Source organism: Perognathus longimembris, chromosome 2, assembly GCF_023159225.1.
Source record: "Perognathus longimembris pacificus isolate PPM17 chromosome 2, ASM2315922v1, whole genome shotgun sequence".
Classification (NCBI taxonomy): Eukaryota; Metazoa; Chordata; class Mammalia; order Rodentia; family Heteromyidae; genus Perognathus; species Perognathus longimembris.
In genome coordinates, this window is record NC_063162.1 from 31,520,280 (window position 1) to 31,588,312 (window position 68,033).

Consider the following 68,033-nt stretch of genomic DNA (forward strand, 5'->3'; position numbering starts at 1 on the left):
CAACACCCTTCCCTTGGAGGACATAGCCTAAAAAAATACTGAAACTTTACTCCATTTATATCACAGATGCACCTCAGTTGGGAGGAATGATTTTAGTTTTTTATTTCGTTATTTTATTACATTTTTGTTTTACTATGCTTGTTAAATTGTTTTGTGTATGTACAGGACTAACAGGATGACATTATCGGTAAATAATCCAAAAGAATTCTTATTATTTTTTTTTGCCAGTTCTGGGGCTTGGACTCAGGGCCTGAGCACTGTCCTTGGCTTCTATTTGCTCAAGGCTAGCACTCTACCACTTGAGCCCCAGCAGCAGTTCTGGTTCTTTCTGTTTATGTGGTACTGAGGAATCGAACCCAAGGCTTCATGTATACGAGGCAAGCACTCTACCACTTGGCCATATTCCCATCCCCCAAAAGAATAATTTTTGAAAAGCCCAATGAAAAAATGTTAAGAGAATGAGGAATACAACAAGAATACAGATAAGAAATTTAGCAAAAAAGAAATAGAGACCTTGAAAAAGAATCAACAAATCTTGGAAATGAAAAAACAAGTAAATTAGATTAAAAATCATTCTAAAGGTTCAATGATAGGCTAGATCAATTAGATGAAAGAATTTTGGAACTTACAGACAGATTTTTAAAAAATATATTATATTCACAGACAGACATATGCACAGAGAGAGAGAGAGAGAGAGAGAGAGAGAGAGAGAGAGAGAGAGAGAAAAAAATCCAGGTTGTTTAGGGGAACCATTAGTAGACTAAGCATCCAAATGATTGGAAAAGTTGAAAGGGAAGAAATAAATGTTCATGTCATAGAAAGCCAATTTAATGAAATAATAGAAATCCTCCCAAATCTTGAGAAAGAAATAAACATTGAGGTAAGGAAATAAGAAATTTAAAACCTCAAGTAGACATGACTAGAAAAGAACTTCACCATAGCATCTTCTAGTGAACCTTTAAAATTACAGGACAAAGAAAAAAATTAAATCTAGGTTGGGCATGGTGGGTCACATTTATAATTCCATCTATTCAAGAAACAAAGAACAAGAGCTTTATAGTTAGAGGCCAGAATGAGGAAAAACTAGTGAGACCACTATCTCAATGAATACACCTGTCACAGTAGCACATTCATGTTATCTCAGCCCTGAAGAAGGGTAGAAGTAGAAAAATCATAGCTAGTGCCAGCCTCAAGGAAAAATAATCATATGTTGCTTCTTACAAAAACTGAAATAGAACTATCATATGATCCAGCATGTCAAAACCAGTGAAAACAATAAATTCATAGACCCAAGGAGCCCAAGTTCATCAAACTGCAAACAGCAAATAAATCCAAGGCTCACTCAAATCAAATTTTTAAAAACCATTGATAAATAGGAGCTATTGATGACAGAAAATGAAACAAAAGTATATTAGGTATATTGAAGAAAAGATGAAAAATCACAGATTTATCAGAGATGATGAATGCCAAAAATGATTCCAAAAATTTTAAGGCACTGAAAAAGTAATGACAAAGTAAGAAAGCTATCAACATAAAATTCTACTCTCAGAAAAATTCTTTCAGAAATGAGAATGAAAGACAGACATCCCAAATAGATTAAATCACTTAGCAACAGATCTATAAAAGAAATCCTCAAGGAAGTTCATTAGACCAAAGTGAAAGAAGAGAAGAACAGAGTTTATCAAGCTTTATCTAAAGCTTTGCAATGTAAATATGTTATACATAAAGTAGCATCATGTGGTAAGCTATAACATATAATATCTAATAATTATAATGATACTTCTTAATAATGAGTAAGTAGTAGTAGTTTATGATTGCTGATAACAAATAATCACAAATCAAGCTGTTAGAACTATGCATGTATATTTATATCACTGTTTCTATGAAATACAGGGGTAGAGGGAGATGGGGTTAGCACAAGCTACTATTTCATAGGAAGGTCTTGCTAAGAAAGAATGGGCTTCTATGCTCAAGAATTCATTTTCTTGTAGCTGTAAATTGAGCACCTTGTTTGTTTGTTTGTTTGTTTGTTTGCTGGTCACATACTGGATTTCATCCTCAGATCCCCAAAACTGCACAACATTTCTTACAACATGAGATTCTTCTAAGTATCTGTTTACTTTTCCAAGCTAACAAGAAGAATCTCTTCCTCTAGCCTGCCTACACATGTTATGTCATATAATGTAATTAGGAAATGACAGCCCTCACCTCTGACCTATAACATATCTTAACCAGCTGTGACATCTATCACCTTTGTCAATGCTGACAGGAAAGAAGACTCAAGTGGTACCCACACTCAAGGGCAGAGGACACTAGAAGATGAAAATCATGTTAGGGTCATGTTAGGATTTATCCACTTCGTTTTTCATGAAAAAAAAAATCCACTTGCTTCAAGAAAGAAGGTATACTCAATTTTTTAAATGTTCCTCTATCATTCTAATTAGGTCTTGATAAATTTCTTGGGGTGCATCCTTTCCAAGGTAAAAATCCATGTGATTGTAGTGTGGAATATTCTTGTAATAAATAAGGTTTGCAACTTTAGGAAGTAATTCTTCAGTGTCCTTAATATCAGCCACAACATCCTGTCCACCACTCCATATTGCTGTGGGAACTTCCATCTTAGTAATGTTGTAAAATGGAGGCGTAAGCTACATGAAATAAAAGAAATGGAGATAAATAAATTCACACTACAGTAGTAAGCCTAACTTTTGTTAGCAAGTGACAAGAAGCAATATAATCAGATGTTAATCAAGCTTTTTTAAATACATACATATATGTATGTATTTATATATGTATGTATTTATGTATATGTATATATATATATATGTTGAGTGATATATGAAGACCAAGAACTGTGTTAACTTCGCATGGCTGTGACAAAAATGCCTGAAAACTACTTAAGAGGAAGAAATGGTAAAGCTGTGGGGCTGATCCACAGCACCAAAAGGAAACAACCAGAACACACAAAAATACAAGATGGTATGGAGGCTCATTCTTGTAATTCCAGCACTCAGGTGAGAGGAAGGAGAATTATAAGATTGAGGCCTGCCTGGCCACATAGCAAGTTCCAGCACATCACTGGCTACATAGTGATACACTATCTCCAAAACAAACAAAACAAAACAAAGAAGAAAGAGAAGAAAAACAAATAAAAGAATTAAAAATTTCCAAATTTACACATCACAGGTTTTTAAAAGCTCATCTATGTCTAATGACTTCGTGTTCAGTTAGTGTTTACACAAAGATGCCAAAATAATCTGTGAATCTTAAATATAGGGGAAAATAAGAACAACAGCAATGTTTACTTTCTTCTAATATAGAACATTTATTCTAAATGTGTGAATAGATATTTGTCTCGAAATATCATGACATTCATTTCCTAGCAGGGAGTGACATTTTTTCTTCAAGATGATAATTCCGATAAATATAGCTTTCATGATCCTAACAATGAATTTGTAAGAATATAGTTAGCAGATGGCATTGTAAAGAACTATTAGAACAAAATTGTTTTTAAAGAGATGAATTAAAAAGTAAGAGAATTCACTTTTGAAAAAATATGTGTTTTTAAATTCTCTTTTCTAAATCCAGTGGATTCTTATTTCTTTGTGGTGGAAAAAAATACGGATATTAGATCCAAGAATCTCTATGCGATGCTTTATTTGCTAGCTAACTTTGGTAATTTACTTATCCTTCTGGAACCTCCGGCAAAAAATGAGGATTATAATATTTATCAGGCATAGTCATTGAGAAAATTATAAATAAGTGCCTGGCACATGGTAAGACCCAAAAAGCACATAGGATAGAAGCAATAAACAACTGCCATTATAGTGAATGGGGAACGGTAGGGCCTAACATGAGGACATTATTTTTGGCGGTTACTTTGTAGTATGCACCTGAGTGTGGTTACATTATTGTACCTGATGGAAATGCATCATGTTCTTGTCAGGATTTCCCCAGTCATAAGCTTGGAGCTGACCAGAATTAACAGCCTAAGACAGAACAAAAGTAATACACATATGCAAATGATATAAGAAAATGGCACACATTTAAAGTTAATAAATAAGAACTGATTTTATACCCTTCTCCTCAAGCATATGAATTGCATTTCAATAAAGATTCATCAGTCAAGCTAGGAGCCACTGCTTATGTCTGTCATTCTAGACAATCTGGAAGCTGAGACCTAGAGGATTATAGCTTAGAGCCATTTTGGAAGTCTGGGAGACTTTTTCTCCAAAATAACTAGCAAAAAGCAAGGCTTATGTTGTGGATCAAGTGGTAAGAGTATCAGGAATGAGGAAACAATCTGAGTGAGCATAATGCCCAAGATTAATCAATTAATAAAAAAATTAAAATTGGACACAAGGAATCCAATAAATAATTCCTTTGAACAACAAACAAACTATTCAGCAAAAGGTATATTATAGGAGATTGGAACATTTCTGGGGAAGCAAATGGGGTGTCCAAATACAGAGAGGAAGGGTGAATAAAAATGTTCAAGGTATGTTATGTAAAAATTGAACAATGTAACTTGAGAGTAGGAATGGGATGGGAAAAGGGGGGAGAATGATGTACGTGGTGACACTGATCAAGATAAATTGTGCTCATAACCTGACGTCTAAAATTGAAACCATTTTGAACAACTACTTGATAAATATTTTTAAATGTACACTAATTTGCATAAGTTTCATAGGGTTTGACTTTCTTCCAATATTTTACCACTGACAGTCCTTGTACATTAGTGTAGCAATATTCTGAAAACATTTTAGAGTATGTATTTGTTTGTTTACACATATATAAGCTGGGTCGGAGCCTCATGCTTGCTAGGTAAGCACTTTGCCACTTGAGCCACATTGAGAGCCCCACACAGAAAATTTTTATGAAGATGCTGTATACATTGGTTTCAGGAATTTATAAACATATATTTTTAAAAGGTCCTAGCTTAACATTTCTACTATTACAAATTTACCAGTGTCACTACTAAACAAGTTTGTATCTTATTGTCCCCATCAAATGGTCTAAGCTATATTGACTCGATTCTTGGTTTTCAAATGTTTTTGTCAGCTGGAAAGGGATATTCACCCACTCAGTCTCCCCATTTCTCTTTGTTCCACTATCTACCATCTCTCTCTATGGCAACCATGGTCCTGGGCTGGGTGTTGGAGATAATGGGCATGCTCATTTTAACATTGTGATGTTTACATGTTAAACATGACATTTCAGAAATCTGGGGCTTTCTTTTCTCTATTCTTTGTCACCCACGTTGAATTGGGAGAGAAAGTGATTTTTTGTAATTACTGTAAGTACTTTATAGACTCCAAATACCTTTTTTTCCCCACTTAGCTTTCATCTCAGATATTTTCCCCACTTACTGAGTTAATCCAGAATTTTATTTTAAAGTTAATTTTATCCTAAATTGCATTAAAGAGGCAGCAGGCTGATTTGACTGAAATCTTGAAAGCTCTCAGAAATGAGAGATAATGTACTGTTGAAGAACTTGAGCACTATTATTGAAGAATCTGGTTTGTCTTCAGACTCAATGGAGACCTTTGTTATCCAGGGCAATATTACATTTGTGAAATGAGAATGATAACATTCTTTTGATAAGGTAGTGAAAATAAGTAGAATAATTGTATAAAACATATAATACCTAGTAACGGTCAATAAACAGTACTCCTCTTATTAATATTACTCCATGTCGGCTTTCCCTTATCTGAAAGGCTGGGACTAGAAGTATTTTCAACATTGGAGTTTTCTGGGTTTTGTAATATTTTATAGACTTTTTCAGTTGAGGCAAATGTCTTCGATGTTCCTTGTTCAAAAAAGTCCCTAATACTAAATTCTTCGAAATCCCAGACTTTTTGAACACAAGCTCTGTGTTAAAGATGTTCGACAGTACCACCATTATCATCAACATCACCATCATCATCACCCTTACATTATCTATTTGCCTAACCAAATGTCTAATCCTGAACACTACTCATTTCTACCCTAGAAAAGACTTTGTATAAAAGGAAAAGAGTTCTACTGGAAGAAAAATAAGAGAAATGTAAGATTGTTTGCTGTGACATGCCAATGTTCCCATTGCAAGACTATTGATGAAATTCAATGGGAATAAAAGAAATCATCTCTATGACCAGCAAGAGCATAAAGTGAGTGTTCAGTGAGTACTTATAAAATTGAATTTGCATGACTTGGGAAGCTAAGTAGATTAGAGATGGTCTCCTCACCAGCAAGGAGGTCCTATTTTCTGTGATATATTTTTTTTCCTAGACTTGGAAGACATATCTGCTGGGAGATGAGGTCTTTAAAGCTTTTCAGAAATCCTCAGAGTTTTTCAATCTCTCTGTAATAGTGATTATCAACTTGAATAAGTTTATTAATGTATACATTAAAATACAAATGACTAGAATGCTCTCTACATCCTTCCTCATATCTCTGTATTTCTCTCTGTATATGTCTGATTGTCTAGCACACACACATGTCTCTCAAAGCTGTACCAATTGTGTTTGACTTATCTCAGAGCTTAAAGGAAGATTTTGTTCAGAGCAGAATGAAGAAACAAGACGAATAATTTTAAAGTGAGAGTGAACATCCAAACCATGATTGGTATCTCTTTAGCATGAAGTGCTAAGAATGTGAAACTATTTCCATATTCTAAAATGCCCTCTGTGCCAACCAGAAGACGAGTTTTACTGGTTCACACTGTCATTTACATAACGTTCTATTTAAACCCACCATGATTTCCCAGAATGGGGAGTAGAAGCTTCCCTGAAAAGGCAATGCGAAGGATGAGAATATGTGGAAATCGAGATCACCAAGACTCTGAAGTCAAGGAGAAAGTGGGAGTTGGTGCTAGAAGCATCCATACCAGCTGTCTCAACTTCCCCGAGGTGGGTCTGTGGGGGGAATGGGAAGCGTACCTGCGCCCAGTGCAGCATGTTCTGAACAGAAGTTCCCGCGGAGCTCTGTGACAGGTACACATCCAGGCGACTCTGCAAATAGACCATTTCTCATTTAGAGCCAATCATGGATCCTATCACACATCCACCTTTCAAATGTGAATACTTTCTTCTCGTTTATTTTTAGGAGTAAAAAATGTTTCCACTTGCAGAACAATTTAACGTTCACAACGGAAGTCAGTAAGAACTATAACGTCCCCATCATTAATACATCAATCCCCATCCCCACGATCAACATCACACATCGGAGGGAAGCATTATTCGTTGTCCTTACAAGAAGCAGAGTGTATGTTATCCCCTTAGAAGACATACTAACTAAAATGGTATGGTCTGGTAGTAGGGTTTGAAGTCAGTATCTCCGGCTCTCGAGCTTTTGAGCCAGCCAGGACTTGAGTCCTGGTTTTTGTGGGGGTTTTGTTTTGTTTTGCAGATTATTTTCAGGATTGGGGCTCGCAAACTTTTCTGCCCAGGCTAGCCTCAAACGATGGGTTTTGTTTTTTTTTGCCACTCTCTCAAGTAGCTAGTATTCCAGACAGGAGCCACTGATGCCCAAGTAAAGAAACCTGTCTTTAAAAGAGCTCTATTCTCCCCAACTCTTGTTTGTGTAACTCGAGCTAAATATGGCCCATCGAGGGCTGCCCCCTGGTGGAAGGCAGGAAGCAATGCACCTTTTCTTTCCAGATAGTTCTCACTACATAGGTACAAGAGGTAAAGGGCAAAAGACATTCAGAGAAAGCTTGGATCATAATACATTCAGAACAGATATAAATGCTTTCTTTTCTCTTTTATTTAAAAAATACAGTAAATATTCTACAGGCCTCTTTGAAAGTTTGTAGGAATATACTTCCAATATGTGAAGATTTCTGCATTAAAACTTAATTATTTTCATATTTTCCATTACATTTTAGGTAGAAAACAAGTGAAATGTTTCTTACCAGAGTAAGCATTGGAATCATTTTGGAGATTAAAAGAACTCATTGAAAAAAGTTACTGACTAAAACCCCACATCTCTAGGATTTCAGGATAATTGTATTTTTTCTCTAAAGTTCTACAAAAGCTGCTGTGTTCCCTTGGCTATGTTGTGTTAAAGTAAATTACTTTTCAGATACTATAATGTTCCAAAATCTTGTCTTAAACAGTAGGACCTGATTATGTAGAACAATGAGGGTCTCCAATGTGTAGCCAAGCATTTTATTTTGTTGTTGTTGTTAAATTTTTATTGTCAAACTGAGGTACAGAGAGGTTACACTTTCATATGTTAGGCACTGAATACATTTCTTATACTGTTTGTTACCTCCTCCCTCATTTCCCCCCCCCATAAGTTGTTCTGTTCATTTATATCAAACAGTTTTGCAAGTATTGCTTTTGTAGTCGTTTGTCTTTTTTTACCCTGTGTCTCTCGATTTTGGTATTCCCTTTCTATTCCCTAGTTCTAATACCAGTATACATGTTTTCCAATGTACTCAGATAAGATACACAGATAGTGCAGGTACAACCATAGGAAGGGGATACAAGAGGATCATCAATAATAGAAGCTACGGTTTCACATCGCATGTTGAAAGTAATTACAACAGTGATATGACAGTCGTTTCCGTAACATGGAGTTCATTTCACTTAGGATCATCTTACGTGTTCATAAGGGCTATTGGGCTGTTGTGATCTTCTGCCAAGCATGTTATTTGTGAAGGCTTTCTGATCAAATTCCCAGGTCAAGTCAAGGCAGTACTTCTGAAACTACTCTCCCTGTGTTTGTTTCAAGGGATTTTCACTTAGTTGTGCTTACATGTTTCACCTATGTGATATGTCTATCTCACCAGGCATACTTACCTAGAAAATTGATTCAGTGACAGAGAAATATGGAACGGCAGAGGCTCCATCATGTTTTGCATGAAAAGCATAAAAGTCATGGAAGCAAGGAAAGTTTTCATCAGTGCTTTTCACGAAAAGAAGGAGAATAGACTCTAGATAGAATAGACACTACATAGAAAGCACCTGCAGCTCTGTCTCACTTCTTTTCAAATATAGCTGCTGCCTAGCTGGGGAATAAATACATAGTGACTTCCTTCCCTCTCTGACTCTTCCAGTCAGCTAGTGCTAATCAGAGAGGAAAACCAATGCAATTACATTCGATATGACTTGATAAGAACCACAACATGGATCCCTCTCTGACTCCTGGGAACAGTCAGTCACTATCACTCACTATCAGTCACTATCACTCCTTGTCTCTTTTGATAAGGGATGGTTTATAAATATTTCCATAAGTTATAACTGATTATGAAGAACTGGTACACCAGTCAAGAGTCACTCTCTGAGATTTTATTTCAGTATGTCTGAGGTAGGGCTCAGGTATGCAAAACAAATTGGAAAAATGAAACCCTACTCTAAATGAAGAACGTTCGAATGGTAGCATTTTAGCTACGGCTGAGTTAGAATTTGTGACAGGAAAGCTTTCTTCACAAGTTCTTTTTATGAAACCTGGGTGCTTCTTATCTGTGGTTGAAAACCAAAAACACACTAATTACGCTGTATAGGACCACCGAGAGACATTGGAATGCCTTTTCCACACAATCCAGAGAGTTCGTGAGTCATTTCTCTGCCCCCAAGCCATTCTTACCCTGAACTCAGCCATGATACATACCATGTTTAAATTCTGGGGATCAGATCCAGTAAGAGTAAACAGGAAGTTGCTGCACATAGAACGGAATATCTTCCGGTTGCACACTTTGGTAGCAATGAATTGGTCCAACAATGTGTGAGGAGAGAAGATTTTATCTCCAAACAAGACCTAAAAGATCAATTTAAAGCACCATCAAGACCCCTTGGGTATCAAGCATGGAGAATGTGTGGTAATTCAGAGCAGACCTGTGAAGGAAGGACCTGTGCTCAGTGACAGTCCTATGAGAGATGAGGAGCTTTCTTCAACTTTGCCTTTGCCATCCTTCCAACTCATCTATTGATACTTTTCCTCAAGTATCTTTCACTGAACTTTTGGCATGCTTTCTGAGAGAAGTATAATCTTTATGGGAAATTGGTAGAGGAAAGTTAATGTCTGAAACCTGTGTGTTATTTCACAAAAGCTATTGAATAAACTTGATAATAAACTAGACATAAAGTGAAAAGATTACTGGTAGTTCTTAAACTTTTGGAAACGTCCATTTACAGTGCTAGCTAGCACACATTTCTTGTGAAACATTTCAATTGACAATTATAACCAAACACCATAGCCAGCTTTTCATTTTACTGTGCTTTGAATACTACTGCAATATAATTTCATTTTCTCTTTGGGAGACTAGGACAAGCAAGTTTCTGGGAGTTTTATAATTTGTTGATTTTTGAGCCTCAAAGATAGGTATGGCTTAGGAGTGAAAGCATTTCTTATGTAATAGAATATTTAGTAGTCTATTAAAGTTTAATGAAATATAAAATATTAGGGTCTAATTAATATTGCTGTTCATATCAAAGAGAGAGAAGGAGAGAGACTGTGGAGAAAGACAAAAAGAGAAGGATGAGGTGGAGAAGGAAGAGGGAAAGGTGAACAGAAAGGGAGGTAAAGGAAAAGGAAGAGGAAAAAGAGAAAGAAAAAGAGAAGGAAGTAAAGAGGCCTAATATGTGTAAATTAGTTTATATTTCTCAATTCTTTAGATCTTGAAAGTAATAATAGGCCATTATAGATACTAATTCATTCAAGCCTCTTCATTATAGCATAATTACTAAGCACTTGGATAAGGTACTAGATAATCAAGTTAACATACCACAGTGTAATTATTCCTGTTAACTATCCTCATAATTTGATAATGATAACAATATAAATTTCCAGAGTAAATTTATTTTTATAGACTATTGTCATCTGTTCAATACTTATAAAGGGGGTAACTTAATAAAATTACTACTTGAATAAATAATTGAACTAAAGGACAGGACTAGTTTTTTAACCACTGAACATTTGGATTTTTTCATTTACCAATATCTTCTCAATTGATGAATAGGAAAAATTATTTAAAAATAAACAAAAAGTTCATAGAAATAATCAACCATAAAAATGCACTGTGATGTAGCATTCTAACTATCACATGGACCCTTTTTCCATTTTGATAGTTAGCTTTCCCAAGTGGAAAATGAAATAATGTGACAGACCCTAAATTCATTTCATTTCTATATCCACTATTATGTGCTTATGTAAGGACAATTAACAGTTGCTTAATTTAAACCTAAAAGAGAATATTGTAATATAAACTAGTAGGAAGTCCAGTACCTGCTCACAAGGTACAAATGTGCAAGCCTGCAGATGTAATTCCAGTTTGATTCTGGAAAGAGCAAATTCATCTCTCTGTCCCTGTCTGCCTGCCTGTCTGTCTCTGTCTCTGTCTCTCTGTCTGTCTCTGTCTCTGTCTCTGTCTGTCTCTCTCTCTCTTTCTCTCTCTCTGTCTCTTCTTTCTTTCTTCCTTTCTTTCCATCTTTTCTACTTTTGGTGCCAGGGTTTGAACTCAGGGTCTCTCGGCTGGCATTCTACCACACGAACCATACCTCCAACTCAGCTATTTGTTGGTTAATTTGAAGATAAAGTCTTTTCTGCCTGTTCTGGCTTTAAACCTCAATCCTTTTAAACTGAGCTTCTTGAGTAGTTATGATGTTAGATGTGAGTTATGGTGTTCAGCCAAAAATCAGCAGTATTTTTGGTGTCAACAGTAAGATATTTGAAAAGACTTAAAGTAACCTCACTTAGAATAGCTGCAAAAAAGGAATCAAAAATACTTTAGAATAATTTAAACCAGAAATGAAAACTCTATAGTGAAAGCTATAACTGATAAAAAAAATGATAGCCAATAGCTCTAGTGGTAACGAATAGGAGTAACTAGGCAGAGTGTAAGAAAAGAGAAATTTCGTGTTTATGGATTGGGAGAATCAATGAAGTTAAAATGTCGATGCTGTGCAAAGTGCTCTAAAGATTCACTGTGATGCCTGTCATAACACTGAAATGCCTCATAAAACTGAAAAAAAAACCACCTAAAATACATACGGAATTGCAAAAATCACTGGCTAGACAAAATCTTGCGGGGGGGGCGGGAAGGGGGAATGAACAAAGTGAGAAGCATGATTTGCTGAAGGCTGATTTTTATTTATATTTTCTTCTTTTCATTGCTCCTGGGTCTCATTACCAAGAGGGTGAGAGAGAGCAGGTAAGGGTGAGGATATAAGGAGTGGGGGATCTTTACAGGCTGTTGGTCGGCATGCACATTAGTAAGCCATTATCATCTCTCCCTTCACTGTGATTGAAGAGTGACTGGAGAGAAGATTGTAGATATAGATGAAGACACCAGAGTGGAATGGCATGGAAATGAGCTCCCTGAACCTCGACACTTATATATCCTTAGTAGAGAGCCATGTATATTCCTTGAATACATAACTGTATTTGCAAAATATCATTTGCCATCTCTTGAAACCCGTGGAAACAGAAATACTCACACTTCCTGCAGATTTGAATTCAGGGGGGTTGCTTACCTTGACGGCTTGCTTAGAAAGAGTTGTTAATTTTTTCATAGGACTTCGGGTGTGTTTTACTGTGACAACTGGAGCCAGTGCAAAGAATATCTTAATCCTTTTAGCCAGTTCCTGGTTTGTTGAAAATGCTATGAAAGCTGAAGAGAATACATTCGTTAATAGATTTAAAGGGAAGAATGTGCTAGTTAACAGATTTAAAGTCATTCTTGTCTTCATTGTGAGAAGTGTTGCTCCATTAAAAAAAAAATCATATCAAGAGCAACACTACTCAGAACAAGTAAGGGGAGGAATTGGTAAATTTCTCAAGAATGGTACTGGATAATTCAACATAAAGTCAGGCATTTTTGTCTTTAGGTAGAGTGTGGTCTGTGTGGCATGTCTGACTCCCAGACGCATGAGGCTGTGATGGTCTTCAATAGGCTACACTCATGGCTTCATATTCACTAGTTGTATAAAAGTTACTTCCCAGAAACCTCTCCCATTTCCTGATATTTCATCCGTGTCTTCATGTCTATTTTATGTTTCTCTAGCTATAGACTAGATTGTCTGTTCTATTTTACTTCAGATTTTTTAATTATTTATTTATTTATTTTGGTAGGCTTGGAGGCTTGAACTTGGGGACTGCGCACTACCCCTAAATATTTTTATTCAAGGCTAACATTCTACAACTTTAAGCCACACCACCACTTCCATTTTTCTCATGGCTAACTGGAGAGAAGAGTCTCACAGACTTTCCTGCTGGGGCTGGCTTTAAACCATTATCCTCAGATCTCATCCTCGTGAGTAGCTAGGATTACAGGCATGAGCCACTGGTGCCTGGATACTTCAGATATTTAATAACTAAATCTGAGTCCCATCTCCAGCTTCAGCCTGGAAAAGTCATTTTGGACCTGTTCATATCAGCTGTCAACCCACAACAGCCAGAGGAGGGCAAAGGTCATGTTCTCTTATCAGTCTGGTGATGGGTGGGAAGATTTTCAGAGAGGGGAGTTAGTGGTATGTGAGTTGAATAGTCATCTTGATAATAAAGTTTACTGTACAATTTTAAGTTTCCAAAAGTTTTGTATTTATGACCCTTTAATCAGAGCACTATATGAAGAATTAGAAGGAATATGTTTTTGTCAGTCATGATTGTAGTCCAAAGGCTTTCTTTTTGTTTTACCTTTTCTTTCCTTCACTTTGAGCAAAAAGTTTGATACTATATTATTTCCTAACTACTCCTCTCCTTGCCTTCCTCTCCTCCTGCTCGTTCTTCTTCTTCTTCTTTTTATTTTATTTTATTTATTTTTCTTTTTTCACTTTGTGGATTGAACCCAGGGTCCCATGTGGTACTTGTACTCTTGTCACTTGAGCCAAGTTATATCCCATTTGATTGTGTTTTGTTTTTGAAATAAGATTGTAATATGGAGGTCAGATCTGGCCAGTGCCATCATTGGCCACACAGACAGTTGTATTTTCTGGCATATTGTCTTGACGGGTATGCCTGGATTCCTAGAGGAAGGGAAGTCCCATCCCCAGGTTATGTGTGTTCCAGAATCCCAAGAGACAGGGCCTATATCTTACTGTCAGTCAAGTGCCTGGGTCTTGGAGCTTCCTGTGACCCAGCCCCCTGACCTGACCCTATTTAGGGTTAGGCCAGCTCAGGTGCTTACGCCATGCCACATGTCTCCATATTCAAGTCCTGTCTCCATGTTCATATCCTGTATCCTGGCTCCTGGCTCATCTCCAGTCACCATGGCATCCCAAATCAGCTCTCCATTGGAGCTGGATTGGTTTGTTGGTATTGGTATTGTTTTTGTCCTTTCCTCTTTGGCCTGTTTCCCATTATCAGTGTTAAGTGTATTTCTAGGGTGCAACTGGCTTCCTGCAAACTCTAATGCTCTAATAAAGACTCCAAGATTCGATCCTTCAATATGTGGCTTCTTGGATAATTTACCTATATAACAAGGTCTCCCCAACTTTGCTGGCACTGACCTTAAACTGCCTCCCACGTAACTAGCTGCCACTAGCACCCACTATTTCCTAAGTCTTCTTGACATAGGCCTGTATCTAGATCAGTTTATCAAACTTTGTTTTATTTTTTTTTCTGAATGTTCAGGCATAGTTTAGAAAGCATGAGTTTTCCAAGTAGACCTTTTAGATATAATCAAATAGACAAGGAGTTGTGTTGACTAAGATGAATTCAACCTGGGTCTGTTAGGATCACAGCTTTTGTAATTATAAACCTGAGTTACTGAGAGTTAGGAAGAGTAGTGTACAGTTATAGTAATTTTCTAAAGAGGATAATATAGGGAGAGAAAATATTGGGTGAATATTCTTAATTTTGAAAACTCAATGATAAGTTTGATGATGATAAAATGCCCTATTCCTTTGCACTAAGTTTACCATACCAAAAAGACTGGCATTTGCTAGGTGATGGTGGCCTGTAATCTGCTTGCAATCCTAGTTACACAGGAGGTTCAAAGCCAGCCTGCTCAGGAAAGTCTGTGAGCCTTTTCTCTCTAACTAATTACTGAAAAGCCACAAGTGGGGCTGGGGATATGGCCTAGTGGCAAGAGTGCCTGCCTCATATACATGAGGCCCTGGGTTCGATTCCCCAGCACCACATATACAGAAAATGGCCAGAAGTAGCGCTGTGGCTCAAGTGGTAGAGTGCTAGCCTTGAGCAAAAAGAAGCCAGGGACAGTGCTCAGGCCCTGAGTCCAAAGCCCAGCACTGGCCAAAAAAATAAAAAAAAAAAGCCACAAGTGGAACTGTAGCTCAAGTGGTAGAGCACAGAAGCTCAGGGACAGCACTCAGGCCCTGAGTTCAAGCCCCAGGATCAGCACACACACACACACACACACACACACACACACACACACACACACACACACACACACTAAAGAAAGACTGGCATTTTATTTCCATTTACCTTGTTTCATACCACGTCAACTTCTTAATAGTAATTTTTTAAGGGATATCTACTGTTTTTCCTTTTTCCTTCCCTTGGGATGGGCTTTCCTATCTATTTCTCTATAATCATTACATAACTGGGGTGGAAATTCTGTTTTAAAAGTGTGACTGAAGAAAATTGTCTCTTCAAAATCTTTTAAGAAATATCCATTTCACATAGACAATAAATGATCTGAAACTTTCCCCATGGATTATTGCTATTAAAAAGGAAAGTAAAGCAATGTTTGAGTAGCCTATGGCATCACTGAGAAAATATTTCTCTTATAATAAAATATTTTTAAAAGGTACTTCCTCTATATAAGACTCAGGTTTCTCAATCTTTCCATGAGGATATAGAATCTGTAGAGGATGATTCATATATATGCATGCATATATATGCATACATATATAAAAGGTTTATATATCATTTTATAATGCCTAGATCTATGAATATGTATGGTGCATATACATGCATAAAAAGACATATATACATACATACATATATGTATATATACATACATATAAAAACATATATATCCATATATGGCCTCTTATTTTCTTGGACAGATCTTTATAATTCTCTGCTTTCCTTTTGGTGTTCTGTGTAGATTGGAGATCTTCAAGATGAGAATGGATGACATATTTATCTCTATTTCTCCAACATGTAACCTCGGGTTACATAATATTTGTTGTATACACAAATGGATACATACATAATTATCTCTTGGGCCTATGATCCTCCAAATTCATGTTGGGGAAAACTTCCCTGCTATCATTTTTGTTTAACTTACTCCGGATTAACCAGCCAAAAGGGTGGGGGGATATATGTGTATCTATACATGTATATGTAATTTGTAAATAAATATTATATGTATGTATATTTCTAATATATTTACATATGTTTATGATGTTTTATATATATTTATAAATATATATTTTTAAGTTAAACTCCATAAGCTAAAATCTCCAGAAATAATAAGAAATATTGACCTTGGTAGAGGACCCTGACATCTGTCATCAAATTTGCCCCAAAGTTACCTATGGTAGTGCCCTGAGAGTGACCCACATAGTAGAGCTGCTCCTGCCCAGTTTTTTCTATGATTAAATTGATTGTAGCTGGAAGGTCATATTTAGCCATCTCATCCAAACTGTTAAAAGAAAAGAAAAACATTCTGAGGAATCTCCTTACCGCTTGCCAGAGTGGCTGAACTAGTTTACATTCCCACCAACAATGAAGTAGGGTTCCCTTTTGGCCACATCCCCTCCAACATTTGTTATTGTTAGTTTTCTTGATATAGGACATTCGTACAGGGGTGAGATGAACTCTCAATGTTGTGTTGATTTGCATTTCTTTTATGGCCAGTGATGTAGAGCACTTTTTCATATGTCTCTTGGCCATTCTCATCAGAGAAGTCTCTTTTTAAGTCTTTAGCCCACTTTGACCCAGCAGCCCAACTTTTGGGGATCTACCCAAAAGATTACAAACAAGAACACACTAAAGCCACCAGCACAACAATGTTCATCACAGCACAATTTGTCATAGCTAGAATATGGCCAACCAGACCATTCGTCAGTAGACGAATGGATCAGGAAAATGTGGTACATATACACAATGGAATCTTATGCCTCTATCAGAAAGAATGATATTGCCCCATTCTTAAGGAAATGGAAGGACTTGGAAAAAATGACTCTATGGTCTCTCTCATAGGGAATAATTAGCACAGATTTAGGCAAGTTATAGCAGAGGATCACAAGAGTCCAATAGCTATACCCTTATGAACACATAAGATGATGCTAAGTGAAATGAACGGCATGTTATGGAAACAATTGTTATATCACTGTTGTAACTACTTTAAACATGCTTTGTGTAACTGTAGCTTCTATTATTGATGATCTTCTTGTATCCCCTTCCTGTGGTGTACCTGCACTATCACTGTATCTTATCTGAGTACATTGGAAACTGTGCATACTGGTATTAGAACTAGGAAACTGAAAGGGAATACCAAAATCGAGAGACACAGGGTAAAAAAGACAAACGACTACAAAATCAATACTTGCAAAACTGTTTGGTATAAATGAACTGAACAACTCATGGGGGGGAAGGGAAAGGGGGAGTGGGGAGTGGGTAATGAGGGAGGAGGTAACAAACAGTACAAGAAATGTATCCACTGCCTAACGTATGAAACTGTAAGCTCTCTGTACATCAGTTTGACAATAAAATTAAAAAAAAATTAAAAAGTCTGAAAAGTTGTATCACTTTTAGACATATAACATTCAAATATAGTAATTGTACTCATAGACCCTCTGCTTTGGTTAAAAGAGAGAAGAGCAAATGTGATACTATGTACCTTGGCAAGCTTTCAGGTGGTCACCTTGATTGCAATACCTAACATTTTTAGGAAGTTAGAATAAAAAGTAATCTGATTTGAAAAGTCTTACTGATGATTTTCTTGTGAGTTATATAATTCCATAGTAGATTTACCAAAACCCATTGTTATGAATGTTTATCTAAAGACAGAATAACAAACAAATGAATTTGTAGAACTCATCTACTAAATCAGAATTTTCAAGGAAGAGTGCTGGTAGTCTTCATTTTTATCAGTGGCCTCAGATGTTTCCGATCCTCTGTATAGTTTGGAAAACACTTATAGAATCACCGTGTCATTTGCAAAACTGCAATGAGAAAAAATACACTAGGGTGTGAAGTTGAGAAATGACAAAACAGTTTCCAGAAAGAAAATGGAAGAGATTCTATGGAACACGTGGTTTTAGTGACCTAGAAGACATAGTTTTTAGCCCCCATGTAAGTACATGGGTTTGTCTGCAAGGCTCAGAAAAGCAGACAGCACCTAAGGCACCTATGCTGACAGTGCTTTGATATGGAACTATTCTGTGAGCAGAACACACATACCACACCATAATAGGAAGGAAGAAGGGTTTTGAAAACAAACAACAATACCATAATGAGGACAGTTCTGAACTTGGTAAAAATTCTCTCCTTGAGAATGCCATTGGGTGCATTTCATCAGAAGTAAAAAGAAAAAAAATCACCATCTGTTTATGCAAATACCTATGCAAAGGACATAGTTGGTTTATTAGTTTTCCTTGTACCTGAAGGCCCAGTATTCAGATGATTCGGGAGAGAGTGTTACATGTTTCCTGGACCAGGTATTTCCCCTGCTGTTTCCCATCCACACATCATAACCATGATCTGCCAGAAGGAAAGCCAAGCTGTTGTTGGGCAGGTTGCAAATCCAGTCACTGGCAGATGCGATTAAGCCATGTTGCAGATACACAACAGGCCTGAAAGCTGCAAAACAAAGAGAACAAGGATTTCATGTCCAAACTTTCTCATTGTTCAAATGAAAAAAAAAATTTGACTTGTATTACAGAAGAGAAGTTAAGAGAAAAAAATTGTTTCTGACAAAACCTAAGATCTAGTCTTTTCTGAACTGTTTATGTAGGTAAGTCAATTTTCTTCTTTATATCTTATTTTTCTCCTTTCTCTTAATTTCCTCTCCTTTGAAACACTTAGACTTTTCTTTCCCTTTTCTAAGAAGGTTTGTTTTAAAATGTGCCCCTAAAATAAAAAGAGCTAAAATGGGAGAGAGAAAAATAATCTCTGCTAAACGGATCACTTTTTTTTCTACAGAGAACAACATGTACTATAAGGACTTACCAAGGCTCTTTAAAAAGTTTATGATGAAAACTATTAAGGTCATATTTACTCCAAAAAAGAAAATCTCAATGATGGGCAAAGAACTGATTATATATGGATTAATATAGCTAGAAATGATCACAGCCATTGAAGAGATTATGTCCAAACTTAAACCTGAGAGGTTTTCAGATTAGAGAGAAATTTTAGAACAAAAACTAAGGTGCTGTGCTAAGGACATCTTTGCTCTGTGTCCTTTCATTTTATGACAAAAAAAAAATCATTACCTCTTTTTCTTGGGCATCCTCTTCCATGAGTAATTCTATAAATTCCAAGGATATATCCATCATTGGTCACAACATCATACTTTTCATGAGAATAACCCCAGTAAGAAATAATTTGGCTCTAAAAAGGGGAGAAAATGTACAATTTAATGGTGTCATCCAGTTTTTACATTCCCACTGTCATACTTTCAATTACAGCTTTACTGTTCATCAATCAATGTGTTGGGGCAGCACATAGGGGAAAATTAGGATAATTTGGCAGACTTTCTAGAAGAGGTTGCATGCATAAGTATTGGCAAGGAGGGGTTGGGGGATCCCATATTTCAATTTGCTGAAGACAATCTCTGGTTGTGCACTTTGTCTTAATATTGCAAAACTACTTTATTGTCAGTATGTTTAGACAAAAATTGGTAGTCACCTAGGGAGACCACAGGAATTGTGTAGTATCCTAAGAGCTGTTACCAACTTATATGTGAAGGGAAATGGAAGAAAGTATTTTTCAAAATCTAAAAAAACCAACTTAAACAGAAAGGGACATATCCAAAGAGAAGGCTTTTCTAAATTGACTTCCCAGGAACAGAAAGGTCCAGGGAAATATAGACCTGATCTCATTCTCCTTGTGTCCTCCCATCTCCTGTTCAAGATTTTCACTGGCTAGGTAGATCTGAAAATCAAAGGTAAAGGGAGCCATTTGATCTACTCCTGACAGGTTGACATCTTCATCTGAGAAAAAAAAATAAAGAGGTAGAAGGGTCAACAGAAACTAAACCATCTGCAGACTGGTAATTTCACATAAGTCTATCTGAGAGGCTTCTGGATAGAATTAAAGAATGGATAAAGTTCAGGATGATTAATGATTTGTCTCAGATTGCACACTAGGAAGAGATACAGACAAAATGAATGACACCATGAGACACACCTTTGTAAGAACTTTATGCTTGCTCATGTCAAGCATAAAAGTGCATGCATAGGGGTTACACAGGAGAGAGGTTAAAAGCACAGATTCTGGAGATGGATGGCATAGGGCTGAATGTCTGTCTTTCCTTTTTGTTATTCTTTGAAGTAAAACATATAGTAGATATTTGTCATTTGTCTTGCTAACTCTCAGTACTGTTCCATTCCATTTCTAACATGAAAATTTCCCGCTTTTTGGAGGTGGAGATCAGTCAAGGGGCAAGAACTCTGGGTCTGAGTGCTGTCCCTGAGCTCTTCACCTCAAGGCTAGTGTTCTACCATAGTGAGCCATAGTGCGGCTTCTGGTTTTCTGGTGGTTATTCGGAGATAAGAGTCTCATGGACTTTCCTGCTCTGGCTGGCTTTGAATCATGATCCTCATATCTCAGCCTCCTGAGTAGCTAAGATTACTGGCTGAAAAATTCCTTCATGTAAAAATACTTTGGCTATAAGCTGGAAAATCAAAGCTTGAGTTACTAAACATAAAAGTTATGTAATTATAGCTCACAGAATCAAAGAATCTCCTCTACCCAAAGCTCAGGAAGAACTCAAGAATATACTGTAGGAATAATTAGCATTAACTCAATAATCCTCTCTCCATGAAGTCATCATTAGATGGCCACTCAAAACACCAGGAGATGAAAAATAGTCACCCCCAACTAGGCTCAAATATTATAACTCTTTGGTTAATCATGACAAGGAATAAGGGAGAAAGCAAAAATTAGTCACAGGGTGGATTGTTGTAAACTAGACAGGCTAGACTAATTGTATCTAAAATAACAAATACTTGATAATTCCTTTCCTTGTGGGTTTTTCTCCCAATGAATGACTTACAATATTCATAGTAGCTTCAGGATTTGTGATACTTCTTTTATTATAACCACATACAGGTCCAAGAAGAAGCATCCAGCAGGTTACTGCTAAAAGCTGCCACATTTGGAGTCTGCCTGAGAAAGAAAAGGTTAAGGTACTTGTCATCCAAGAGAAATTCCACAAATGAAATTTGGTGTAAGATTTTTTTTATAGTACTGCTTTAGGAAGGAACAGAAACATACCCTATTAGATTGTGCTTTAGGAGCTAACATTGCTGAATTATCCAGGCCTTATTCCATGAAACACCTTAATGGTAACCTTTAATGGTAACCTTTTATCAAGAAGAGAAAGTGAGGGCTGGGGATATGGCCTAGTGGCAAGAGAGCTTGCCTCATATACATGAGGCCCTGGGTTCCCCAGCACCACATATATAGAAAACGGCCAGAAGTGGCGCTGTGGCTCAAGTGGCAGAGTGCTAGCCTTGAGCAAAAGGAAGCCAGGGACAGTGCTCAGGCCCTGAGTTCAAGGCCCAGGACTGGCCAAAAAAAAAAAAAAAAAAGAGAAAGTGAATGAAAGAATGAAGAAAGGAAGGATGAAAGGAAAGAAAGGAGGGTAGAGGAAGATAGATATATATATATATACATACACACAAACTCATATATGTTATGTATATAACATATAATACATATAATACATGATATAGAATACAATATATTATATGTTAGTGTGTGTGTGTTTGTGTGTGTGTATAGAGGGGAGAGGCGGAATAAGACCAACCAAATCTTCAACAGGCAGCTGGGGAAAAGAAAGACATATATAAATTTCAGAAAAGACACACTATAGGCTAAATATCAATATATTACTAGCCATCAGATTAAAATTTTGTGTGAGGTGTGTGTGTGTGTGTGTGTGTGTGTGTGTGTGTGTGTGTAAAACACTGGGTATTGAACCCAGCACCATCCCCTGCTAGCTAGGCAAGCATTCTGCCACTGAATGATACCTCTGGAACCACTGAATAACATTTTGCTGTTGTTTACCTCTGAAGCCAGAAGTAAGCAAAGTTCTTATAGAAGAAATTTGTTAACATGTCTTACAAATGTAAGCGTATTCGGGTTTTTCACCCATAGTTTTATTTTCAGAAATCCATTTAAAGGATATAATTTAAAGCATATAATCCTTATGGTATTTCTTAATATTGTAAATGTTTCCAGAATGCAGTTTGAGGAAGAAGGGAATTATTATTGTGTGTGATATGTTAGACATCTCAATATATATTTCTAAGAGGAAACCAGATGCCTACTATGTGTTCATTTTGTGTTCAACAACAAAGAAAATTGTAAAGAAACAAATCACACAGAAAGGCTAGACACTAATTTAAATTATGATCACATCTAGATGGAGACTATTTGAATGATAATTTTTCATTTTCAGTTTTTTCATACTTTTTAGTGTTACTTCCAATATTACTTCGTTGTAAGAAAGAAGTGATTGCTATTAAAAAAAAGAAAACAAGATTGTGACCATTTTGGGGACAAGGAAAACAATTATTTCTTACTGACTTTAGAAAGTAAGAATCAATAGCAAAAAACCCAACCACTTCAAAAAATTATGAGAAAAAGGCATTTGGCACTATTGTCTCAGGAGATTCTATTTTGAGATCATATTAGCCAAACTCTATTCTACTTATCCATGCATTTGCTTTCCAGTAAGGGAAAATGGGAAGTCTCACCCTGTAGGAAATAGACTCATCTTTCATATAATGAATGATATAATGGCCTTCACTATTCTGTTTCATGATTTTCTCTTAGACTTTGCCAAAGTCACAATGTATGTTGGTTAAATGTGCTAATACATATTCATGTACCTGAGCTATGCTACAGTTAATATCATTAATGATACTTGAATTCTATATCCAATATGCAATTGTATATCAATATGTCAGCATTGTGTCATCATTGATAAAAACAGAACCCTAACATTTACTATTATTATAACTATATGTTAATACTTATTATGTTCAAGTTTTCTGTCAGACATATAGTATCTAATTCTATTATCAAGATAATTTGAAGGATTAAAAAATATTACCTTATAATACTATTGAAAATAAAACTGGCTTCTACAGAGATCAGGTAATTTGTTGAAGGTAAACCAGTCATGGAGGTAAACTCTAAACTCAGACTGCCAGGCTTTAGAAAAAAATGTTTGTAAGGATTACAGCCAATTCTATATGGATAGACTATGGCATTCTGGCAACATGTGTGATGAGTGATTTTCTATAGTAGGTAGACTACAGCTATCAAAATTATCATTTAAAAAAGCAGCAGGTGAATGGAGAGGTTGAGGGAGAGTATATTTGATAACAATACTTTATGTACATGTGTGAAAATGGAAAAACTTGTTGAAATTGGTTTAGGAAAGGAGAGTGTAGGAAGCTGAGAATGCTGGAGGGAGTGACTCTAAAGTGGGTGCATTGTACACAATATGGACTTATCAGAATGGAAGTCCTTTGTATGATTCTTATAAGAAATGTGGACAAAACCCCAAACCCATTGAAAACTTAGACATCATAACAGATCAATGGAGTGAAATCATCCATAGGGCACGACAAGTGGGTCTTGTCCAGTAATCTATATTTTAAACTATCATGACAGGTGGTTCCTGTGTATTCCCAAGTTTGAATAAGAACTACACTGATTGGACTCCTTGAGAAGATCAACTATTTCATTTCAATTTCTCTGTCTAAGATCTAGCATGAAAGTATTTATAAATATTTGTCAAATAAGTGGATGGGTGAGAATATGATTAGCTCACTTAATCTTAATCACTATGTCAAATTGACTCCAGATTATTTCATAATTTGCTCACTTGATTTCATTTTAACTTTTCCTTGTGGATTAATTCCTGAACAAAAGCTTTGAAAATTATGTGTTAAACTCAGCACTGTATCTTAAGGTTGGGTAATAGTAATATTTTTAAATGCCATTGACTATTACTGAACAATTGGTATTTTGACATTTCTGAGCCACAATCACTGGCAGTGAAGTTAGAGTCCCTGTGGTAGTGCAGAGGAGCTCTCTTCTGAAATGGTGAAGTTGGAAAGCCCACGGGAATTTGTAATGACTCAGGAGTAAGGTCTGCATTCCCTAACTCAATATACTGCTTGCAAGAAGACCTGAAACTTAATCTTATGCAGTGTCACAGAAATGTAGTCTTTAAGGCAGGTTGTCTTTTGCAGCCACGATACAGTTTCTATCAGCTACCCTTGTTTTAATCTTCATTGTAATGGAGTCTCCGTGTTCCATTTTTCAAAGGAGTGGTAGGTCCAATCCAAATAGCTTCTTTTCAAGCATTTCACTCTAGTGTTGTGATGACCAGCTTGGCGCTATCTGAGCATCATAATAATAACTATAATTATTATAGCTATAAAGTCTGGTGATTGATGTACATTTCCTTAATGGTGCCCTTTGTAAAATTTCTTTGACCTATTTTCATGACAGCTTCCTGATGAATGCTGTCCTCTAATGTGTCCTATCTTGGTGGATTTCTGGTTCACACTATGTCTATGAAGATGATAGACTACCAAAAGAGTAGATATTATAAGGAGATCTGTAGTCTTTAATTATGATACGTTAGTCCCATGTACCCAAATTGAATCGATATAAACTATTGTAGATATACTCTGTAATTAGTTATATGGCTTTATCACTCTGAATCAGAATTCATACTGTTTCACTGCAAAATAGACTCCTATGGATATGTGTTCAAAGGCCTTATACGCAAACATGTTAAAGTACACATACATACATAAACATATACACATCTGTGTATGTATAGATTTATATAACATACTCTACTTGTGACTTGGTTGGAAAGTTATGTCTAAATGCCATAATCGTGACTTTTGTAAAGGGTATTAACTTTCAATGTCATAGTTCAGGCTTGGTAAAGTGTTGTAGTTGAGTTTTTAACTTCATTTATTCTATTTTTCAAGTTTTATTGCCCTTTATCTTTTATTATTTAAGTAGTATCAATTAAACAGGACATATTAAGGAAAACAGAGGAGAAACCCCAAATCAGAATTTTTTTTCAAAAGTTTCTTCAGGAACATCACTCCATAATAGAGACCATTGTACAGTCTTGTCTGATCTTACATGGAAAAGGAGAATAACAAGAATATAAAAAATTACAACACTCTTCAATTGTTCAGAGATCTCTTTTCACTAGCTCATCACTATTTTGTTTTCCCCTGGAAAACTGTAGCCAGGGTAAACTGTGTAACTGTCAAAAGAATATTGTCTTGCTGCATATTTGTTTTCATACTGAATTCAAATATTTTAAGTCACATACATGTTGATCATAAACAATGCCATATTGCACTGGCACATAGACACTGATGATGAAAGCTGGGACACTAATTTCTCAAGGAAACATTACCAGAAATAATAAAGACTTTCATTGCATGTGTTCCATCCATCTTCCTATTACAGGAACTGTCAGTGAGATATTCAACTAGAGCTTATGACTATGCTCAGGAGGCATTCTTGATTAACCCATACTCAAATTCTCCAGGGTGTTCACTTATAAAAGGGAGAAGTGAGCAAAATAGGTAGGCACTGAGACACTTTGGTTTGGCAAACCCATAAAGGCCAGTGTCACACATATGGTGCTGTAATGAATCTAAGTTCACTTCATGGTCAAGAAGCTAATGAGGAATGCTTTCTGACCAGTTTTAAGTTATAATTTGGGCTCTGTCCTTTGGAGGTTATTGAAGCCATGAGAATGTAGCTTTCAGTTTCTCATCTTCATGGAGCAGAACTGATCAGTGACCACAGTTCCACCACTCCCAAATCTATCACTGTTTTGTAGACAATTAATAAGTGTTGACTTTCATTGTTATTATTTGTGTGAATTTTGATAGTCCGTTTAAGTTCTGGAAACTTAGTTTCCTTATCTATATCACTGAGATAATACCTCTTGCCAGTAAGGTTAGCAAATGTGTGAATGATGTGACAAACAAGCTGGCATATAGTATCTATATCTATAAAATATCTGATTATTCCTGACTCTTAATAAAGATAGATATTATTATAGCATCTATTATTCAGTCACTCAGATATGTTATATTTGGCTCTCTAACTGATCTGTGGGCTACTTAGAACAAATAACAACCATTTATACTCTGACTATATAACATCTCATGTTTAGCTTTTGGTACACAATACTATCAATAAGCATAGAAAACACTTGAGCTATGTATTTCTCTATATTTTCTAGTGAGATAATGGCAGAAAAATTATGACCAAAATACTTTCAGCTTACTTTCATTCTGCAGATTAAATCACATCACTGCTTTTTCAGGTGTGCACAGAAAAGAGGAAGGAAAACAAGTCAAAACCAGGTACTAAATGATACTGGTATTAAGGACGAGATACTGAACCAGAGAAATAGCAATAATAATTGAACATTAAAAGAGAGGAACTGTCAGACTATAAAAAATAAAATATTCCAACCACATGCTTTCAATGGGCAACACACATTATCTATCACATATTGAAAGTAAAGGCAATAAAATACATGCCATATAAAATATGTACTATGTAAACAGTAAATATAAGGAAGATGGTATACGCTTATCACACAGTATCAGAGAATTACAATGTTGATTCATTTGGAAGACAAAAGTCAATTAATTGTCTACATATGAATGCAGAAACAAAGGAAATTTATTTTCCTCATGAAAATTTTTTACCTTTCTTTCAATAATTTACAGATTTGGGGCACTGAAGATAAAACCTCAAACTATAAAGCTCTAGAGTGCTTTATATTTCAAACTAAAAGCAGGTGGTAGGCTTCAGCAGCAAGCAAAGCATGTCTCACCTCCTGCTGCCTTTCTGTTTCTTGGCCTTATTCTGCCTAGAAGCAAGTTATAGAATACAACATTCTTCTTTCCTAAGGCAAGTCATAAACTAGAACAAATTAGTCTCCCTTTCTCATGTATTATTCAGAGAACTTCTTTATATCTTGGAGGAAGGAAAGCTACACAGACAGTCCAGGAGGAATATAAACAGACAGACCCTGTTGGGTTTCTCATCCTAAAGCTATTAACATTACAACATGCCCTTTTGTACAGTCTTGGTTCTATACAAATGTTCACTTTTCATTGAGTTCTGACATAGAAATAGAATTTCCCCTGGGTTTCAGGGCATTCATTTCCCAAAACTCTCATGTCACGTAACACTTTGATCAAGTACATTTGTTATTCTTTTCTCTTGGTAACCTGTCTTTTGTTATGAGCATGTTGGCTGTGTCCCTTATGATGATTGGGGAAATTCTTCACAACTTTCTATTTCTGACAGTATTTAGTGCCCAACCTGGGGGGCTGGGGAGGGCTGAGTAACATGTTTCATTCCAAAGCTTGCATAAGATAATCCTACAGCAAATAATAAAAAAAAGCTGGCAAAGAAAATGTAAAATTCTTTGGTAAAGTCATTTCTCTCTCTATAATGCATGGCCAAGAATGACAGATAAATCTTTAGCTCTTCCTTTCCAGTTCATATTGTTAGGAGCAAACCACTGCATGAACTAGCTAGCCTAAGCTACTTTTCCCTTTTCTCTATCTTTTGTGACATTGGCCATAGGAGGAGACTAAAGGGGCAAGTCCTTTGTAAGTGTGGTGTTCACACCTGCCTCACAGAGGCACTCACAAGGCCAGAGTCTATTTGGACAAACTTTGGTTTAGACAATCAGAACAACAGCAGCAACAAAAATAGAAGTGCTCCCTTTCTCATCTTATTCTCTGGTGCTTGTCACATAGAAGGTAAATCTGATGACTACCAAAGCAGCCAGTCTGCAAGGACTTCATGCACGGGAGTTATCAAACAGCATTCCCTATGTTGGGCCATGCTCCCTCCTGGGGGTAGTTTGTCTTAATAAAGGACCTTTAAGTCCTAACTACTGCTAGCTGGTTGATATTTAAAAGGCAGCTACAAAAAGTGATGACTGTGATTACAGGGTTGTCAGTTTCCAGATTCTTGTGAGGAGTGCTTTTCCCAAAATGCAGTCCTTAGCCAGCATGACCACATGGATCTTTTACTATGTTAGTCTCTCTGGAAGTGCATTTTTTTGGAATCACGGGTGCTCTGTCTTCAGTGCCTTCTCTGAGAATACCTATTGGTTCCACAGAAATGTTTTATTCTCAACATAAAAGTTATCTTTTGGTCTTTCTAGTAAAAGGCTTATTGAATTGGATTGCTATTGGAACATATTGCAAACTCCAATTATCCTTTAAATTAGAAAGAAATGTCTATTTGAAATTACCTGAGCAGTGGTCTTCATGGTCCTTGTAGGAAAGTCAAATTAAGAAAAGAAAATACACAGAAAACAAAAGTATTTTCCCAGAAGCTCTATTGGCAGATCCAGATTAATGAAATAATACATTATTGAGGATAATCCAGACATCTAACAACAGCAGAATGGATGGATGATTTACTGTTTTGTATTTATGTAATGGAATATTACTTGTTGACATACTCAAAAGCATATTGCATTATATTTATGTAAAAGAATATTACTCATTGACATACTCAGTGGCATAGATAAATCTTACAAACTCACCAAGGGAAATAAACTAGACCCCAAAGAAAGCATACTCTGTATTTCTTCTTGTATCTTGAAAACAGATACTATTAATATACAGTAATGGAAGTGTTTGCTTTGTGGTGGGGTAAACTATAAATGCAAAAGGAAACTTCTAGGGTGATGGTCGTACTCTGTCACTTAATTGGGGTCAGTATCAAGACACATAAAGACACATAAGCCTACACAATGTACTGAATGTCATTATATACTGGTTAAACTATTTTGCAAAACAGCAATTACTAGGTATGGTACAAGTTAATGCAATTTATGTGAAAATGTATTATTATATTTATTACATGTTTTAAAGAATATCCATATCTTATATTTCACTTAACAAATTTTTACTTAGAAGATAAAATTCTCAATTTAAAGATGAGAACAGGATCTTTTTTTGTCCAAGATTTTTATTATTATTTATAATAGAAGTTGAAAACATTTTCAATTCTAAAAGGATGCTTAAACTATAATATATTAATTCAATCTTCCAGATAAAATTATTAAATTATCTATAAATGTTATAAAAGAGCATGAAAATATAATATTATTTTAAGTGAGAGTGCAAGCTGTTGGGCAGAAGATATATATGTATATATGAGTGTATGTATATGTATGTGTTCCTATTTACATATATGTATATATAGTCTCTGTATATAGTATTTCTATCTGTAGTCTTCTTACCATTGTATACAGTGATATTTAAGTATGGTATAGGGACCTATAGGTTTTATCCTTTCTAAAAATATTTATTTAATTTTTATCTTTCAGCAGTTGTACAAAGGAGTTGTAATTCAAAATGTTAACTTATGAGTTCAATACGTCTGGATCAATGTTACTCTTTCCATCATTCTTTCCCCAAATATTTTATTTATTTTTGTCATGTTAAAAAATATTTTCATTACCTTTAAGCAGTTGTACAAACAAGTTGCCATTCAACCTAGCAGTTTATGAATACAATGTGTCATGATCAATGTCACTTCTTTCAACATTCTCATCCACCCCTCCCAAACAACCCCTTCCTTCACTTTTCTTAATTTTTCAGGATATGTATTGAATTTTTTGCCATGTAACAAAGCTGTTTTGTGTACTATGCATCTTAATCTGTATCCTCCCTTCAACATTTTCAACCTCTTTTGATCCACCTTTTCCCTTATTTTTTTTAAGTTTTGTGGTATAGACAATAAATTATTGATTGCATTCTCTCCCTTTCCCCTGTCATTCTTATAAAATTCTCAATATTTATTGTGGTTTGAACTCAGGTGTCACCTTTTTAAAGCAGGTACCTCTCTTGGGCCAGTTCCCAAATTCTACATTTATGACTCTCATACATTTCTTTAAAAAAAAGTGAACATGACCCAATATATTCTGATTTTGAGTAGATTCACCTTTTAACATTTTATGAAGAAGTAGTATAATGCATTCTGTTCCTGAATCTTACTATGGTGAATTTTTCTATGCTGTAAAAGCATCTGAGAATCCCTAAAACACAATTGGTAATAGTGACCTTGGGAAAGGAAGTGAGTTAGTAAAATATCACAATTTTTCCAAGATCAATTTACCTCTGCAAACCAAAGGCTTTTCACTTTTTTACCCTATTACTTTTTAAAGGTCAACTTGTTTTGTTAGCAGCTTGAACATAAAAATCTTTTTTCTCCTTTGTTGGGGGCAGTGGTTGGGCATACTGACCTTGATCTCAAAATCAGATATTCAAGAATAGTTAGGATTATAAGCATGTACAACTGTGCCCAGCATAAGAATAGTTCTTGATTCACCACTATGTGATTCATGAAAACAGAGCTCTAGAATGAATTCAAAGAATTGAAAGGCACTTCACAAGCATAGCTTCTCAGCACTAATATCTACTCAAAATATAGAAAAGGTTCATGATTTTCCCTATCATGTCAATAAACAATTATTACTGATAGATACATGAATCAAAAAACAGTAATCCATTATATCATCAGGAGATTCATTGCTAATAAAATTTTTACTTTTAAATGTTCAATCACTATACATTAAATTTCATTGCCTGTAATTCATTGACTAATTGTATACAATTAAAGTAAAAAGTCAAATCGAAAATAAAATGAAACTTTATGGTCTCTGGAAAATGAAAATTAATTTCAATGTATATGAGCTCTTTAGTTGCAGGCAAGAAACTATTCATCAATAAGAAATTTACAAGCAAACGAACACATTCTAATAACTCTATTTGTAGTGGTACCTAAAAACACCTGTGGAACAAAGTAGAGTAAGTATGTGGACGCATACGAGAAAAAGGAAAGAAATAAAATTTTATTAAATAAAAGAATTCCATTCATTTAAATAAGGTGATTTTTTTCAGTGAATGACATTAGATATTATACTACTATAAGATTTATTACAAAAGTATGTAATCTTCCAGGATTATAAATTACCATAAAATATATCATTAGAAACTATTTATAATTATGACAAAAGAGTTCTTTATGTCAATCTAAAAATTAGTAAGTACTTAAAAGGTTTCAATAGTTTGTAGTTCAAAAAGCAAAAATAACTTTTTAGAATCAGTTGCATGTGTTACTAAAATTTCATTTATAAAAATTTATGAACTAAGAGAGTATGACTCTAAAAATACTGGAAATACCAATCCAAACTCATGGTTATATTAACTCCTAGAAATAAATATTTCTTCTTACTTTAATTTACTTAAGGTTTATATATTTTATATAATTTATACCTTAATTCACGTAGGGTTTATGTATTTTTCTTAATGTTTCTATTTGTATTTTGTTAAAGAGCAGTTTCCAATGATTAGTATTTCCATCTTACAATAGTCAATTCACTAGTTCTTCCTAGTTTATTAACAGATTTTTTGACAGTGATACAAATGGCTGGATCATTTAGCATGTTTGGGTGTCTGCCATATTTGTTCTTATTTGCATGACATTTTCCATCTGAAACCAATTGAACATTTACAAAATTTACATACTATTTTGCCCCTTCCTCACTGCCTCACAAAACTGTTATTCTTAACCTACTATCCAACACCAGAAACTCATATTTTGCACGATAAATAATTAACACAGTGAGAAACTCTGTCTAAATCGCCTTTGTTTTCCTAACCCATGAAGCAAAAGCCTGAGTCAGAGAGAATGAGGATACTATTTACAAGAGAATGAGTCAAACTCTACACAAGAGGATACCCAAAATTACATCTTTACACTGGTGAGTGGATGGTTAATAAAATGTCCAGAGAAGAAACCAAAGATGAATGGCAAACAACTAAAACATGTGTTCTCCATATATTTTCTATCACACAAAGGGCAAGGCACTTGTTTTGCCTTGCAAAATAGTCTCTCAAAGGTAATTGCTTCTGAACCTTAAATTATCAAGGGAAACACAAATAACCAAGAAGGAGCTGTGAAAAAAAACAACTTTTTCCATTATTTCTTTTCAAAGAAACTGAAAGATAAGACAGGCCAGGGAAACTAAAAACAAATCACATATGAATAAGATGATAATGTTTTGTTGTTGTTGTTTTTTAATGTATTCCTATCTCCAAATTTGGTTCCATACTGTCCCATTTCCTGTCTGAAATACTAAGTGTGTTAAAGAGACTATCCTATGATTTATTTCACAGATGGAGAATGTCTGGCAAAAACAGCTTTCTTAATTTTAAACAGAAAATAAAGGGTTGTAACAAAAAAATTCACACCTCCTTGGCCTTCACATATAAAACTAAAAACAATTCCTTGAGCTGCCTGTGTTTGGGAAAGTATTACCCTGTCATACCCATTTCCATAGATAGCTTTCAATTTAAGTCTCCAAATACAAGGTGAAAGGAACATGTAAGTTTTAAATGCCATCTACATTATTGAGAACCACCTTGTCACTCTTCACTCAAAATGATGTGTCCTTTGGAAATTATTAGACAGGGTGTTACTAATTTCCATAAGTAGGAAGGTAAAGGATTTTTTTAACCAATCACTGAGCCCCACACTGACATGTCAATGATTCTAACCACAATAAATAAGATTCAGGTTTAAGGTCATTGGAAGTAGACAACAAAGAGCTTTCAAAACAAAATAAAACTTCTAGCATGGGCACCAGTGGCTCATGTCTATAATCCGGAGCTATTCCTGAAATTGAGATCTGAGGATCTCAATTTGAAGTTAGCCTAGCCAGGCAAATCTATGAGAGGCTTATCTCCAACTAATCAGCAAAATGGTCCCCTGGTTCCCATGGTAGAGCATCAGCTGTGACTAAGAGCAGGGGGACTTGCAATCAAATACAATACTGAGGGAAAAAAACCTAAATATGTTTTAGATACTGCCAAAATAGACTCTGAATGATAGTAAATAATTAAGTTAGTCTCATGTTATTTTATTATTATTATCCAACAATTTTATTACTGGACAAATAAACTGGAGAACTTAGTATTACCTGAACATTAGTTCCTGAATCTCTACATGCACCACCCCAAGAAAGAGCCATAAAACCATCTATCGCTGGCTTTTCCCAGGTATACACTGTAATATACTCTATTGTAGAGATTTAGATAAAGTGGTACCCGCTTACTTTGTAAATGCTACAGCTTTATGAAAGGAAAGCATACCAAACAATGTCAGGAAACTTTGCAATGTAAACTTACACTCCTGAATAGTTCAGCAGTCTTTCAATCACCTGCTTAACTTGAAAGATTTAAAATACAAGTTTCCCCAGGAACATCTAAAGTTCTGTAACTCCAAAGACTTGCCATGTCTTTGTGGTTCACCATGGCCCACCCTCCACACAGAGATCAATAATTATTACCGGACATCACTGCTCCGAAGCTCTGCCTTCAAGTGCTGGGAGAGCTTCAGGCTGACCCAGCTCCTTTCTTCCAGGGGTGTCTATCAGGAAAACATGCACGGTTCGAAACAGCTCAGAGGGTGTTGCAATCAGAAATTTCTCAACGGGAAGCACATGAATCATGGCTTTGAATATGATGGATACTGAGGAGAGAATCTTGTTAGGTGAGTTCTGAGCCAGTGATGAAAAAGAGAGTGATAATAGAACTGCCAAGCCACGCCTCCAGCTCTGTGCCTCAAGGAGCACATTGTCTAGAGCTTCTTAGCAGGATGTAGACTGGCGCCCCCGTGTGGCTGCAATAAAGCTTGTCAGGCAAGCAAAGCATCTCTGCAGTTCCTGGTCCATTCAAGTGCAGTACCTCATGTTACCTTTCTCATTTTTGTTTTTGGTTTCTTACCCTGATGTGTAAATAAAGTACGAGAACAGGCAGAAAATACAGAACATATTGTGTACAATTTTTCTTCTTCTTACAGAGTATATCTCTTTTTGTAATTTCATTTTATTGTCAAGGTGATGTACAGAGATATTACAGTTACATACGTGAATACATTTCTTGTCGAACATCATTACCCTCTCCCTTGTTTTTCTCCCACTTTTCCTCTCCCTAACCCACCCCCGCCACTAAGTTGTACAATTCATTAACTAAAGAAAAAAAAAAGGAAACAAGAACATTAAAGTGCCAACAACAGCCAGGCTCAGGTGGCTCACACCTGTAATCCTAGCTGAGATCTAAGAATCTCAGTTCAAAGCCAGCCTGGCAGAAAAGTCTCCATGAGACTCTTATCTCCAATAAATCACTCAAAAACAGAAAGTGATACTGTGGCTCATGTAGTAAAGCTCAAGAATCTCAGAGAAAGCACCCAGGCCCTGAGTTCAAGCCCTACAACAACAAAAACAGCCAATAACTATATTAGTAACCAAACAAAACTTGAATATAACAACAAATAGGTTTTTGATTTTTGTGGTTTTTTTGGTTCTACTCTTCAATCAATGTCTTTTTAAAAGGTCCAGTTTGGTGTCTGTACCTAATGGAGACTTGCTATTAAAGAAACTGAAAAGAATTTTAGAAATATTTAGAATTCTGTACTCACTTGTGGAAACTTATTCTGACATATGACTAATTTGATTAAGCTGAAACAAGCAACCTTCTAAAATGATTTAAAAGCTATCATTTTACTTTTTTGAAATTTATCTTTATATGAAGAATATTCCTTAATGCATTCTTGAATTTTAATCATTGGGTTAGACTTAACTTGTGTATATACAATAAGATCCAAAGAGAGGACTACAAACACATTTAGCTCCCAACTTTTCTTTTAGTCAAGTTGCCACAGTTAATGGAATATGACTGATTAAATATTTTGTTTCTTTGGCTTTTATCAGCTGGGAAGCACATTGGAGTCAGTTTGGAGACTGTTGGAGTTACTTTTGCTTTAGTTTCTATGATAGTTTTACTAGCTTCATATATTTAACTTATAAGAAGTTTCAGATTTCTTTCTCTTTTTTCTTTTCTTTTCTTTTTGCCAGTCCTGGGATTTGAACTCAGGGCCTGAGCACTGTCCCTGGGCTTCTTTTGCTCAAAGCTAGCACTCTGCCACTTGAACCACAGTGCCACACCCAGCATTTTTTGTTTATGTGGTACTGAGGAATCAATCCCAGGGATTAATGCATGCTAGGCAAGCCACATTCCCAGCCTCAGAAGTTTCACATTTCTATATTTCAACACACAATTTTATTTACAAAGTAGTATGTTCTTTTAAGTATTGCTGTTGCATTGGTTTTCCCTTTATCACTTGTCTTGTAAAACAAGACAATATATTGTAAACTAACTATATAAGGAGGGGATTGGGAAAGAGGGATGGTGGGAGAAAAATGAGGGAGGAGGTAACAAGTTTGACAAGAAATGTATTCACTACCTTATGTATGTAACCATAACACCTCTGTACATCACCTTGACAATAAAAATAAAAAACAAAGTAGTATGTTCTAGTCATGTGATAAATTTTGAGTCTCTAAAAGAAAAACATGACTAGAGATGATTCATGCATTGGCAGTTGAGTTGTACGTATTATCTGATTTTTTTCACTATTATAATTTCAGATACTGTTAATCAAATTCAGTTCAAAGATATTAGATGGAACAATTCTAGAAATAAAAACATAAGGTTTTAACAGTAAGCCTACTTTATTGGTTGATTTGTTACAGGTGGTTTGACCAAACCAAACTATAAATAATAATAATAATAATAATAATGATGATGATGATGGTATTATGTGCTTAATTTAAATGATTGGTGAAGGTTTTAGATTTATTTAAAGGTGACATGTCTTTAGTGGAATTTGGGAGGTGTAATTAAAAAATGAATAAACCATACACATGCCACAAATTCTGTATTGTGTATATTTGTCATTTTCCTTCAAACATGTGCTTGGAGGTATGTTTTATGGACAGCAAGGGTCTACTGTAGCACAATGTCAACTCATAATATTTACTTCTGATCCACCAGAGATGTCATTCATCTTTTTGTATAGTTTACAAGAGCCATCTGTTAGTCACTTAGTCTTTATCAGTTATTAGATCAACTGTCATGCCACCTCAGAGCTTGTGTTTATGCAACTCTTGTAATGGCTTATGGCCCACAGCACAGGACTAGTCATCCTGGTCAACTGTATGTGTCAAAGAAAAGCCATAAAGAGTGCTTCATTTAAGTGAAAAGGTTAAAGTTTGACAAAATTGTGTGTGTGTGTGTGTGTGTGTGTGTGTGTGTGTGTGTGTGTAAACCTAAGGGAGGGAAAGAGAGAGGGGAGGGAGAACTAGATGACTAGATGACACTTTCACATAAAAAGAGTCTCATGGATCTGTCTGCTAGGGCAGACTTTGAACTGAGAGCCTCAGATCTCAACCCACTGAGTTGCTAGGGTTATAGGTGTGAGGCACTGGTGCCTAGAGAAGGGATTCTTTTAATGAATTGCTAGAACTCTCCAGATGGTTTCAGCAGTGTTAATATGTACAGCTCTAACCACTGTGTGCTATGTACTTGCAAATTTCTTATACTTGTAAATCCAGCCCCATTTGAGAGAACAAAGCAGATTTCAGTATGTTCTTTCATCATTTCATCTACCTCAAATGCTCCACTGCTACATACACTCGCATTTAATTCCTTAACATGGAGTGCAAAAATTCAGTGAAAATTTCTTTTGAGACATACATGTAGGAGCGTGATTGAATTTGTTCACCCATGAAATGGTTGTTCAGTTTAACCTCATGCTGACAGATTGTTCCAAGAGGTTTGCTCTCATCAGTGGCACTGGCAAGCCCTCTTTGTCTGTGCATTTCATGTTCTAGCTGTGATGTTGAAAGTGTCTGTGGTCATTGTGGTATTTCTTTCATCACTTCATTTGTGATTTCATGGAACAGAAACCCATTTGGGTTTACATATTTATTTTCCTATCACTAGTTGTGATTTGGATTCCTTGAAAATTATTTCTTCACTGCTTAGATGGCAAAATTAAAGGATACTTGTTCTTTGTCTTCCTCTACCTTAGTAGATTTAAAGATTTGTGAAGGTGATCAGTCCCTCCTTTGTCTTTCATCTTCTTTTCGGCCTTAGCATCCTGTGAGGGTGTTTCAATCAAGTATTCTATTTCCATCAACATTTTCTTGCAGAACAACGGAAAACTAGGAGAATACCTATTTGATTCCTGTTCCAGTGTTATGGCCATACCAACCTGAACGTGCCCGATCTCGCCTGATTCCTGTTGCTAATACTATGTGGCTAGCAGCTTCTGCTTTTTTTCTGGAGATTAGGGTATCCAAAAAGGATAGATGTGTAGATGTCGAGTAGATTTGAGAGATATTCCCAGCCTGAAACCATATAAAAATCTGTGCCTGTAGTCTGAGAATTTGATGCTTTCTCAAGCAGGTTAAGTGGCTTTATGCTTCTTTAATGACTCTTCTTTTGTCAAATAGGTTCTGGGCATCATCCCCTGAGGTCTGCCTTTTTATAGGCCTATTGATAGGGATCTAAGCTATTGGCTCTGGGGTTTGCGGTTTCTAATTGAGCCTTTGTGAGCATGGAAGAATCTGTTGAGTGTGTGTTTCATATCTTGAATAACAGAGTTTATTGAAGATTGATTCTGAGGAAAATAAGGGCCAGAGACAGACAGGCATTAAAATTTACACCCTTTGCTAGTGAGTCTATTAATTCATTGAGGCATGTGAATTTTCATAAGTAGAGGGTGTCAAACTGAAAAAGATTGTGAAAGATAGCACAACATACTATGAACTCTAAGATGTTTTCCATTTATAAAACATACCATTACATTATGTACTCCTAGGGAAAATCCCCATCAATTGTAATATTCAGGCATCATAATTATAAGAAGCATTTTGAATAGAGAAGCATGACAGTGTGAAATATGCTTCAAAATCAAATATAATACTATTTATTACAATTTCAGGGCCATAAAGTGTGTGTAAGAGTTTACCTGGTGATTCAGACTTATGGGTGGGTTTTAATACTCATGTGTTTTGTTTAGCATATAAAGTAAAATTATTGTCCGCAAGCTTTGGAGATTTCTTTCATCTTTTCATATTGTGAGAGCTTTAAAGAAATACGGCTGTTGGGAAGAGGGTCTACAAACAGGTGGAAAATAGAATTGATCAACTTTGCTCCCCATTTGGGTCTGTATCAAATTGTTATCACCCTTTATCATTTACTTTAAATATGTATAATATATTTTAAGCCTATTTAACAATGAAAACCCAACCTTTGAGAAAAGATTCATTTTATGAATATTGGAAAGAAGTTAACTGTACTATATAGATTCATATATTTTTCTATGTATAATGTTATCATTTGAAAAGTGATGGTGATGTGAGTTTCTCCATCAACAGAAAATAGGCTCTCATGTTTGAGGAGGAGGGTACCAAGCAAGTATATATATGAGGGGGGCTACTAGAGAGGGTGGATGAGGATGAACATGGTTGAAGTAGTTTATTTGCAGGTATAAAAATGGGACATTGAAACTGCTTAAATTGTTGAAAGAAGTGTGAGAAGAAAAGGTAGAGTGATAAGGGTGATGAAATTGATCTGAATGCTTCGTATTGTGTCACAATGACATTTCTCTTTTGTACAATTAATGTATGCTAATAAAATAATGTTTACAAAGTTCTATGTTGGGAAGAGAGACAAGATAACCTGGAAAGAGTTTCATGAACATCTCAGTAGGCAAATTACTCTGAAGTTCTAAGGTTATAAGTAGATAGATGCAACAAAAAGCAACAAAAATAACCTTTTTTCCCCATTCATGTTCCAGTTTGGGACACACAGAATGAAGTGCACCATGATGGTTAATAATGAATTCTGCCTGTCAGACTGTGATATCTTATGCCTCACAAAAATATTTCCAGGGGCTGGAAGGTGGCTCAGTGGTAGAGGGCTTGCCTAGCATGCATGAAGCCCTGGGTTTGATTTCTCAGTACCACATACACAGAAAATGCCGGAAGTGGTGCTGTGGCTCAAGGGGTAGAGCCCTAGCCTTGAGCAAAAGAAGCTCAGAGACAGTGCCCAGGCCCTGAGTTCAAACCCCAGGACTGTATTTTCAAAAATGTCTTCTAATTTTACATATGATTTGTTTATACTTGCCTTCTAAACTATACTAGGTAATTTTCCAGGCAATGGAGTCATGAGCAAATGAAGTATACAGACATAGCTAGTAGGTATGTGACTAATTGTCACCATGAATTTAACCAAGCATGACACTTCATTGAATATATCTATTGTAGATTTGTGCTTCTCAAATTTGAATATGAAAACAAATAACTGGAAGATATTTCTAAAATATACATTCTAGTAGGGTAGTTTTATTTATGATATATATTCTCAGAGATGGATCCAATATTCTCTTTTCCTAGTCTACTATTAAATGACTTAAAAAGTACTACTGGAACTTGGACCAGAATCTGAGTAATTGTGGGGGTAAGGTAAAGACAATGAAGTTTAAAACACAGTGTCTAAATCTGAATTCTAAAGCTGCTGCTTACTAAATCATTGAGTTTTTACAAGCTCTTCTGGTATTTCTTTGTTTTGTTTGACAATAAGACAATTAGATTAATCAGACATCAAGTATGCACTAGGCAGCATCTACATGTTCTAAAACATCTATTGTTTTAATTCTCAAAAACCCCTACAAATTAAGAACTATTGTCCTCACAAATGAAGAAACAGAGAATATAATCATTTCAAGCCAGGTGTGAGTAAACCACAAACTCTCACTTTCCTATCACCATAGAACCCCATGAGAATTGTCACCCAGGGAAGCCCTAATCCCACAGTCTTCCCTCTCCTACTAGTCTTCTAAAAAGATACTGTTCCTTTAATAATTTCCTCCCATTATCAAAATCTTTTTTGCCTGATGTAGGCCTTCGTAATTATCATTGTCTGGGTCTTTACTTTTTCCCTCAGTGATTGTCTAAAGCTGTGTGTTGTCCCATTTCACATGACAATGTATGAGTCCCACTTTTGTTTTTTATGGAAATGATCAGAACTGGGACTACTGAGAAGAAATATGTTCCTGGAGTCTCCAATTAGCAAGTTCTAGAACAGGTTTAGACTCTATTAATATTCCATGGTGACTTCTGATAACTGAAGCAACCTAGATGAGCTAAGCTAGGAATTTAGCCATTATACAAGGTAAGGACTGCTTAAAATCACAGTTTGCAGGGCAGGATGCATTCCTACCACCATGTTAAAATGCAATTTCCTTGGGTCCTTCTCCAGACATGCTAAGCTATCAAGGAGATTTCCTAAAAGATGATGGCACTGATCTAGAGCATTCTTTTCACATGAAAAGAGCTCAAGTTCCAAATAAATCAGAAATCAACATTTAGATACAGCCCATCATAAAGTTCTGGCACCAATGGCTTTTTAAATGTAGAAAAGAAAGCATCTCCTATATTTCAATAGATGGCTATTTTTGATGACGCCAAGAACAGAGCCCCTATTTCCATTTCTATGAATACAAGGGAATGACTTATCTGTGTATTCTTTGGCCAAATAAACATTTCCTTATGTATCTGATTGGATGACAGGATAGGCTCAACATTCAGAAAAGCTGAATTTTGATTGTTTTTTTTTTTTTATCTCACACAGAATATGTTCATTCCTGCCACAATATCCTACCTAGGGTATCATATTTTCATTTCAGAACAGAGATTAGTAAGGTTAATGTAAATACACGTTCTCATGTATGTTGTTCTTCATGATGACCGTAACTCAGTTAACCTATCAAGTGTTCCTTCTCACCCAAAATGATTGACCAAAAGAAAATTCAGATGAATACATCTGGATTTCTGAAAGTTTCACCATGCTTTTTCACACATATCAAGTCATTAACAAAGATGGTTTTCTCTCTTCCTCTTCAAGCAAATGTATGAGATATACTTCAGAAAACAAATAGCTCTCACTCAGTGTTAAATAAAAGCTCTTAGAAGCAATAAGGGAAAAGTGATATGATAAAAAAAAAACACTGAACCCAATCAATTTGTTTTATTGGAACTCAGCATTGTTTTTTCTCTAATTCTTAGGATGAGTTTTTTAGCAGTAAGATTTGGGGTTCTCTCTCTCCCTCTCTCTCTCTCTCTCTCTCTCTCTCTCTCTCTCTCTCTCTCTCTCCCTCCCTCCCTCCCTGCCTCCATCCCTCCCTCCCTGCCTCCATCCCTCCCTCCCTCCCTCCCTCCCTCTCCTGGAAGATGTGATGGAATCCCAAATGATGATATGTGTACAATCTTAGAACATCCACAGGGGAGGTATCAAAAGTTGACTGTTGGGCTGGGGATATGGCCTAGTGGCAAGAGTGCCTGCCTCGGATACACGAGGCCCTAGGTTCGATTCCCCAGCACCACATATACAGAAAACGGCCAGAAGCGGTGCTGTGGCTCAAGTGGCAGAGTGCTAGCCTTGAGCGGGAAGAAGCCAGGGACAGTGCTCAGGCCCTGAGTCCAAGGCCCAGGACTGGCAAAAAAAAAAAAAAGTTGACTGTTAATAGTGACACATAAAGAAACAATAACTTGTTTAGTACATACTATAATAAAAAGTCTACTTCTATGAATAGAAGTTAAGTCATTTTATATTTTGAGTGGAATTTAGTTCTCAAAAATTGTTCCATTCTTTGAGAATTATTGAGAAACTCTAATGAAATTTCAATAACAGTTCTGGTGACTTTTTTTTGCAAAATTCTTGAAAATATAAATCTTATTTAAAAAGAATAAAATAGTGAAACCATCAAAGAATATGGGTTTAAGTCAGAATAACAAGTGAGGTTCACCCAATTACATTTGTTTAAAGATTTTAAAACTAAAATATTCAAAATCTGTGAATGATGTATTAAGAATTGACAATAGTCAGTAGAAAAGCAACTATAAACTATAACCAGAAATGGGATGTTGCTTAATATATAATAAAAGTTCTATCAAGGCTGGGAATATGGCCTAGTGGAAGAGTGCTTGCCTCATGTACATGAAGCCCTACGTTTGATTCCTCAGCACCACATACATAGAAAAAGCTGGAAGTGGCACTGTGGCTCAAGTAGTAGAATGCTAGCCTTGAGCAAAAGGAAGCCAAGGACAGTGCTCAGGCCCTGAGTTCAAGCCCCAGGACTGGCAAAAACAAATAAACAAAAAAGTTATATCATACACTAGTACAGAAAATGGTAAATGTTAAAGGATATCATGAGCAAAGAATGGACAGGATTTTCTGGTCTTAGAGTAAAGTGCTACTCATAGCAAAAAGAATCAGGATAAAACATTCTCAAATTTTGAGACAGGAAAGGAACAAATCCTAAATTGATATAATTAGTCATTAATTGGAAGCTGGATTGAGACTGTGCTTTGTTTAAAGCCTATTTTGTTGAAAGTGTGGTCCCAGTCATAGAACATTTGCCTGCTAAGTGCAACATCATGTGTTCAAACCCAAAAGGTATCATCCCACACACATCCACTTACATTTATTACACAAACCTGCATAGATCTAGTATATATATGTGTGTGTGTGTACACATATAAATGTGTGTACATATATATATATATACATACATACATATTAATTCAGGGCCTTTAGTCTCACAGACTTTTCTACCCTGACTACTTTAAAATCATAATCCTCTAGGATTCAGCCTTTGAATAGCTAGGATTACAGGTGTAAGCAAGCCAGTGCCAAGCCCAAACTAGCCAAGACTTTAAGATCAATCAGTGTTTTAAAGTATTTTTTTTTTTTTTTTTGGCCAGTCCTGGGCCTTGGACTCAGGGCCTGAGAACTGTCCCTGGCTTCTTCCCGCTCAAGGCTAGCACTCTGCCACTTGAGCCACAGCGCCGCTTCTGGCCGTTTTCTGTATATGTGGTGCTGGGGAATCGAACCTAGGGCCTCGTGTATATGAGGCAGGCACTCTTGCCACTAGGGTATATCCCCAGCCCTTAAAGTATTTTAATAATAAATCTTTTGTTAGGAATGCAAGGTTTTAATTATGCTAATAGTTTTTAAACTTTTTAATCATCTCAATCACTTTTGATTGAAAATAGTTATCTAAATCAATAGCTTGGTACTTATCTTAAGTGATTTTCTTACTTGGCTTATGTTTCAATTTGGTTTTCAAATACAGAAAGACTTAAATTTTAGACCACTGGCAGCCAGAATTCAAGAAGTAATTTCAAAGGAGATTTGCCCAGGGAACAAATCAGAATGATGTTTTATTGGTGCTTTTTTTTTTTTTTTTTTTTTTTTTTTTTTTTGCAGATCCATTATTTTTCTCTCTAGCAAACACCTGTCTTCTCAGGATGGAAATGTCTCTATGATTCCATGATGTCTGTTCATTAAATCTAATATTGATTCCAGAAAGAATCTTAATTGTTCCTAATTGCTCTAATCTGTTCATTGAATCTTAATTCTTAATGGTTCATGAGGATAATTAGCTCATTTGGAGATGGTATAAATGTCAGGAAATATTGAAATGAGCATTTGAGTAATCCAATAAGTTCAAGAGAAAAAAAACCTCTCCCATCACACATCGAGGCATACCTTTGCTCATCTGATAGAAGAGATAGGTGGCAATTCAGAGAAAGGCAACAACTCCTTTAAAACATAAGGATATTAATATTAAATACTTATATCATGCCAGAAGAGTTTTGAAAAGAAACTCAGCAATGAACTTGATTCTAATTTAGGAATTAACTTCTCCGTCAAAAAGTAGTGTGAGATCATTCTATTGAATTTGGTCAACAAAAATGGCCATAGAAAATTATATTTATCAAATTGAACTCCAAGAAATGGAAACAGAGGTTTTATTTGTTGTTGTTATTTGGCCTATTTCCCCCTTCCTTGTGGCGGGTTTGGATTTCAGTACCTTTTGTGTTGCATCTGTTTATCTGTGTGGGGGAGGAAGAGGGGGAGCACAGAAATGGAGGGAATAAGGGTGAACAAATGGAGCAGTGATAGTCACTCGACATTGTTGAAAATGAACTATACAATTTGTAAGGGAGGGGAAGAAAACTGGAGACAATGAGGGAAGAGGTGACACTGTTCAAAAAGAAATGTACTCATTAGCTGACTTACGTAACAGTAACCCTCTATATATCACCTTTACAATAGTAATAAAAAGACATATAATCTAAATTTGACTTTATGAATATGAACAATTCCTAAATAATGATTAGGAATGTGACCAAATAAAAGTTAGTTAACAATGTCGGGCAAAAACAATGCTACTCCACGGCTAAATTAATCCAGCTTTCATGTATACAGTTGAAAGAAAAATCCTAGGGTACTAATGTTAACTGGAGAGGAGATAATGTTAACAGAATGGGGTGTGAAATTTTACTGTGGATTTAATACTTTCATAGAATTAATTGGCTTCCCCCCCCCAAAAAAAAGAATATATATGGTCAAAATATTTTGCATATCTGTGAGAAAATTGAACAATGCAGTGTGTTGAGATTGGTTTGGAAAAGAGAGAGGGGAATACTAGATCAGAATGTTTACTTCCCAATTCCTGGATCAAAGGTAAGGTTTCTTGTTGCTTCCCAACCTATGCTCCATTTGTTTTATATCCCAAGTAGCTTTCTGATGTGTTAAGAAGCAAAAGAGTAAGTAGCATCGACACCATGCAGAAGAGGCATGCTCAGTGCCGGGGCAGTAGCAACTGACAGTGTAAGTTGAAAGAAATGTGCTCAGGAACAAGCACACATAAAAAGAGTCAATATTCAATGCCGGGCCTGTCTTTTAGTACTATGAATAGTTCATAATTCCTAAATAAAATTGATGTTAGAAGAGAACTTTCCAAGGAGGAGTTTCACCTCCCTAGATTGAATTCTGTGTTTCTAGATAAATTTCATAGTGAAAACTTGAATTCCTTTAAATTAAAAAAAAATTGAAATGACAAATGGAAATTTGCTGATTCTAATATATTTCTAAAAGTCAAAATTACAGAAAGAAGTATTTTGTTTTACATAGTGCTGAAAACTACATATGAGCAAAGAAATAACTTTGGAAAACATTAGATGGATAATTCCTAAAATCCAGAACTACTTTTGATCTTCTGCCAGCATAGAAACAATCTCATTGTAAACTTCATGAGGTGCATTCATAGCCCAGATAAAGTCCAAATGGTTATAAGGACGAACCTCCTTGTGGTAAATGAGATTGGAAAGTTTAGGAAGTAACATTTCAACGTCCCTGGGATCAGCTAACATATCCCGGCCTCCATTCCACACTGCCGTGGGCACACTCATGGCTGTCACATTGTAGTAGGGAGGTGTGTCCTAAAAAAGCACAAGAAAAAGAACCTGAATGTACATAACCCACCCTTTAAATCCAATAATGTCTCTTTGGGTAATAGTATAATATTAGCTCATATATTTTTTGTAAGTAAGTTCCAACAATGATTGATCTGAGAATGTCAACATTATCCCTAGGGAACAGAGAAAAGTGCTTCTCAAACTCTGCCAATGAGATTAGAAATCACTTGGAGCTTGGGCTGAAATGACTGACTTAATAGATCTAGGATAAGAGCCTGGTATCCTATACTCACAGGTAGGTAATGTTGATGCTACCGATCCCAAAGCAGTGATGAGAACAGCATGGCATTGGATAACAATTGTTACCAACTAAAACCTTAGAGCTCAGCTCAAACTTAAAGAAGGAGGTTTGATTAGATTCTATGTAGGCTGTTGCTACCAACTCTGGAGTATATCTTCAGAATCCCTGAATCATTTTGACTTTGTATTGACCTCTTGGTTTTTTTAGTGGCAAGTGTTTACATAGTGCCATTTAAGAGCCACATATTCTTTTTCTTAGTGCGCATGTGAATTTAGTAAGTTTTTTTTTTTTTTTGGCCAGTCCTGGGCCTTGAACTCAGGGCCTGAGCACTGTCCCTGGCTTCCTTTTGCTCAAGGCTAGCACTCTGGCACTTGAGCCACAGCGCCACTTCTGGCCGTTTTCTGTATATGTGGTGCTGGGGAATTGAACCCAGGGCCTCATGTATACGAGGCAAGTTCTCTTGCCACTAGGCCATATCCCCAGCCCTAAGTATTTCTTTAATAATGAGAAAAAGTGTGTGTCATTGGTAGTTTCTATCAATTGTTGAAGAGTTTCATAAAGCAGGAAGGAGTGCAAGAAAATGACTTCAAACTTTCCCCTCAGTCAAGAAAGAATTTTGTTAGTTTTATTTAGACCACATTTTCAAGAATACTAACTTTCAAAATAATCATCTTGTTATAGCAATATTACCATATATTGGAGACAAGAGAATATTGTTGAGAATATATATATAGTTTCATAATCAGCTATAGTTATATAATGTCTGTCTTTTACTTGTATCCCACTGTCACTTTCCTAGAACTAGCAGTACAGAAATTCAGAAGTAATTATTCACACTTACACTGCCAAATGATACCACTGACATCAAGATCTAATTTCTTTGTATTTCAACAAATGTAAGCTTCTCTGTCTGGATCACAAGATTTCTGATTGTTGGGAAATATTTCCAGCTATGACCTGCCAGCATAATATCTTTCTCTTCTATATGAAAATGAATTCCTTTCTATGTATTCCTCCTGCTATTAAGAAGGACAGCTGATTGTCTGTGATAACCAGAAGCTCCAGCTCTACTTCATGCATGGTTAGAATTATGACAATTATTTTAGTCCGCTGCCCTGTGTGCAATGACAATGGGAATGTTAAGTTCTGGAAAGTCTCACATCTGGGGGGTGCTGCTTTGAGAGAAGGTGGAATTAGTGCAGACATTGGAGCATGAAGTCATAGACATGTAAGAGAACAGGATGTATCAGCATTCCTTTGAGGAACAAATACGTAAATTTGTTTAACTTTTTATATCTTTGTGTTTAAAAATATGAGGAATGTCAATGTTAAGGAACTTACCTGATTATAGTGTAACATATTCTGATATGGGCTTCCCCAATCAAATGCTTGAAATTTTCCAGACCTGCCAGCCTAATGGAGAGAAATTAAAAATACAGAAGGATAATAAATGTATTCTTACTACGTGAAAAATAAAATGTAAACACTTCCAAGTTGCTTGTTTTCCATTTCAATGATATAAATAGTAATTTTAATAATCAAATTATTTTTCTGATTTCCCTCCCCCCCCCAAAAAAAATCAGATATTTATAGAAATCCAGGTGCAAGCTGAGCAGGGGCGGCTTAAGACTGGAATCCTAGCTACTCAGGAGGCTGAGATCTGCAGATCACCATTTGAAGCCAGCCCAACTAGGAAAGTTCATGAGACTCTTATCTCTAATAAACTACTCAGAACAAGCCAGCACAGCACTGTAGCTCAAGTGGTAGAGTGCTAACCTTGAGCAAAAAGAAGCTCAGGTTCAATGCTTAGGCCCTGTGTTCAAGGTTCAGGAATGGCAACAACAACAACAAAAGTCCAAGTGCAACTTTGTTTAATATAACTTGAAGTGCATGCCAACTCATAAAAATAAAATAATTTCTTTTGTATCAAAGTACTTTTCCTCATAAGATTTTGGTTTACATGGATACTTATTTCCATATAGTAGCCAAGTATCAAAAACATTACTTGCCAGGAGCAGAATGTTTTAAGAATGCTCATTAGGTCAAATGCAAACTAAGTTTTAACAGTAATGAAATGATTTTACCTGGGCCCAGTGAAGTATATCTTGAACAGATGTTCCTGCTGGATTATGTGCTAGATACACATCCATGCGACTCTGAAAATCAAACACCCACATTCGTGTGCAGAGTTAGGCATATCTGCAGCTTCAATAAAACAAACAACATCTGAGTTTTCTGATTCACACCAAGTTTTTCAGGGCAGCTTTTACTGGAAGAATAGCAGTGTATTATCACTTTAGTGTCTGCTCCAAAATATATTTGCAAAAACCTATGGGTAAAACTAAAGCACTCAAACTACACATAAACACTTATTCAATCCCTAGATTAGATATTTTCCCCTGTAGACAAGCTTGCCCAGGTATATGGTTTAGTCCCTTCCACCACAAGAAAAAATAAGTTTATGCCAATTATTTAGGTGGTCACAAATGAGTCCTGAAGTTTTTTTCATTACTTTTGCATTCTATTTACTTTAAGGACAATTCTGATAATAAAAGTTAGTAGGAGCCAGAAGCTGTTGACTCATGCCTGTAATCCTAGGCTGACATCTGAGGATCACACTTCAACGCCAACCTAGACAAGAAAGTTGGTGAGATTTTTATCTCGAATTAACCACCAAAACAAAACAAAACAAAAGCAGAGCTGTGGCTCGAAGTGGTAGAGCACTAACTAGTCTTGATTTTAAAAGTTCAGGGATAGTGTTCAGACCCTGAGTTCAAGCCCCAGAACCACCACCAACAGCAACAACAAAAACCAAACAAGCAAAAAAAGTGAACAGGAGACAAAATTTGAAAGGAGTAATGACTTGTGGCTTCTTTTCAGTTTACACAGATACAGTGCTTACAATTCTGAAGCTATTCCTAGTACTTGTACAGTTCCTTTCCTAAGTGCTGATGAAACAATACACAAAGGTGTTGCAAACAAACCGTGTTAAAATTCTTGCTGTCAAACCCACACATGATAAACAAGGCATTGCTGCAAAGGAGATCCATTAGCTCACGGGAACACACTTCAGTACCAAGAAATTGATAGAAGAAGTTGTGTGGGAGGAACATTTTGTCACCAAATATAACCTGAAAAATGAAAAGCATTGTTAGGGCATTGCAACAATCAAGCTTCACAAAAGACTCATTATTGAACCTGCTTTTGCAGGTACGATTAGGCTGATGCTATTTGAGGGGATTTCCAAGTCTTTCTCACATTTAATTCCCAGAAGGAGTTGTGATAGGGAAAGAGAGACGTATTAGGTATTTATTATTGATTGCATGAAGAACTGCCCTAACTTGTAGAAGACAAGATGAGTTACAATCAGGATGGAATAGAGGGTTGTGGAATAAAACCATGAAACAGCATGACAGATCCATCTTTGTATCATTCACACATGTGCATTTTCAACAGTACATTGTGAACCAATCAGGAGTGGAGACAATGATTCTGAGCTATACTTTCAGGAAAATAATCTTTAGAAATGTATCCTAATTATTTGGAAGAAGATAGATATTTTTCTCCCCTCTGTTTTTTCTCCTTAAGAAAACATGAAACAAAATAGCATTTGGGGCTCATTAGAACTAGATTAAATATCCTGACCCAAATCTCTTACTTGAAGAAGGCCTAAGAGTATTTTCTTTTTAATCACTTCCCTGCTGCTATTATGAAGCCTAAATAAAAAATTTATAGAGATGACTAGCAGCATTAAAATATTAATAATAATACCCATAGTGCTTAGATATTTTTTCAGTCTCTTCCATCACAGAAATAAAAAGTCATGCCAATTATCTAGGTAGCTATTTTGCTTTTATTCTTTGCTTTAGTAGCAGAATTGTAGCTTTGACATACTTGTGTCAGAATGGTTGTCCACTAAAGCATCTCTACGAAGTAGAAAAAATAATCATAGTCATTGACAACTAACACGAATGTAATCAAGAGCAAAGATGTAAGCAGGGATCCCACAAGCTAGTAGATATTCACAATTAATACTATTGAAGAAGTAATATACACATTTACAGTTACTGTTTGTGAGACCAATTATAGATGTATTTGTCCAGTATGGGTTTTTGTTGTTATTCTCTTTCCATCACATTTGACATCCATGGACAATTGGACACCTTAGATTCAATTAACAACAGAAAATGACATACCTTGAAGACAAATGTAGGAAGAAATGAAAGTTTTTTTAAAAGACTTGTCGTATACTTCACAGTGGCAACAGGAGCTAATGCATAAAAGCTTTTGATTCTTTTAGCCACAGAGGGAATGGTAGAAAAGGCAATAAAACCTGGACAAGAATAGGAACGAGAGAGGAAATACAGTGTGTTATTCTGTTTTTATGAACATGGCATTATCTGGGACTTGCTAAGGGTGGTATCTGAGACAAGCTCAAGAATTGATATTTGTGCTAGCTCAGCTACTTATAAGCATGGTGATGGCAATTTAATATCATCCACTATGAAAAAAGGAATAGAAATGTTCAGCATTCAGGTAAGACCAAAGATAGTTGATTTGGGTTAGCTTCAGTCAGGGCATGCCAGTCTACTCATTTCAATGGATCCTAAGGAAACTGTTGCATTTCACTTCAATGCAATAAATAGACATCCCATATTCTTCAAGAAAATAGTAACATAACGTGTTCCATTGAAAGAGTCAAGGTCATATGTCATGGATTGATAGTTTTCATTCAACCAATGCTTATACTTTGTACAGTTTGGGGAATTAACTTTGAGTAACCTTGAAAAGGTCTATACTTTCTAATGAAGGAGTTTTGAGTTGATGTTGCCTATGTTATTGGAGCAGTGGCATCTTATATTTTGTGGACATGTCAGATGTCCTGCTTCATAAGATTGGTTAAATAAACATATTATTTCATTTCAGAATATTCAAGGTGCTGACTTAATAGTCAGATATTCTCAGGGGTTATTCAGACCACCCTATTCATCCTTCTGGTGATAAGTAATTTATGAATTACTAATTACATATTCCCTTGCTTTGTTTACCCAGCTCTGCAATTATTGTCCCTTTATCCCTTTATCCCTTTGTTGTTATAGGCACTAGGTTTTATAGTGATTGTGAAGCAGTTTCTATGATCTCACGGCTATAATCTGCCTGCTCTCAATGTCTTTCTTTGCTTACCAATGGTGGTGCCCTGAGAATGACCAACATAGTGAATCTTCTCCTGGCCCGTTTTCTGAACAATGAAGTCTATTGTGGCAGGAAGGTCATATTTTGCCATTTCGTCAAAGCTGTAAGAAACAAAAAGTGAAACTAGATGTACTATTATATTTTTGGTTGTGTTTTCTGAGATTCAATCATATTTATGGATAAGACTATTTCTATTTGAGACATAGAAAACTGGGTTATCTGAACACTGTGGCTTATAAACTCTAAGGGACTGGCAGGTGCCCTTAAAGGTGGCTGCTTGTAAACAGCTGACATCATTTCAGAATGATGCATTACAGCTGCAGTGTAAGCCAAACAAGATGTTATCTAAGTGGGAATGATTTACATCCTTCAAATGGAATGCCAGATAAAAATGAGCATTTGCCTTCTGTGTTTTGGTGCCCTCTACTATGAAGCCTTTCCCTTTCTGCTTTATTCTTCAAAAAACATGCAGAATGATCTCAGGAACATGAGCTCCCTCCCTCCTAGTTTAACTCTTATCCGTGGCTCCTCAAAACACTTTGAATCATCTCCAAGGCCTTTGCTATCAGCCCACAGCCTGGCTGGATCTGTTCTTGTCAGTACACTGTCTCCTCTTATGCCTTTCCCTCTTCCAAGTACACGAGACACCTGGGCTACCTCAGCTCCAGCAGGCAGAATCCACATTCTCCTCTCTGCTCTACCCTCATTAGTAATAAGGTAATAAGTAATAAGATCAGTGCCAAGAAACGTTTGCCAAGCTCTCCATAGTATGTGAAGTTTGTGTTTCATGATGATGCAGGCAACTGCTCTGCCATTCCCAACTATGATTTCACATTTTTCTGAACTCATATCGATGTTGTGTTTGGAATTTTTTATAGATAATAAATTTCCTTGCATCAGCCAGTTGATTGTTGCAATTGGGACAAAAATACCCCCCTATATCATTGTTACTGAGATCACAGAAAGTATTTTAAAAGACAACGGCAACAACAACCTCCTCTTACAATGAGGTGTGTGGAAGACTTCAAGAAGGGATTTAAATACCCTAATACTAATAACTGTTTCAAGCACACACAATTATTTATATTTATTTTCAGTGCTAGGGTTTGAACTCAGGGGCTAGTGCTCCTTATGCAAGTACTTTGCCACTAAATCAGGCCTCCATCACTTTTATTTTTTAACTGGTCAAATGTTTCGGTACCGTCTTGCTTCCTGCTGGTGACAAAGAGGTAACTTGTACTGTAATTCACCTAATTCACGCTTTTAAAGTAGTCAGTATAACAGGGATGCACAACTATGTTTAGCTCTCAGTTGAGAAGGTATCTTGTAAACATTTTTCCTGGGCTGGACTGAAACCATGATTTTCCTAATTTCAGATTCCCAAGTAGCTAGAATTAAAGGCATGAGCTACAGGTGCCCGGCCCAATGCTCCTATTTCCTTATGTCTGTTTTTTACCTGAAAGACCAGAATTCAACTGTGTCAGGTGAGAAGTACAAATTTCTCCTGGACCACGTGTTTCCTCTGCTATTTCCCAGCCACACATCATAACCAGAGTCAGCCAGAATGAAAGCCAAGCTATTGTTGGGAAGATTTGCAATCCAGTTTGTGGCTGATGCAAGCAAACCATGCTGTAAAAACACCACAGGTCTCTTTCCTACAAAAGAAAAATTATTTTTAAAAGTCTTGAATATTGTTTATACTAAAAGATACACACATAAATAAAATTAAAGATGATGATGTTGAATATATGTGAGTATCTTAGCTCTCTGTTCTGTGGATTACCTTCTCAGGTGCCAAAACTTACTAAAATTATATACTTCAAAGATGTCCAGTTTACTGAATGTCAACTAAATGCCAATAAACTATTAAAATGGTATTTTAAGTAAATTCATAACTATATTAACATAGAAGGACTCTGAATGATAAGATTATAAGTAAGTATCTAAGCTTTTTATTCCTTTGTACTTCATAGTTTTTGTACAATTAGGAAATAATAAAATTTTATTAGTGCTAGCAGAAATTGAGCTTCATCTTTTTGGGAAATATGTCTCAGATGTCTCCTTGATTTCCCCCTCTGTAACACCCAGCTAACTTTTTTGACCCACTGAATCCTAGCTCAGTTTCTGTGTCCAAGAGCAATGTTCTTTAGCAAAGATTAGTGCCTTTATCACAAGCTCCAGTTTAATGACCTATAGATAATAATCACTCAGTTTATCAAGTTTTATTATCATTGTGTGTTTTATTGATCTCTCTGATTTACATGATGCTGATCTCCTTGAAGACTGGAACTATGATGTTGTTGTTACATTTTCAGAATGAGAAGAGTTATCCAATTCTTTGGAATCAATGAAAGAACGAAGCATGGGAGAGAGAAGGCAGAAATAAAAGGGAGAGGGATGAAGTTATACCTTTATTCTCCGCATTTTTCTTCCCATAAGGAATTCTGTAGATGCCGAGAATGTAACCATCTTCAGTCACAACATCGTAATTTTCACTTGGATAGCCCCAGAAGGAAATCATCTCACTCTGATGAGGTGAATCCCAGGAGACAGGTGTTAACAATGTTATTTTTACAAGAAAATGTTCTAACATGTATTTTGATTTTACTAATTTTCTTGAAAACTTTTTTTTCAGCTGCTTAATGATTTTTGCCCTCAGGACTGTAAATGCATGGTCACCTGCAGAACAGCACTTCCTGAATTGTTCATCATAAGCTGTTGGTTCCCCTGGGAGACCTATTTAACTACTTCTTACCTTTCAGGACATGGAAGAAAACAGCCCTGTTTTTGCTTCTGCTGAATCCTTAACATTTTCAAAACATTTTGTCTTTACTATTTCACTTTCTTTTCTCTGAAGTTTTCTTTGTCTTGTGCGAACCATGAACTCTATGAAGTGAATTCACATTTAGGACCTTAAAGAAGACATTGCTAAGAAGTAGGTCAAACCACACTAACATGATGGGTTTGGTTTATGGTGCTGCACATCCCACTGTGAGCTCATATACTAGTACAAAAAAATCCTAGACACAAAAAGGCCCAATAGGCTACACTTGTTAGATTACAAACATATGCCTTCCATAAATAGTTAGAACATGTTATCTAAGTGCTATGTATCATGCCTTTCACTGTGTGTGTGTGTGTGTGTGTGTATGCATGTGTGTGCATGCACGTGTGCCAGTCCTAGGACTTGAATTCAGTGCCTGGGTGCTACCCCTAAGCTTTTTGCTCAAAGCTTGAACTCTATGAGCTGAGCCACATCTCTACTAGCAACTTTTTTGTGACTAATTGGAGTTAAGAATCTCACAGACTTTCTTGGCTTCAAACCATGATCCTTGATCATGAATAACTGAATAGCTGGGATTACAAATGTGAGCCACCAGTACCTAGCTTCTTTATTGACTTCTAGAATACACCTAGTGAACAGATACAGTTAAGTATTATTATTATGTTGTTGTTGTTGTTATTGTTGTTGTTGTTGTTGTGGGGCTTGATCTCAGGGCCTGAGCTCTGTCACTGAGCTCTTTTTGCTCAAGGCTATCACTCTACCCCTTTGAGCCACAACAACATTTCCAGTTTTCTGTTGGTTAATTGGAGGTAAGAGTCTCATGGACTTTCCTGACCAGGTTGGCTTTGAACCACCATCCTCAGATTTCAGCCTCCTGAATAACTAGGATTACAGGCATGAGCCACCAGTCCCCAACTTAGTTAAATAGTTTTAATTGGTCACTTAGAACTTTAAACCTACCATGGTTCTAAATCACAGTCATGTCTGTGAGTTTTACAGAGTAACTTACAATATTCATATATACTTCTGGGCTTTCAGGGGCTATTCTTCCCAAGAGGCCATGTGTAGTTCCAACTACAGATATCAAACTTGTCACTGTTAGAAGCAACCACATCTTGGACTGGCCTGAAACAAACAAAAATAATACATGCTATTGTTAACATGCTGCATTTTCATGATACTTATATTTTGTGGCAATTTTAACTGTGTATAAAGCAGAGAAATGTGTCAACTTCATTCCATTATCTTGGGCACCATGCATGAGGGGACCTGTGGCTGTCTGCGGGCTTACCTTAATGTTTAACATATTTTCACTGTTTGATTCTTTTCACTTAGGAACATTTTTTTCTGGGGTTTCAAATTTTATCAAAGGAAATGTAGTTAGCAAAAACATTAACTGTCAGGCAAAATGTCATATTCTTATTATCTCTTAGGTTTAAGGTCTTTGTCAACCTATTTTAACAGTCTAAAGTAGAAGTGAAAATCACACGGGCCTTTGATTTCTCTAGATTCAACCTCAATGCAAGGTCCATTTAACCTTATCATGCTTTAAAAAAAAACATTTTAAAAGGCTGCTTCATGAAGATTTATTGATTTGAAGTCACTATATGAATTTGAATGGTGTCATCACTTTATCAAAATGCGACCATTTCTAGAGTAATATGTGCACCTAATTTTAAGAAAGTGATTTCTCTCCTAATTTTGTTTTGGGATATTGTTTTATTACAATTACCTATAAAAGCCTAGAAAATTATAAATCAGCAATATAGTGCATGATCTGGTATATTTATTTAACAAGGGTTCAATTATAAAAAATAGAAAATGAAATTCATTACTTGAAAAATATCTAAGGATTTATTTTCAAATTCAATCTTTTCATAATTTCTATGTGGCAAATAGAAGCCACATATTCAACAATAATAGTCTCAAGTAGACTGAAGTAGTGCTAGTATTAAAGTGGCCAGTCTTTTACAAAACTACCTTTCCAAAATTTACTCACTTTATAGTTGTAAATCAATTCAGGACAAGAGCAATGTATATCAGTGATAAAAATATGCATGTCATAGCATGAATTAAACCATTTCATTTTAAAATAGCCTAACTGATCATCTCTACTAGCTCTAATCCTTCCTAAAATGTGAGGAGCTCATAGCTCTTTAGATATTATACTAAACTCTACCTAAAGGTAGTTTTGTGTTGTAATCACTAGCCATACATCTGAGAATCTTCAGATGTTAAGCTTTAGAGGTCTCAAGCTACTGAAAGAATGCCATTTTCTTTTAAACTGAGATTTGAACTCAAAGCTCTTACTTGTTCATCTTGCTTGCTCAACTGAAGTTCTACCACTTAAGCAGTGCTTAGTCCTGCTTTGTCCTGTCTGCCTGCCTCCTTCCTTCCTTCCCTCTTTTCTTCCTTTATTTTCTTTCTTCCTCGGGCTGGCTTAGAACTGTTATTCTCTTGACCTCAACCTCACTCAACAGTGAGAATTAAATGTGTGAGGCAATAGTGCCCTGTTGAATTGTGGCTTTAAATCATTCTCCTGTGTGTCTAAATCATTAAATAATTGATTATTGAGAAAATACTGAGTGTTAGGAACAGTATTTGGAGATCACATGTCGAAACATTTCATTGTATCAAATGAAGAATTTATAAGATTTATATCACTAGATTCAATTGAAACTCTTTGAAGGGGAATATGTTTTTATTTTCCAGTGATATTTCAAGATCATCTATCTATAAGTCTTATAGAACATTTGATATTGATCCTGACTTATAATAAAACCAGCCTACAACTCTTAAAGTCTAAATCTGATAATCTTCTCTAAAAGTCTGGTTGATTAATTATAATTAGTAGTATCTTTTTAAAATTATGTTTTATGTCTTTGTAGTGAAATTTTAGGAAAGGACAAGTTATATATAAAGATTTAAGGTTATATATTTTTAAGATTCTAGCTGGATAGCCTTGATCAGAATTTCCAGGGCCTCTCAATTTTTTATTCTATATAATTTCCATAAGTAATTTGTCACTGTAGAGTAAGGGTACTTTGAGTTATGGAACACTCCAATAATCAAAGTCAATAACAGAGGCTCAGATACATTCTGGACAGAATAAATTCCTAAAATACCTGATTATAAGATCTAGCATAATAGCAGGATCAAACATTCTCAGAGGGTCACTGAGTGTTGGCTAGTGTATGCAGGGTGTGTGTAAATGAGTTAATTTCACTGACATATCCTTTTCTATACAATAAGCCAGTAATACTGCAAGATGATGTTACAAGTATTCATTATGATTAAGCTTTTAACAAAGTAGGAATCTAGTAAACAGTGACTATAGATATTACTACTATCATCTCATTTAATTCTTATAAAAATTCTATTAAGTAGATGGCATCATATTCCATACTTTGCAGATGAGCAAAGGCAGGCCCAATAAGTATACACAAAGAATACAATCTAATCTGTATTTGAAACTAGGTTGTTACTAAAAATTATTGTTTTCTTTCAAGGTAATCCTCCTCCTAATTTTGCCTACTGATGAGCTAGAATTATAGACAAAAACCACCAACCCCGCCCTTAGAAATATTATTAGTATCTGGGTGTTGGTGGCTCATGCTTGTAATCCTAGCTCTCTGGAGGTTGAGACCTGAGGATCACTCGTTGAAGCCAGCCTGTGTAGGAAAGTTCATGAGACATTTATCTCCAATTAACCACTAAAAGACTGGAAATGGGGCTGTTGCTCAAGTAGTAAGACACTAGCCTTGAGCAAAAAAGCTTAGACATAAAAGCGCAGGCCCTGAGTTCAAGCCCTAGCACCAGAACACACAAACACACACACACACACACACACACACACACACACACACAAATACTCATAAAAGTTAATTAAATCTCAGTTGATTTGACTAATATTGAATTTTTTGACATAGTGAATCCATAACACAATGCATGACAATAGAGAGCTGTGGCTATTGCTTCTCAAAAGGGAAAATAAGAAATATAAATTTTCAAGTTATACACTCATTACATTAATAAGCACATTGTCAGCCAATAATCAAGAAACAGAAAGTGAATCAAATTATAGAGTAATGAAACTGTAATACAGATAGACACATATGTAGACAAAAATATGTAACAAATATTTAGGCCTTTAAATGCAACAGTTGGTTAAAGAAAGAAAAGATAAATATAAGAATTAGAATAATTTTGTTCAGCACGGTCTACTTACAGTCTTTCCAGAAACAGGAAAATGTTCCTTGGATACTTATTTTTGGTACATTCACTGCTTATATACAAAATCTTTAACAATGGCCAGAATTATTTATACTCTGATTAAATTAACAAAGACTCTTAATATCAAGGGCATCATTTAATGTTAAAGGAACCATGTTAAAAAGCAAATACTGGCTTTGAAAGATTCAAATATTGGCCAAAGGAGCTTTAATCACTAAAATGATTTAGGAAGCATTAAGATAACTTTTGATAGCTTAAACATATAAAAACTAGGGTGCCAACAGTACAGGACAAATGACATAATCATTTGGCTCAGATAAAAAGGATTAAGATGGTAAGGCTCTACCTTTTGTTCTTCAGAAATGCTATTGTGAAGCGATGGCTAGATTAGTAAATGTGCTCAGCCAAGCTTAATATTTTATTTTATAGCCTTTGATCAGAGGCTCCTGCCCTGCACACAATGGTCTAGAGTTAATATATCAAACTCAGCCTCCAACCTTTAAGAACACGGCGGTACCTTTTTTAAAAAAAAAATAAATTTAAAGCATGCTGATTAGATTTTGAACAAGGTGAATGCATTCATAAATAAGTTGTAGAATTAAACGTTTATTATTTAAAATATAGTTCATTCTTTAAAATCACCACAAATACTTATAGCTCCTGGGGAGAATTATATTTTGACTTGCTAAAATCATTCATATTTTAATTTCAAAAATCCATATTTTCCATTAGTACTTAAATACCTGCCAGAAATCACGAAGAAAAAAAAATTCTTGTTCAAAAGGACAAAATAGCAAGCACCAATCTACCATCTTTCTGCTAACCTCCCAAATATATCTAGTTGCAATTACAGTTTGAATAAATTAGAGAAATCAGCCTCTGTTAAATACTATGTATATTTACATAGTTTATATAATAGTGCCCCACTTTCTCTCAACTCTGATTATTATTGATAATCAGGACATCTTGAAAGGAAAAGATGGTCATAAGAATCAAAATGGGAGGAAATGGTTTTGCTAACATTCTGTAATTTGAATTAACTTCACTAGCAGATAGAAGATATCAACCATGTTTTATTTTCTTATGTTATTGTTATTGTAAAGGTGATGTACTAAGGAGTTATAAGTACATCACCAAGGAATGAGCATGTTTCTTTTTGAACATATCACCTCTTCCTTTATTTTCTCCTAGATTTTTCCTCCCAGCCCCCTCTTCCCAAGTTGTCCAGTTAGATTTCAACATAGAGTCTAGTGAATATCACTGCTGCATTTATTCACCCTTCCTCCCAAGATTTCTGTGCTCCACCTTGCCCTCTCCAAACATATGAACTTACATACAAGACAAAAGGTACAGAAATCAAAAATAATGATGAAGGAGAAAAAAAAAGCAAAATAACATGAAACCTGTTTATTCCATTTTCTCGAGTTTATTTCAATAAATGACATCTTATGTGGTTATTTGCACATAGCTTTTGAACCTCTGTGATCCTCTCCTAAGAATCTCACTGTGTGAATGTCAAGTCCTGATTTTTATCACGTCCAAGTGTATTGTTCTTGTCTTTTACCACCTTGTGTGTCTACTTGAGGATTTATAGGCACATTCTAGTCAAAATAAATGAAGGAAAGCATGCAAACTCTGTTTCTTTGGGTCTGGTTTACTCTGCTTAATACATCTTTTTGTTTTTGTTTAAAGTATTTGGTTCCTTTGATTTAAGCAATGGAATGCAGAATTTATCCCACTGGTCTTTTACTATAACTGAAGTAAATTTGGACTAAGAGTACAGAATAATTAAAATCCTTAGTCTTTGAAAGAGATTTATGATTCTTATTAAGAGATAGTGAAACCAATTCTTTGAAGAAGGCTACATTGACATTATTCTTCATTCCTTTTACTTGTATTGTAGGACTTCCTACTTGATAGGTGATTATATCTCTTCATTTGGACAGCAGACACACTGACACATACACACACATGCAAGTACAAGGAGTCATTTGCTCAACCATTTTTTATATTTTCAAAGCCTAAGATACATCTGGAGCAAAATACATGATCCATAAATATTTGTTATAAAACTGTTGAAAAAGATAAAGGGCTCAAGAGTCATCTGCACAGACTTGTTGCATAGTCATACAGTATTCTATTTCTTTGATCTTCATATTGCAAACAGTAAGTTTGCCAAGTTTAGAATTTTACCAGCTAGCCTTCTAGGTTCCATGTTTATCACCATCCTTTGTGTCTCTTCGTAGGATGTATTTGATGAATCCAAAATAGCATTCCTCCAAATCATAGACTTTCCAGTGATTAATCAACTAGTTTCAGATACACATAATCTTAAACCCCTTCTCCTACTGCTAAATATTTCACTTAGGATCTATGATTTTTGAAAACCTGAGGCTATAGTTCTGATAGTAAAGACACTGCATGGATAATATACTAGGTTTTATAAGAATATGAATATCATAAGCAAGGTCTGTCATTTGCTTTGTTTGGAAAATTTATTGGGGATCGTAGGCTGTCAAATGAACTGCTTATATCCACTAACTTTAAAGCATAATGAAATTAATTCTTCATTCCTAATCTTATATGTCAGCACCAAAATTTTCTTAACAAAGATAACATTAATGGAACAAAGTCCTGGAATCCCCCACATGGATTCTACTCATAGCCAAGGAAACAAACCAAGAATCAAATGTGAACATTGACATGGCTAAATGTTATTTTAATTGAAGATATAAAATATGTTTGCTTTATAATAGGGATATCAGAAATATTTCAAGCACTAAAAATGGATTTGTTTTATAAAATTTTGTAAATAGTAACTGTTATAGACAGAACAATGAACTCCAAAATTCATCTGTTGAAGTTGTTGCATATTATACTCAGAATGTGTACTTTGATACTAAGTCCTTAAAAATGTAATAAAGTTAAATTGATTAAGGGTGGACTCGCATTCAATATTATTAGTATTCTTATATAAAGAGGGAATTGGGACACAGGTGGGATAGAGGAAAAACGGGGAGAAAATGGGTATTTATAAGTAAAGTGGCCTTTATGTAGAAACTGATCTTGTCAAAACCTACCCTCTAGAACTGTAAGAAAATAAAATTTTGTGGGTTATTGCCGGGCTAAATTTATCCTCTCCTTTGTGGAGAGACCAAGCCTTTTATCCCCTTATGTGTTCCCTATCACTCTTGCCCTTGGTCGCCTGACCTGCGGGCGATCCAAGGTGGAATGGGGCCACAGGTAGCCTCGGGCACGTGTGGCTGTGATAATGCCCTCCTCCTCCCTATACTTGCCAAGGAAGACAGGTACACATGGGCTCTCAGAGAAGCTTCAAGAGCTTTCTGTTTATTCAAGGGAGGGGCAATCAAACTTATAGCAATAATGACGAGGGAAGGAGAGGGACTGACCAGGTGCTAACGATAGGCTAATGAGCATGTCCATCCAAGACAGTGCCATAGGACCTCCCCCACAGGCTGACATCATTTCCCACAGAACCGCCCTCTGGGCGCCTGACCGCACCACTATGACACACTACACACGTGCTCGCAGCCGAAAGACAGGGGCTGGTTTGGCTTCCTCTTCCGGTTTCGGACCGGAAGGAGGTGGGAGTGGATAGCAGCCAGCAGTCCCAGGTCTTAAAGGCACAGCCATCTCTACAGGTTATGACATCCAGTCTGTGTTTTTTGGAAACAGAAGCCCCATAAAACTAGTGTAGTGTTTTTGGTGGTTATTCCAAAGAAACTCAGGGTAAATCCAAAGGAGAACTATGACCATAGTTAGAAACCTGCTTCAATCTCTTTCAATTGCTAGAGTATTACTTAAGTGAATCTTCCCAAGCCCATTTTTTTTCATGTGTGAACTGAACTACAGGTAGTAGCTACTGGCTACCTCACCTTTTGACTCTAAAGATGACAAATAATAACACAAAAGAAACCACACCTATAATGTGCAAAATATTATCAAAATTTAATGAAATCTTAATATTGACATCTATTTGTCCTATGCAAGTCTTCAGATGACAATACCAAAGACAATTGTTCACATTTTTCTTTCATATATATAGGCATTGATCTGAGTAGAAATTTATGGCTAAGAATTCTTAAGAATATTCCAGAGCTTTCTTTCTGTAAAAGTTATTCCTATGTGTGTTAGCCTCTTTAGTATCCTTTCGTTCTCTATTTGCCTTTCTTTGCCAGGGCATTCTTTAAAACTTTTCTTCCCAAAGTAGTGGTAGGGTCTGGTGAGGGAAGGCAGACTTCAGCCCAGCTAGGTCTGGAATGCATTGATTCAGTGGTAGGATCAACATCCTTAGCCTAAAGTTTAAGGGATTAATGCAAGAACCATTAGTCAGACTAGGAGAGTAGCCAACTATTCAGAATAGTCTTTGTCTAAAAGCTGTAATACACACTTATCTCTCTTTGTTCAAAAGGCCAAGAAACTCAGATCTTGTTTGATTTTCAATAATCTGTTTTACTGTTACCATAAAGATTAGGAATAAAAAGATTAAGAATAAAAAACTTCCTAGTCTCAAACAATATTTAAAAGGGCAATCTGATAGTTGGTTTTCTATCAGGGTGACAAATACCTGAGAAAATCAGCTTAAGAGGAAAAGATTAATTAGTTTGGGCTAATGGCTTCATTTGGGTTCACCTCATCTCAGACAGGAAGCATAAAAGCAAAATAGTAGGAGGTGTGAGCTTCAATGATCTAACAGGATATCAAGTTCTAACTATCAGTGGATTAAATTGATGAAATTATAGCCATCATGATCCAATAACTTCTCCAGAGCCCATAGACAGCAACCACAGCTTTAATATATGACCCTTTAGGGGATGTTTTTAGACATTTCAAGCCATAAAAGGCCCCAAATAATTTTCTGATAAACTTTCCAGTTATTGGTTCATAAGGGTCTCATGGACATTTTTTTGCCTGGGCTAACCACAAAACATAATCCTCTGCTTTGCAACCTGTCAAATAGAGTTACATACATTTCCCTATTCAGAGATGTGGTCAGTGTTGAAAAATAGTTGCATTACTTTTCTCTACTCTTATCCCTACACCTAATGCAACAGTGCCCAGTTTGGAATGTTATTTAAACAAATAAAGTAAATGAGATGTATCTTATTTACATATAGTTTTAAGTTTTATTAAGGGAAATTAACCAGTATTTAAGTAAAGCAAAACTGATTAATCAAATTATGTCATCTATTGATTATGTTTTACTACTGTATAATGATCTGGTTTGAAAGGTTAGGATAAACATTGCTTTCATTGGCATAAGCAGTAGTGAAGTCAATATTAAATTGTAGGCTTATATGACTCAGCTTAAGAATGATTAAAAATATGTCTATCCTTATGAGTATGACTAAATCAGTTTAGTATACTAAGGCTATCTGAGGCTTTGAGACTGCTATGTCTACATTATTGGAGACTCATGACTCAGGTGTCTGAAGAAGAAAAATAGAAATTCAAAAAATAAAGGAGATCTTGTCAAAGAAACCTATTTCGGTGCAGAGGGTACATAGCTGCTCTACCTAGAGCTAGGCAGACACTCCAGGCAAGGAGGTCTGATCAGTTTTTACCTTAACCCAAGGGGTGGAGCTATCCTTCCTCATTAGGAGCCAGGCTCCTCGACACCAAGTTGGCTACCAGGGTGATGGGGTGATACAAGGAAGCTAGAAAGCACTCCAACTGTCAGTGAAAAACTTCTCATTTGGTGGGAAGGATTCATACCCTTGATAGGGCTGGCTGGTTACAAACAGCATACCTAATACTTACAGTGTGATATTAAAAAGCAAGTAATTCTAGGAAATCACAGGACCAGGAAATATCAGTGACTGGTTACAAGATGGAGACACTTGGATATGATAGAAAAAAATTGCTTTTTCTCACAACACGCTAATTACATATATCATTGTACTCTAGTGACATACTAACTGCAAGAAATTATGAAGTAAGAAAAGGCATTGTTATGACACATATAAAAGTTCAAAATTTTGCGCACTTCTTGGCTTTTCTCCTTGAAGAATTGTCCATTACTTTTATTTATCTCAGCTTTATAAAAAGCCATTTGCAAAGATAAGGCAAACAACATAATAGCAGCATTTTATAGAGGATGTGACACAGCTATTTGTAGTTCCTCTACCCTGTTCCCCTCTCCTCATTCTCATGGTTCCATACCCTTTGAGGGGTACTTATTTGTGTATAAAATGATTTCCATTTGGTAATAAATGTGTTTCACAAAAATAATTTGACTCGATGAGTCACCTTTTGTTTGTTTGTGTTTTGTTTCTTTTGTTATTGTTGTTGTTTGTTGTTTTTTTGCCAGTCCTGGGCCTTGGACTCAGGCCTGAGCACTGTCCCTGGCTTCTTTTTTGCTCAAGGCTAGCACTCTACCACTTGAGCCACAGCACCACTTCCGGCATTTTCTGTATATGTGGTACTGAGGAATCGAACCCAGGGCTTTATGTATACAAGGCTAGCACTTTACCACTAGGCCATATTCCCAGCCCCACGATGAGTCATCTTTATTTACTTTTTATCAGTAATACACCCTGACTTGAATTAGCCTCAAATTCTCATTGAAAGGAAATTAAGAAAGCATGAAGATGCTAGTTTTTCCTGCATCAGAACACCTCTTTGACTTCATTGCTGCCTTTATTTTCATATTAATACCTTCTTTCCTCTCCCATGTCTCTCTTCCTGAACTTTTATTGCGTAAAATCTTTAGCATAGCTTTCATAAAGAGAAGAAAGACAAAGTCTAATCTACAAAAATCAAAAAGGATACTAAAAAAGTGTTCTTCAAGATGTGTGATAAAATGTCTATTGGATTTCCTGATTGAGTAGAAAACCATCAGGTAAAAGGAATTTCTCCCTACTCTTCAGATGTAAAAATCTGAGGGGAAAAGGAAGTTAGAAAAAGAGTCATTCAAGATTGAAAAACTAAAAGCAGTTTTGTGTGTAAAAAATTAATTGGGGAAAAATTTGTTCACAGTGTATGGGACAACCTTATCTCTACTTTCCAAGACACACATCTATCACTTGAGTCAATGGCCCCCAATTGTTTTTTTGCTTTAGTTATTTTTCAAGTGGTACCTTATGTTTTCTACTCAGGGTCATGTTTAGACTACTATTCTCTCACCTAAGCCTTTAAGATACCTGATAACAAACATGACAAACCATTACCAGTTTACTTTACAAAATGAGGCCTTACTATTTTAGTAGTAGTAGTAGTAATATTTGAGATCTTACTATTTTTACCCAGACTAGCCCATAACCCTGAACTTCATGTGTCTGCCTCCCAAGTAGATGAGATTACAGGCACAAATCACCATGTCAGGCCTAATATTTCAAAAAGCCTTGAACATTCTATATGTAGAAACAAAATAATCTTTCAAATTCACTAATAGTCATGAAATACATACCATTCTAGAAAAAAGTATCAGGAAAACAAGAATGGAATATGCCTATAAATCTATAAGTAAAAATATTGGATAGTAAATGAAAAGTACACTGGGATATAATAAATTATACATGTCTCTAGGCATTCACACACTGTGAGACAAAAGGAGGATATTATAAAAAGGAGAGGCGAGAGACTGATATGGGCTCAAGGCTTTACAGGGGACAGACCTGCTGGGCTACCATGAGCAGGAATGTTGGCAGCAGCAATAGACAGTTATGGGCAGAATTTAAACAGTACAGGGGGAAGTCACATGGGTCACATTATGTGGACCATGGAAATTTAAGGGAGGGGGTCACTTCTTAGAAGGAGTTGTTATGTGGGCTACAGGAATTAGGGGGAGAGTGATGTTCTGAGAAGGAATATAAGAAGACTGTTGCAACTGAGGCAGGAATTTGTATGTCACACAGAAAACAGTACAGTATTGGGGAAATAGAAACTTAACAGATTTTTGTGAACAGTTAGGGACACAAGGAGGGATCAGCAAGCTGACTCTGAGACCTTAGAATTCTGGGCAGAATAATTTTTTACTTGCAAACTTTCCTCACGTAAATTATTAAAATTCAGAAAAGGTTCATATTCTTGGTATCTTGCTTTCTCTGCTCAACTGAAAATGAAAGGATAAGATAGGCCTATTTTAACTGATCTATGAATGAATTCATATTGGTTTTTAAAGTATGAATTTATTTCTTCTGTGGTTTAGTGGTTACTTTATTCACTTATTCACTGTCTTTCATTAATCCATTACTCACATAGCTTAGTGACAATTTTCTTAGATAATTTACAGTTCACTGAGGCTGCAGTGATGAATAAGACAGAGAAATACTAGCCATTGCTTCCTACTCATGTTTGTAATCGTAGCTATTTGTGAGGCTGAGTTTAAGGTTGAGATGAAGACTGTTATCTGGCTAGATGATCCAGCAAAAAGCTCAAAGTGGAGGTGTGACTCAAGTGGTAGATACCAGTCTTCATTGAAAAACCCAAGTGAAGGTGCAAATCCTTGTGTTCAAGATCTAGTACTGGCAAACACACACACACACACACACACACACACACACACAGACAAGCATATCCTTACACATACATACATTATAGTGGTAAAAATTATTTTAAGACTAACCCTGCCGAGCCAGCCGGCAGTGAACGGGAATCCTGACTGAAGGTGGCGAGGATTAAGGAAAAGGAAAAATACAAGACACGAGAAAAAAGACAAGAGGCAAAGATGGGGTACGGGAGGTCTGCATCTTGAGATTGAAACTCAAGACTGCAGCGATGTTTATTCTTATATTCCAGCTTATATACAGTTTGACAACCAGGAAATAGCATAGTATTAACTAAGGTTTAAGAAAACAGGAAGGCCCTGAAATTGGTAAACAGACAGTAAAACCAGATATGGTTGAATGCTTTACATAAGAGGCTCTTGTTGACATTATAAAACATCTCGGGATTAGTACTGTCCTTCAAGTAAACCATGTCCTTGCATGTCCTTGAGATAACATTTCCTGCTTGTTGCCTGTAAATTTCTATGCAGACTGGTTTAGGGCATTTTTAAACAGATTTTAGAAGGCTTGGGCCTTTAACCATCTTTCTAGTCACAAAACCCACACAGATTGAAGGCCAACCAAGTCTGCTTTCTGTAGCAGCCAGGGCAGTTTCTGAGTCACAAACAACTCCCAGTTTGGGAGCTGACTGTGGAGGCAGCTTTCTGTAGCCACAGACTGCCACGGTCCACTCAGCTAGCACACATGTCAACCTGTATCCTATAAAGCAAAATGTTAATTTTGGGTCAGGAAAATTTAGGTTAATAGTCACATCTGTGCAGTTATTTCAAAATGACTCTGGTCCCTTGATCTTAAAGAGTTTATGAGAGCACCGCGAAAAAAGAGAAAAAAAAAATGGAGAAGCAAAATCTTACTCTATACCAAAGAATTGTCAGGATTAGATGTACACTTGACTCTTAGCATAGATAGACATAAAGAATAACACACTGGTTGTATATTATTGTACTTATATCACATGCTGTATATTAGAACCTTTTGGAGTTTTTCTTAGACACATTTGTTTGCTTCCAAACATGATCAGTTTGGGTTTGCAACCTGTTTTTTGTTTTGTTTTTAAGTTTTACCAACACATAGACATAGACAGACAGACATACACATACAATGTGCACACGTTTTGGGGCGCACTTAGAATTGTTCTTTAATTGTCCATGTACGTTTTTCTGGAATTCCAGTGGCAAATGATATTATTTTGCCTATATTCTAGAACCATGTGGTTAGATAGTAAACAAAAAAAAAAAACCTCTTCAGCAAACCAAAATTTTCAGATCATCTGAGAAGCCACATTTGAGAAACCAGTTTAGCTCCCAAGGGAAGCTTATGGGAGACAGGACATGAACACAGACAGTGAGCTCACAGTAAGACACCTTCATCTTCCAGCATTTGAATTGCAAGGCACCTTTGAAATGCAAGGCCACAGGACTCCAAGTCTCTGCCCAGCCTCCAGGAATTTGGCATGCTTGTCACCTGGGGGATGGGCAGGCTTTCACTCCAACCAGTCCTATTGTCTACCATGTGCTCAATGCTAGAGAAAGCTTATGATTTAGCCAAACAAGCAGAATTTCACTGAATCTCCAAAACTTAAACATCAATAACAAGAATAGAAAACCTTTCTTTGAGTCTTTTTAAAGCAGATGTTAA

General features: G+C 35.9%; 2 protein-coding genes across 2 annotated transcripts; both read right to left on the minus strand.

The window, feature by feature from the left end:
• Positions 1–2,301: 2,301 nt before the first annotated feature.
• Lipk (lipase family member K) lies at positions 2,302–33,722 on the minus strand. The gene is made up of 10 exons (XM_048335373.1): positions 33,530–33,722; positions 21,119–21,231; positions 19,335–19,452; positions 18,504–18,702; positions 16,431–16,540; positions 12,459–12,595; positions 9,598–9,744; positions 6,921–6,992; positions 3,918–3,989; positions 2,302–2,648 (listed from the first exon to the last, which is right to left on the minus strand). The coding sequence occupies exons 1-10, from the start codon at positions 33,534–33,536 to the stop codon at positions 2,409–2,411; spliced, it is 1,215 nt and encodes a 404-aa protein (XP_048191330.1). The 5' UTR covers positions 33,537–33,722; the 3' UTR covers positions 2,302–2,408.
• An 11,287-nt stretch (positions 33,723–45,009) lies between these two features.
• Positions 45,010–57,912, minus strand: Lipf (lipase F, gastric type). The gene is made up of 10 exons (XM_048335381.1): positions 57,863–57,912; positions 54,644–54,759; positions 53,259–53,376; positions 52,306–52,504; positions 50,841–50,950; positions 49,853–49,989; positions 48,641–48,787; positions 47,741–47,812; positions 46,998–47,069; positions 45,010–45,379 (listed from the first exon to the last, which is right to left on the minus strand). The coding sequence occupies exons 2-10, from the start codon at positions 54,746–54,748 to the stop codon at positions 45,143–45,145; spliced, it is 1,197 nt and encodes a 398-aa protein (XP_048191338.1). The 5' UTR covers positions 54,749–54,759; positions 57,863–57,912; the 3' UTR covers positions 45,010–45,142.
• Between the last annotated feature and the right edge of the window lie 10,121 nt (positions 57,913–68,033).

Bases quoted from the DNA above. Each gene is read 5' to 3' on its own strand.
- Lipf (XM_048335381.1), bottom strand. From the start codon at position 54,748: ATGTGGTTGCTTCTAACAGTGACAAGTTTGATATCTGTAGTTGGAACT. The intron at 52,505-53,258 runs GTATAACTTCAT...TTTCTTTTGTAG, and splicing joins GAAAAATGCGGAGAATAAAG to GAAAGAGACCTGTGGTGTTT. The intron at 49,990-50,840 runs GTAAGCAAAGAA...ATTCTTGTCCAG, and splicing joins TTCTCAGGGCACCACCATTG to GTTTTATTGCCTTTTCTACC.
- Lipk (XM_048335373.1), bottom strand. The intron at 9,745-12,458 runs GTAAGCAACCCC...TTGATCTTTTAG, and splicing joins TTTCTAAGCAAGCCGTCAAG to GTCTTGTTTGGAGATAAAAT. The intron at 6,993-9,597 runs GTATGTATCATG...GTCTATTTGCAG, and splicing joins ATCCCCAGAATTTAAACATG to AGTCGCCTGGATGTGTACCT.